The sequence below is a fragment of the Rhododendron vialii genome, chromosome 10a (genome assembly GCF_030253575.1).
Source record: "Rhododendron vialii isolate Sample 1 chromosome 10a, ASM3025357v1".
Taxonomy (NCBI): Eukaryota; Viridiplantae; Streptophyta; class Magnoliopsida; order Ericales; family Ericaceae; genus Rhododendron; species Rhododendron vialii.
The window spans coordinates 26,940,205-27,001,188 of NC_080566.1; the positions used below are offsets into that span (position 1 = coordinate 26,940,205).

Consider the following 60,984-nt stretch of genomic DNA (forward strand, 5'->3'; position numbering starts at 1 on the left):
CCATGGATTACATTGTGGAAGAAGAAGAATCAAAGCCCTCGGTCACCTTCCCTAAGGATGTTGATGTCGCCATGATGAAGTTATGGGAAGATGAACTGGGAGCCAAAGCAAGACCATGGACCAGCTCCGAAGTTATCAGCATAAAAGTGGAAATGAAGAATGGACTATGAATAAGGCAGTAATGGAAGTCGAGCAATGGAAACCAGAGGACCTTTGAGAAGATCTGGTTATCGCTGATCTAGCGTCCAACCTCCAGGATACCACCATTGGAACCAAGCGCAAGGCTCCGATCGACTTATGGAGTGAAGAATCAAAGTACCGCCAGATTAACCACCTGACTAGGAGTGGCCGTATCTATCAACCTCCCAACCTCCAAATCGGAGAATCCTCTAACCTCGCAGCTCCACCAGCCAAAGAACCCTTAAACTTTTTCATTACCCCGACCAAAAACACTTTCCAACCATTTTCTCCACCAGCCAAAGAGCCCTCCCGTCCAGAGAAAAACCCCGAAGGAATGATCAAATAACAACTCGAGCAAACCCAGGCTAAAATGTCTGTTTGAGATGTATTTGTTCATTCCACTCGCCATCGAAAAGGGTTCATCCAAGCCCTTTCCCACTTGAAAATTCCTTCCAATATAACCCCTGATGGTCTCGTGGCGCTCATCAAGACCATACCCATCAAGCATGCTATAACTTTTACCGATCGAGATCTACCCGCCTAAGGAATAGACCACAACAGGCCACTCCATGTCACTCTGAAATGTCATGATAAATGGGTCCCGGTGATTCTAATCGACAATGGGTTAGCCATCAATGTTTACCCGCTCCGTGTTGCTTATTGCTTGGGGTACAAAAATAAGGATTTCTCTCCCTCACAAGTCAAAGTCGGAGCATATGACAACACTCGCCGTGATGTGGTTGGAACCCTCATGCTTCCTATAGAATCTTATCAAACTAAGGTAGAATTTCATGTGATAAGTATCCCCGCTTCTTTTAACTTGTTGCTAGGTAGGGTAGGCCCTGGCTGCATCGACCAGACATCATGGCTATACCCTCCACCCTTCATCAGAAAATCCGTTTGGGACTTGAGACATGAATGCTCACTATTCACGGAGACTCTGGGATCTGCGCACCTACTGAAGACAATGCCCTACTTTTGGAAATCCAGCATGGGGAAGAAGACATTGCTCTAGGAGCCTTTTCGTTGGATACTTCCAATGTTGTCTTTTTGTTCAGAATTGATAATGATTTTGTCATTAGCAATATCACCATAAAGATAATGAAGAAGATGTCCTACATGCTAGGTCTAGGATTGGGAAAGAACCTGCAAGGACCTGCAAAGTTTGAGGCCCGGGGAACCCTCATGCGCACCACCGGCCTTGGTTATTCGCCCTCAAACGGCAGCAAGGCAAACAAGGGAGACAGATTGGAAGACTATTTTGTTAAAGAGAAAGCAAAACAGGTCTATCAGGGTCAGCCAAAACCATTTTGGGATAAGGAAACTAATACTCTACTGCCAATGTTTGAGATATTCACCAATGATGTTTGGCTAGAAAGTGAAGAAGAATTCGAAGTCGCAAAGGAACCAGAGAAACCGACTGATTGGATTGAGGTTTTTAACATGAGGAGTCTAGCAGTCCTGTTCAAGAAGGATGAACCAATGGGTATAGTCATGGAAGCTGAAGTATTGACGCTGGGACAGGAGGTCCCCGAAGACCCAACTTCACTCATCATGGATGCTGCAGAAAATTACAAAAACTGGACTTTCATACCAAGTGCAACGTGCCAAGTATCTGATTCTGAGTCTGAGTCCGAGTCATCCAAGTCTTCTAAGTCTTCCAAGTTTGTTGAGTCTGAGTTGGTGCCTCTTGTCCCCACTCCTCATGATCTGTACTTTGAATTTGAGTCTACCCGTGTGTATGGTGCCCCCAAAGCTTTTGATGATGAAATAAATGAAACTAATTCCGCTTACTTCCCTGATCTTGAAATAAATTATGTCGACCCTGATGATGAAGATATCGATTTCGATGGGGATATCCCAAAAGAAATTCGATCCCTAGTCAAAAGGGAATACGAGAGGCATGCTCAGCCTGTAAAAGAAGAAGTTGTCATAATAAATTTGAGAGATGAAGGGAATCTCCAAATGATTTAGATCGGTTCCGCGCTGTCTGCAAAAGAGTGTCAAGTTCTCATAAATTTGCTAAAAGAATTCGAGGATGTTTTTGCGTGGTCACATGCTGATATGCCTGGAATCAATCCTGAAATCGTGGAACACCGGATCCCCCTTCATCCCGATGCAAAACCTGTAAAGCAAAAATTTTGGCGTATGAGACCTGATTGGGTGCTTAAGATTAAGGAAGAGGTCACTAAACAAATCAATGCAGGATTTTTAATAGTAACAGAATACCCTCAATGGGTCGCAAACATTGTCCACGTCCCCAAAAAGGATGGTAGAATTAGGGTCTGTGTTGATTTCAGGGACCTCAACAAAGCAAGTCCAAAAGATGACTTTCCGTTACCACACATTGATGTGCTGGTCGACAACACCGCTGAACATGCTTTGTTTTCCTTCATGGATGGCTTTTCAGGTTATAATCAAATCCTCATGGCCCCAGAAGATCGGGAGAAAACCACGTTCGTCACTGAATGGGGAACTTGTAGGGAGGTATTCCCGAACAGGTACAAAACGAGCCCGAGCACGGTCAAAGAAAATGTCAACACATTATGGACCAGTGATATGAGAAGTCAATGGTCCAGAGAGGTTGTACGATTCTCGGTGCAGTAACACGAGACGTTATTGGACCAAATACAAGGAAAATTACAAGAGATGCCATTGTTCAAGAAACTTGTTCGGCAAGAGAAAGCCGAACAGGAGGAGAGCTCCTTAGAAAGGATATGGTTCAAATTGTTTCCTTAGGACCAGTAACACGTGAAGTAACTGGTCCAGGCCGTCTGTTCGGCCATGAGATGGCCGAACAGAGAGAGAAGTCCTATTTAAGGGAACATTCTAGAAGGGTCCAGAATCACTGGTATTCCGTTAAAGGATAAGATCCCGAGAATATAGGATCTGAGAAAGATACCCAACGAGTATGGGATGTTCGGCTTGTTATGGAAAAGAGTCCTACAAGGATTAAGGTAATGAACTGATAAAGGAAACGAGAATCCTTGATATCCTGGGATTCCTATACGAGTTAGGAATCCTAGGGCAACACGGATGCTTGGCCAGCAAGCATACGCAAATCTATAAATAAGAGGTAAACTTAGAGGTAAAAGGTACGCAAAATACATCATTCTTATTGCTTTCCTACTGATAATTAGGGTTTGATTGCTAGTACGTGATACTAACAAAGGCATCGGAGGGCCTTTGCCACGAGAGGCAAAGGTGCGCTCACTCCTTGTCTGTTTTGCAGGACAAGGGTTTCATTGACAAAATTAGGGTTACATTCAAGCAGCACGTGAAGCCGTTCCATTCCAGTGCTGTTCAGAGCACTACTTGAATTTGTCCACCTACAATTGGCGCCGTCTGTGGGAAACGAAAGAGTTCCCTTTGAAATACGACCATGGTGGAAGTAGAGCCAGCAACGCCACATGACCCAAAGGATGTGTTAATTGGAGGAGGGGATAAGTCTCCACCCGGGGCTCCGAGAAAGCCCGAAGGAGGACACAAAAGGACCACGAGTAAGGGCCACCCCCTTACTATCCACGGCAACTCCAGAAATAGAGATGGAGAGACGGCATCGAAGTCCACGAGAAGGACTAAATCCCATCGAGGGGATGAATCGATTGCACACTCCAGAAGTGTATACCGTAGCGAAGACGTTCTTGATAAGAAGAGACAAGAAATTGAGGAGTATGCTCGTTTGATCAAAAAACGAGAACATGAAATCAGAGAACTAGAGAGAATCAGAGAACATCCGGAGGACTCTGGACTATCTCGAAGAAATTCTAGAGGCGGTGAATACGCTTTGATACAGTATCAAAAGGCTCCTTCACGAGGAAGGAGGAGCAGAAGCAGAAGTCTGACCCCGAGGCGACATAAAACTTCTCCACGAAAAGGGAGGAGCAGGATCCGAACACCCGAGCGAAGGAGGGTATCTCCAAGAAAGAGGAGAAGCAGAGGTCGGAGTTTTACCCCCGAAGAAGAAGGGAGTAGAAAACATCACAGGGACAGGTACGAGAGACCTGATTCCGATTGGGAACGAATTAGATCCAAGAAAGGACCGGAGGATGAAGCCATGACTGCACGGGAAGCAGCACGGAAAGCACTGCAGAATATAGCATCCTCCCCCTTTGCAAGAAAGTTACAGGAAGCTAGATTGCCGACCAGGGTAAAGCACGGGACATTCATCCTTTACGAGACAGATGCTGATCCCGTGGCCCATATACAGCATTACCAGCAAGCAATGTTTATGCATGAAGGGGATGATGCAATCATGTGCAAGATGTTCCCGTCGAGTTTGGGGAAGGTTGCTCTGTCCTGGTTCCACAAATTGGGCTCACGCTCCATCCGAACATGGGTGCAATTGGCCGAGGAATTCACTGCACGGTTTTTGACGAGCAGGAAAGCTCCCAAAACCTTTGAGAGTCTTTCTTTTATGAAACAAGGAGAGGACGAGCCGATCAGGACTTATGCAAAGAACTACTGGGAAACCTTCAACGAGATTGAGGGATGTAGTGAAGAATACGCAATAGCCACGTTCAAAACAGGCTTACCTGTTCGGGGGGAACTGCGTAAGTCTCCAAACATGAGTCCCGTGCAGACATTGGCAAAATTGATGGAGAGAATTGAGCAGCACGCCAGGAACGAGGATGACATCCTTCGAGAGGATGGTAAGTTGGCCGCCGAGCAAGTTAAGGGACCTATAAAGAAAGCTGACAAGCCAGAGCCCAAAACTTATCGTGAAAGAAAAGATTATGGGCAGGCGAAGAAAGAGCAGTACAAGGATAAACAAGCCCTGGATCCCAAGTCGTTCTTCTCAATAAACACGGTTTGGAAAGAGCCCATTTACAGAATTCTTTATCGAATAAAGAATCAACCATATTTCAAATGGCCCCCAACTCTTGGTGGGAATAAAGATGCAAAACGTGCTACGAATCAGCACTGCAGTTACCATAAGGATTGGGGTCACATGACAGAGGATTGTGAGATGTTTAAACGACATCTTGATGATTTGGTCTCACGAGGTTACCTTAAAGAATTTATCCAAGAAGATTCCAAGGATAAAGACAAGGCAATGGAATTGGATTACGAACAGATTCCAAAAGGGGTAATCCATATGATACATGGATTAGCCGAACCTTATACGAGAAATGAGGTGAGATTGCTTCAGAGACAAGTGAAACATGACCAACATGTAATGCAGTTGGGGAAGAAAAGAGGGCGCAACGAAAGGGCAAGTAACGAGGGCATAGTTTTTACGGATGAAGATCTGGGAGGAGTCCAGGTACCTCACAATGATGCTTTGGTCATAACCCTACGAGTTGGGGAATATGATATGGAAAGAATCTTGGTGGATTCAAGGAGTTGCACCGAAGTGCTATACTATGATGCGTTCAAGAAACTGGGGCTCACACAAGAAGATTTGGTTCAATCAGTAACTCCATTGGTCGGATTTGGAGCAGGAGCAGTTTGGCCGTTAGGCAAGGTAACTCTGCCTGTTCGGGCTGGGACAGTAGTGCTACGAACCGACTTCTTAGCGGTGGATGTACCGTCCTCCTATAACGTGATTATAGGGAGAACATGGTTGCACAAGATAAGGGCAGTCTCTTCAACTTTCCATCAGATGGTAAAGTTCCCAGGGTCTAATGGGATTGAGCACATCAAAGGTAACCAAAAGATAGCTCAACAATGTTTGGTATCTATCATAAAAAGAGTCCATAACGCCCACCATGTTAATACTGTGGAAATTCCGGATCTGCCGACCATTGAGGATATTGGAAAAGACCCAACCGAGAGGGTAGTTGAGGATTTGAAGAAAACACTGATCAAAGAGACTGATCCAGATAGGTATTTTCTAATTGGGGAATCACTGCCAGAAGAGGAAGAAAACGAACTGATTAGTTTTTTGAAAACTTATGTTGATGTATTTGCTTGGACACCAGAGGAGATGCCTGGGGTGAATGCAGATGTTATCTGCCATCATTTGAATATAGATCCACAGCATAAACCGGTCATTCAAAAGAAACGAAGGGCAGCCGTACAGCACGTTGACGCTGTAATTGAAGAAGTGGATCACTTGTTGGAAGCCAAGGCAATAAGGGAAGTTTATTATCCAGAGTGGCTATCAAATACTGTTGTCGTCAAGAAAAAGAACGGAAAATGGCGCGTATGTGTTGACTTCACAGATTTAAATAAGGCGTGCCCTAAGGATAGTTTTCCTCTTCCAAGGATTGACCAGTTGGTTGATGCAACAGCAGGATATGGACGGATGAGTTTTCTCGATGCATATCGAGGATACCATCAAATTGCAATGTTTGGGCCAGATCAGGAGAAGACGTCTTTTATTACACCACGAGGGTTGTACTGTTATAATGTCATGCCTTTTGGATTGAAGAATGCAGGGCAACGTATCAGAGACTGGCGACCATCATGTTCAGAAAATTGCTCGGCAAAACTATGGAGGTTTACATAGATGACATGGTGGTAAAAAGTAAATCTGGGCAAGGCCATATTGCAGATTTGAGAGAAGCTTTTGAGATTTTGAGGAAATACAAGTTGAAACTCAACGCCTCGAAGTGTGCGTTTGGAGTCGGCTCTGGAAAGTTTTTGGGCCATCTTGTAACTCTAAGGGGAATAGAGGCAAACCCCGACCAGATAAAGGCCTTACAAAATCTGGAAAGTCCTCGGACAACGAAAGAAGTCCAACGATTAACTGGGATGGCAGCAGCTCTTAATCGATTTATTAGCCGATCAAGTGACAAGTGCAGACCTTTCTTTCAGCTGTTGAAGAAAAGGGAAGGGTTCGAATGGGGAGCAGAATGTGAACAAGCCTTTCAGGATCTAAAGGGATACTTGGCCTCTCCTCCTCTTCTTTCGACTCCAGAAACAGGTGAGTCTCTAATTTTATACTTAGCTGTTTCTGAGCATGCTGTAAGTGCAGTACTTTTAAGAGATAAGGGATCCGAGCAAATCCCAGTCTATTATGTGAGCAAAACTTTGTTAGATGCCGAAACAAGGTATTTGCCCCTCGAGAAATTGGTCCTAGCACTAAGGACAGCAACTAGAAAATTGCCACATTATTTCCAGAGCCATAAAGTTGTGGTTTACACTGAGTTCCCATTAAAATCATTGCTCCGAAAGGCAGATTTCTCGGGAAGGATCTCAACTTGGTCCGTTGAGTTGAGCCAATATGACATCGACTATCAGCCGCGCACAGCAATCAAAGGCCAGGTGTTGGCAGATTTTGTGGCAGAATTCTCACCTGCGGTTGCACCTCTGCCTCCTACGAGAAAGGAGTGTGAAGCAAAGTCTCCTGTAACGAAGAAACGGGCATTAGCCGAACAAGATCCCCTGGAATGGAAGCTGTTTGTTGATGGGTCAGCTTGCAACACCGGTTCAGGAATTGGAGTTGTGCTTTTACCCCCTGAAGGGTCAATGTTAGAATTATCTGTTCGGCTAGGGTTCAATGCATCAAATAATGTGGCAGAGTATGAGGCGCTCTTAGCTGGTTTGAGAAGTGCAAAAACCCTAAAAGCTGAACGAGTTAGGGTGTATTCTGATTCACAGCTCGTAGTCCATCAACTGTCCGGGCAATATGAAACCCGGAGCGAGAAGATGGCGGCATATGTACAGGTGACCAGAGATCTGCTCGATACCTTCGAAAGGGTGTATATTGAGCAGATAAGTTCTGGAAAGAATGCTCATGCAGATTCATTGGCATGCTTAGCCGCAGCTGTGCCATCTGAGTTTAAAAGAAAAATAGCCGTGGAATATCTGACTGAGCCGAGCATTGGGAGAAGTGTAGAGATGGTCTTGGACGTGAACCAAGGACCAAGTTGGATGGACCCAATAGTGGAGTTTTTACGAGATGAAATACTCCCTTTGGACAAAAAGGAGGCACATAAAATCAGGACCAAATCTGCTCGATTCTGGTTATCCCCAGAGGGAAAACTATATAGGAAGTCTTTTACAGGACCCTACTTGCTTTGTGTGCATCCTGAGATGGTGCAAAAGTTCCTCCACGAAATTCACGAGGGGACTTGTGGAAGCCATGCTGGTGGTCGGTCCATAGCCCACCGAGCAATCACCCAAGGGTATTGGTGGCCGTACATGCAAGAAGATGCTAAGGTGTACGTAAAAATTTGTGAGAAGTGTCAGAAATTTTCACCAATGATTCGAACACCAGCCGAAGACCTGGTGCCGCTGACAAGTCCCTGGCTGTTTGCTCAGTGGGGAATGGACATAGTGGGTCCACTACACAAGGCAACTGGGAATCGAAAATTCCTATTAGTTGCAACAGATTACTTCACTAAGTGGATTGAGGCTGAGCCATTGGCCAAGATCACTGAACCTATGATAGAAAGGTTCGTGTGGAAAAGCATCATAACTCGCTTTGGGGTACCTTATTCGTTGATTACAGACAATGGGTCGCAATTTCAGAAGAAATTCAAAACTTTCTGTGCCCAGTATGGGATAAGAAATTATTATTCAACTCCAGCTTACCCTCAAAGCAACGGACAAGCAGAGGCTTCAAACAAAACAATCCTTGATGGGATTAAGAAACGTTTGGATAAAGCAAAGGGGAAATGGCCCGATGAATTGCCATTGGTTCTATGGGCATACCGAACAACGCCTAGGAGGTCTACGGGAGAGACCCCCCATTCATTAGCATATGGAACAGAGGCTGTTATTCCATTAGAAATAGGTCTGCCGACCAATAGGACCACTTTGGTTGAAAGTGGAGGAAATGACAGAGCCTTGGAGATTGAGTTAGACTTTGCCGAGGAACGACGAGAACGGGCCTTGGTGCACTTGGCCTCATACCAAGAGCAGCTCATCAAAAGTTATAACAAGAATGTACACCCACGAGAGTTTGGTGTTGGAGACCTTGTGCTACGAAAAGTGCTCGGCAATACTAAAGTGGCTAATGAGGGAAAGCTAGGGGCAAATTGGGAAGGCCCATATCGAGTTACAGAAATCGCGGGCATTGGGGCTTATCGATTGGCAGACTTGGATGGGAACCCAGTGCCAAGACCTTGGAATGTCCATAATCTGAGAAAGTTTTTTATATAATTTTTCTTTATGCACATCGTGATTGTGTGAGAGTTACGAATAAAACTCTCTTGTGTTCTAGTTTTGTTATTTTTACAAAGGATACGAGTAACGCCCTCTTGGGTTTTACAGTTTATGAATGAAGTTACGTTTTTAGTCTAAACTGCTGTTTTCTTGGTATTTGTTTTAAATACGAATTACGACATTGGTTTCCCTCATTCGTATTGGGGAGCAGGGTATAGGATATCCATTTAAGTACGTGACACTTGAACACAAGTTCGAAACACTTGTGTGAACTTCAAACATTTAAGTACGAATTACTTAAACGCAAGTACGAAACACTTGTGAGAACGCAAGTACGAAATACTTGAGAATTGTTCTAAGTACGTGAAACTTAACGTACGTGACACTTGTGAGAACGCAAGTACGAAATACTTGAGAATTGTTCTAAGTACGAGAAACACTTGTATGAAATTGAAGTACGAGAAACTTGGACAGACATGCATAAACTTTAAACAAGTATATGTTAGCCACGAGATATTCAAAATACGAGAACCCTTGCGATGCATACGAATACATGCATAGAGCATACGAGAATATGCACAAACAGTCCACAGCATACGAGAATATGCACAAATTTGGAAGCATACGAATATATGCATAAATACGTGAAACTTCAAACGGTTAAGTACGGGAAACTTACAAAACAAAGTCAAGTACGAAATACTAAACGAGTTTTTAAACACAGTATTCTAACATCACAAAACCACGTATTCAAACAGGTGGCAAAAACAGATTGTCACAACACATATATGATTAACTTTATACGTCTTCTGTGAGATCTTGGACAGCTGCAGGAGTAATTGTGGGAGCTACTGGAGCAGCTAGCTCTTCTATGGTATTTTCATCTTCAGTAGGACCGCCACTGACTTCCTTTTGGCCAGGGTTGGTCATGTCATTCTGTGGCTCCACTTCGGTAACAGGTTGCTCAGATGCATTCACCACCTGCTCTTCAGCCCTCTCCTCTACAATATCTTCCTCCCAGCCAGCAGCAGCACTTGGTAAATCCATATTGGTCCAAAGGGGAGATGATTCAGGAATCTCCGCTTTGGCGAGGCAAGCAGTCCAGGAAGCCACCCAAACTTGGTCCTGAATTCCAGGCATTTGGCTTGTGTAGCTTTCCGTGGCAACCTTGATTCCTTCGTTATATCCTTTCTCAAAAGCAGCTTTGGCTTCAGTCTGGGTCGTCTCAAGCTCCTTCAAAGTTTGTGCAAGACTGTCCTCTGCCCCCTTCAGCTGTCCCTTTAAACCATCCGCTGTCCCAATAGCCAGGTTTCTTTCCCTCTCAAGCCTAATAATAGTGCGTTGGAGCTTGGTATTCTCACTGACGAGTTTGGCACGTTGGGGCTCGGATTGGCTGAGTTTTTGAGCCATGGCCACCATTTTTTGCATCACCTGGAACGATCAAAACAGCTATGATTAAACCTAAATATCAAATACTCTATACACTACAGTTAGCAAAAAGAAACTTTACCTTGGCATTATGGGACATAAAAGAACTCAGTAGGCTGTCAGGAGACATTGCAACTTCCTTTTGCATGTCCACAGGCAAAAGAAAAGCCTGGGACAATGCAAGTGCAGTCCCTTCAGTCTCAACAGAGTCCCGAGCAGTGATGGCTCGGTTCCCATGAGAGAAAGAGGGAGCCCATGCAGGTGCAGGAGACGAGGAAGAAGGTGGGGGTCTTTCTTGGGATTCTTCCACCCGTTGACGTTTTTCTCTGTGAAGGGCTTCAATTTCTTCTAGGGAAAATCCAGGAGGAGCATCAGTTTGAGTCTGGGGGCGACGACCACGACCTTGAACATTTTGGCCCCGACCACGACCTCGACCAGGAATGGTGAGGAGGCTGCCCAGGTCAATCGGCCGGTTCATCTCTGAAGTTGAGAGAGTACGGCCGCTGAAAGACGAGTTGGATGTGGAACTGGAAGCTTCCTCAGCGAGAGGAATAGGTTCGTCAGAGATTGGAGGAGTCTGGGAACGCCTCTCTTCTTGTTCGGGGATTGGTCTTGAAGGACCAGCTATTGAAGGGATGTCAGCTGCTCGGGTTCTCCGATCAATAAACCCACCGTACGAAGCTTTGTAGCTGAGAAGTACTTGAGCTGCTCTTGCTCGGCCTGCAAGGTATGTCCCTTCGCCGTTGAATGCAAGTGCTCGTTTGATATCAGCTACGTGAACTTGTGGGGTTATGATGTTATAACCACGGTTAATATTTGATGCTGAAGCAAAGCAAAGCATAAGCAATTAGAAGCACGAAAAAGCTTTTCCTATGAAAGAGGACAAAACAAATGAAATTGAGGGAGAGCACTAACGTGGGCTCCCGAATATGTGAGGGGCATGAAAACCAATCACTTGGTCGTCCTCGTCTCTAGGTTCGAAGTTGCCCGTAACGATCAGAAAGTCGTCATCATCCCCTCGAGCAGAGTCAGGGAGTTCGAGAACGAGCTTCTTTCTAGAATCCCTACTCTTTAAATAATACGTAAGGGCGTCCCCAGTTCTGGAAATGCTATATAGATGATGGATATCATACAAGCCTAGAGAAGTCCCTAACATCTGGTTTAGGGTATTTATACCCATAACTACTCGGAAGAAATTAGCAGAAACCTGCATTGGCGAAAGCCTGTAATACGCTAAAACTTGGCAGAGTAGAGGGGCTAAGGGGAACCTAACTCTGCCTTCAACGACGGCTACTACTGGAATGTGAAGGGTGTCGAAATCGAAACTCTCACGGATGGCATCCTCAGGAGCCAAAATAGTAGCTACGTTGTCAGGAATCCCATATCGAGATCTGAAACTAGCCATGGTTTGAGGAGTATTACAGTGTCTTCGAAATCTTCCCATTACTAGAGAGGTATTTGAGGTTCTTTGAAGTAAAAAGAAAAAGGGACGATAAAACCCTAAAAACGAGATTGTAAACGATCCACTAAAGAAATGGAGTTGTAGGGAAAGGAAGTGATGACTTACGAGAATAGTCGATGGAATCCCTAAAGAGCAGAAAGGAAGAGTCCTTGAGACGATGAACAGAGCTTCAATGGCGGGGAAGAGCTTGAACCGTTTTTTTTCCTGTAGAAGGAGTCTAAGAGAGAAATTGGGGTTTTTTAAAAATGGGACGAAAACCCAAAACTACCCTAAAAGTAGGTGGCGTACGTGAAACGTCACCCCAGACGCCGTTTTGAGCGTTCCGTTTTCCAATAAACACGTCTGTTCGTATTTAAAAAAGCAATACGATGATCGACACGTGTAAAGGTCAGGGCAAAAGCCTGTGACGGCCACAGGAAAAGATGATTTTTTCTTAGCAGCGTGATGAAACATTGCACCAATGTATGAAATAGGGTGCAGAAATAAAATGAATTTGCTCGGTAAAAGAGCTTTACTCGTCATCTGAGTAAAATATAAACAAGCAAAGCTGGGGAGCAATTGTAGGGAGGTATTCCCGAACAGGTACAAAACGAGCCCGAGCACGGTCAAAGAAAAGGTCAACACATTATGGACCAGTGATATGAGAAGTCAATGGTCCAGAGAGGTTGTACGATTCTCGGTGCAGTAACACGAGACGTTATTGGACCAAATACAAGGAAAATTACAAGAGATGCCATTGTTCAAGAAACTTGTTCGGCAAGAGAAAGCCGAACAGGAGGAGAGCTCCTTAGAAAGGATATGGTTCAAATTGTTTCCTTAGGACCAGTAACACGTGAAGTAACTGGTCCAGGCCGTCTGTTCGGCCATGAGATGGCCGAACAGAGAGAGAAGTCCTATTTGAGGGAACATTCTAGAAGGGTCCAGAATCACTGGTATTCCGTTAAAGGATAAAGATCCCGAGAATATAGGATCTGAGAAAGATACCCAACGAGTATGGGATGTTCGGCTTGTTATGGAAAAGAGTCCTACAAGGATTAAGGTAATGAACTGATAAAGGAAACGAGAATCCTTGATATCCTGGGATTCCTATACGAGTTAGGAATCCTAGGGCAACACGGATGCTTGGCCAGCAAGCATACGCAAATCTATAAATAAGAGGTAAACCTAAAGGTAAAAGGTACGCAAAATACATCATTCTTATTGCTTTCCTACTGATAATTAGGGTTTGATTGCTAGTACGTGATACTAACAAAGGCATCGGAGGGCCTTTGCCACGAGAGGCAAAGGTGCGCTCACTCCTTGTCTGTTTTGCAGGACAAGGGTTTCATTAACAAAATTAGGGTTACATTCAAGCAGCACGTGAAGCCGTTGCATTCTAGTGCTGTTCAGAGCACTACTTGAATTTGTCCACCTACAGAACTTATTGCTATCGGGTGATGTCTTTCGGACTAAAGAATGTAGGATCTACTTATCAGCAGGCCGCTACGACCTTGCTGCACGACATGATCCATAAGGAAGTAAAGGTTTACGTTGATGACATGATCGTCAAGGCCAAAGAGCAAGAAGGGCACTTGTCTGCACTCAAAAAGTTCTTCGAAAGGATCAGAAAATACAGAATGCGCCTTAACCTGGCCAAATGCACGTTCGGGGTCACGGCTGGAAAAATGCTCAGATTCATGATTACCACTCGGGGTATCGAGGTTGACCCATCAAAAATCAAGGCTATTCTGGAAATGGAGCCGTGACGGTCCGAAAAGGATGTGAGGAGCTTTCTCGGCAAGGTGCAATTTATCAGTCAGTTCATTGCCAACTTCAACCTGTGAACCAATCTTTCGCCTGCTCAAAAAAGGTGTGCCATTCAAATGGGACGATAAGTGCCAGAAGGCCTTTGAAGTAATCCGAACTTACCTACAAAATCCACCAGTGTTAACACCTCCCGTGTCGGGAAAACCTTTGATCTTATACCTGTCAGTCACTCCGTCCTCCATGGGATGTATGTTGGCACAGGAAGGAGACGATGGGGTTGAAAGGGCTGTGTACTATCTGAGTTAAAAGATGGTCGGATGTGAAGAGCGTTATACTCCATTAGAGCAGACATGTTGGGCACTTGTTTGGGCTTCCAAGAAATTTAGACATTATATGCTAGCCTACCCAGTGAGGCTGATTTCTCGAATGGACCCTCTCAAGTACTTATTTGAGAAACCGGCTCTCACGGGAAGGATGGCACGATGGCTACTGATGTTAGCAGAATTTGAATTAAAGTATGTCACCAAGAAGTCTATAAAAGGAAGAGCTGTTGCTGAATTCTTGGCTGACTGCCCAGTCAAAGGAGGTGAAGATGCCAAGATTAAGTTTCCCGATGAAGACATAATGACTCTAGCCGAAGATGTTTGGAAGTTGTACTTCGATGGAGCAGCCAATCAGAAAGGATTTGCAATTAGCGTGTTGTTGATAGCACCCGACAGATCCCACATTCTGCTCGCATTCAAGCTAAACTTTGAGGTTACCAACAATCAAGCAGAGTACGAGGCTTGCATTGTGGGTATGGAAGCAGCAATTAAAATTGGTATAGAGAAATTAGAAGTGGTGAGAGATTCCAACCTGGAAGTGTCACAGGCCAACGGTGATTGGAAAGTCAAAGAAGAAAAGCTAAAGCCCTACCATCAAGATTTCGAGGATCTCATCCCTCATTTTAACAAAGTAACCTTCACTCATGTACCGAGGCTCAAGAATCAATTTGCGGATGCCTTGGCCACGCTGGCATCCATGATTGAAATTCCCATTGGTGTGAAGCTAAGGCCAATCGTAATCGAACAAAGGGATACACCGGTATACCAGCATGTCGCCATTGACGAGCCCGATGATGGTCACCTTTGGTATTACTACATTTGGAGATTCGTGGAAAGAGGAGAATACCCCATTGAGGCAAGCAAGAAAGACAAGATCGCCCTTCAGAGGATGGTAGCTCAATACATCATCTGCGGCAGAAATCTATATCGAAGGTCGCACTGCGGCATGCACAAGTTATGCATCCATGGTACAGAGGCAAGAAGGGTAATGGAGGAGACTCATGAAGGTGTGTATGGCCCTCACATGAAAGGCATGATGCTTGTCAAAAAGATCCTCAGGCAGGGATATTTCTGGTCCGCCATGGAGACAGAATGTGTAGAATACGTGCGACGATGTCACAAATGCCAAATCCATGCCAACCTCACACATGTCCCACCATCGGAACTACATCAAATGACCTCACCATGGCCTTTCTCGGTGTGAGGAATTGATGCCATTGGAAGGATTGTGCCAGCAGCATCTAACAGTAATAAATTCATTTTGGTGGCCATTGATTACTTCATGAAATGGGTGGAAGCTGCTCCTTACACCACTCTAACCGTAGTTTAGGTCGCATACTTTATCAAACAAAATGTCATCTACCAGTATGAGGTTCCTCAGGCGTTTGTATCCGATAATGGGGTTCATTTCAAAGGACGAGCCAGGGAAATCTTAGATGAATTCCAGATTCAAGTACATAAGTCAACCACCTATCGGCCGCAGACCAACGGAGCCATGGACGCGGCCAACAAAACAATCAAAGCCATTTTGGAAAAGACTATACAATCTGCAAGAGATTGCCATGAGCAATTGCCGCTGGCTTTGTGGGGGTATCGCACGTCTGTACGTACACCAACAGGGGCGACCCCTTACTCTTTGGTCTACGGTATGGAAGCTGTACTTCCCATCAAGTTGGAAGTTCCGTCTCTTCGAACTATGGTCGAGTGTGAAGTCCAAGAGACAGAATGGTTAAGCAATCGATTTGAAGAGCTCATACTGTTTGACGAACGCTGGTTGAGGGCTCTCTATCATATTCAATGGTATCAGAGAAGGATTGCTCGTGCGTTCAATAAGAAAGTAAGGCCTAGGGACTTAGCAGAGGGTGACATGGTCTTAAAGGAAATTCGGGCGCCAGTTTACGATCCACGCGGAAAGTTCCGACCAAATTGGGCCGGACCATACATCATTAAAACCATCCTATCTAGAGGAGCTACGCAACTCATTGACTTGGACGGAAACGAATTTTCAACTTTGGTCAACCTAGATCAACTCAAGCGCTATTATCCCTGAGAGAAGCTCGCTGGGCTGAAAATCGCAAGGGCGGGCAGACCCAGGCAAAAGTTAGAGCAAAAGCCTGCTAGGTTGAAAACCCGCAAGGGTATCCTAGGAAAAAATTAAGGCATGCAATGAATGAGCTCGCTAGACCAAAAACCCGAAAGGGCGGTACTAGGAAAAATTTAGAGCACAAAAGGAGAGTATCAAAACCAGAGCGGACCTTACCCTGAACTACGTTATGACCTAATTCCTTCACCATGAGGATACGTAGGTAGCCTTACTCTGAGGCCCGGTCACAATCAATCAAAATGAAAATCCAAGTTGTAAGAATTCAAAGCACGGAATCAAGGAAGGGGAAACCCTCCACGACTCATTTTATTATAATAACTACTTCTAATACATAAGGCTAAGCATGATTTTCGAAAGCAAAAAGTGCAACATGATGAAAACAGGGTCCACAATATATTCTGCGATTAGGGTAGTAGGATTGAGTCAGTTTTCTTGGGCCCCGGCTCTCGCAGCAATATCCCTCCTAAGCCACTTCCGGTAGCTCCCGCGAACCATCACAGATGGGTAAGGATGCGCATCGGTCACCTCACGAGTTCTCCAGAATCGCTGATAGTTGCAAAGAATGGAGTGACAAAAGAGGGGCAGGACATCTACCACAACCTCAGTAGGGGCCTCCTATCTAAGGCCAAGTTGACACTGAATCCGATAGGGAATATAGAAAGTGAAAGCCTCTAAACTAGCAAGAACAACCCACTAGGGGCCCATGAAGTGCACTATCATAGGTGGAAGGTCTAGCCATAAGCACCTCCAAGAAATGGTCTCAGCTCGCAGGCGCCTAAAGAAGTTGACCCACTCAGGAACTTGTCTGTCCGCAAACTCAAAGCATCGTAGGGACAACAACCAAGCCTCGTACACCCAATTGCCAGGACAGATGGTCAGCACGTTCACCTTATCACAAAGCCAAATCTACAAAAAAGAGAAAAATAAGTAAGAAACCATAGAAAGCCGAACCGAGCGTTGAGGTAAAATGAGAACGTGAGGAAAACTCGAAAAAGGAAAGCTGAGTGAGAAACCAACCTGTAGGAGGAGAAGACTTCCCCTGAAAGACTCAACCACTCCAGAACAAACTTTGTTCAAACCCATCAATGTCTCAGCCAAAACCATGGGAATCACATCCTTTTGAACCTCGATATGAACAGCAATGATGACTAGTGCCGAGCTGGCATGACCAACGGAGGATACCAAAAGATAGGCTACAAGCAGGCACATGCAAAGGGTGGTCATGCACCAAGTTTGGTAGGTTATGTCTGCAAGATCACCGGGAGGAGAAAACATCTCGATGAGCCGCATCACGTTGAGATGACCATCGCTGACCAAATAGAGGGCAGCACCGCTACTCAATCCAAGGACCGCGGCCAAGACCTTGTAGATGCTCTCACATACCGGAGGGATGATAACTTCTCCCGAGCCAAAGCCGCCAAGTTAGGCACGAAACTCTTCCACGGTAGGACAAAGCTCATGCTCGCCAAAACGAAACACATGGACCTCGGGATCCCAAAAACTCGCGGTTGCCCTCAAGAGCTCGGGGCGAAGATGGATGTTGCGAAGGTACCTCATAGAATAGAGACCATGAGCCCGAAAGTTAAGCCAATCAACACCCTCCATTGAAGCTAGCCATGGACTGAGCGAACTGGCGAGCGAAAGAGCCATTAGGAGGAAGAAAGAGCTTTAGAAGGGTGAGAGTTGAGTGGGATGATGAGAATTTGAAGTTTAAGGCCTGAATTTATAGGAACGGTGGGGGAAACAACTTCTACTTTCAAAGAGCCTTGGGTTCCAAAAGTGCAAATTTTCCATGAGTCTTACATAGGAAAAGGCTTGGTCATAGCATGGAAGTACAATGCAAATATGCATTGGCTTTGAAATGCCTTTGCACAGGTCAAACTTCAACCTTCGTGCAAAATGCCTTAGGAAACAGCAAAAAGGAAATTGTCAAGAAAGAAATCATGCGTACCCGTGAAACCTTAAGGAATAACGCACGGCGTTTTGAAGAAACGCACGGCATACTACGTCTGCATTTCTGCAGTTTTTGACAGCATGGGCATGAAATGGATTTGAGGCATCTCGGGGCACCATCAACCACCAGAACACACTTCGACAAGTATTTGGGACTTCAGGGATGTTTCGTTTCGAGTCAACTCCCAAAATTCAGGGATCGTGGTACAAAAAGTCAACATAATCCCATTCTTGAGTTGCGTCAAGGCATTGAATTGCGTTTTAAGCCGCTTTAAGTCGCTTTCTTGAGTCACATAGGTCATATTGGTCGAAAGTGACATAGTCCAAGTTCCAGCTCAAGTCCCGGGTCAAAATTCGAAGTTGTCGCCCTTTAAAGTCAACATTTTCTTAGTTTGCGAGTGTGTCCCAAGCATAAAGTCAAACTTTCAAGACGTATATCGAGCTTTGAGAGTTGCCATTTTCATATGTAGTTGTGTTGAGCCTGCAGAAAGGGCATTTATGTAAATTATCATATGTAGCTGTAATGGAAAAAAATCCGCTTATTATTCTTTCAACATCTCCTGAGATCAACGTGCATGCCTTCTTGCCGGAATCCTAGTTCGTCGTCGGAACCCTAATCTACAAAACAGACAAGGGGTGAGTGCACCTTTGCCTCTCGTGGCAAAGGCCCTCCGATGCTTAAGTTAGTATCATGTACTAGGAGAGAAACCCTACTTATCAGTAGGAAATATCGAATAATGCAACGTATTGCGTACCTTGCTTCGTGGGTGTTACTTCTTATTTATAGATATAGACTTACTTGTCTTCCAAGTCTCCTTTTCTGCCTAAGATTCAAACATCATTAGGAACCCTGGCCCATATGGAATTCCCTCCCATATGGTAACTCAATTATAATCCCTTTATTCATGGAACACTTGCCTATCACATAGGATTTCCTTTTTAGAACCTTCTGGAACAGCGATCCAGATAGAGTTGGTCCAATGTACATCGGCGGTGTACAATTACTACGGTGCACCTGTACCACGTGTTAGGCTAACTCATTGAACAATATCATGTGTTCGGCCATACCAACGAGCACCTTTATGTGGTGCAGCCAACACTATTCAGTGTCACTGCCTAGCAACCTCAGGTGTTGCGCACCTGTTCGGCATCATGTCTTAGCACCCTCTGCCTACCAGCACACCTGTTAGGCATCATTGCCGAACACCCTTTGCCTACCAGCGCACCTGTTAGGCATTATTACCAAGCACCTTCACATGGGGCCGCCTACCAGCGCACCTGTTAGGCATTATCACCTATCACCTTCACATGGTACCGCCTACCAGCACACTTGTTAGGCATCATTGCCGAACAGACTACCTGGACCAGGGACTTCACATGTCACTGGTCCCTATCAATCACTTGGACCAATGACTTCACATATCACTGGTCCATATCGCTGAACAGAATACTTGGACCAGTAACTCCGTGTGTTACTGCTCCTTTAACAATCTCCTGGTCCAATAACTTTTCATGTTTTACTGGATTTTGACTCTGTACAGTCTTTCTGGACCAATGGCTTCTCATGTCATTGGTCCATATTGCCGACCACCGTCTTGCACGGCGACTATCTCTATTGTACTTATACCATGGTCCTACGTACCACGTGTTCAAGCCTGTACGGGAATAACCCCCTACAGTAGCGTCAATTTCAAAGTTCGTTCGACTATTCCTTTGCCAATATATTTCCCGTTGTACACCACGTATTGGACTCAGTTTTATGATCTATGGCTAGTTGTACATTTTGTTGAGCGTCCTAGTTATTCCATTTTCGCTAAACAGTAGCAATGAAAGAGATTGAATGACAAAGACAACAGTAAAAGAACATTCTTCGTGCATATATGTAAACCCAAAGGCATCCATGAGTCGAAGTACATAACAAGACAAGGCTTGCAAGCCTGATACTCAAAATCCTATTTACCAAGGGTAAACAAGCACCCTACAAAGGGAAGCACGCAGGCTCCGTCAAAAGACAAAAAGGAAAAAAGAGGAAACTCAGTCCTCATCCTTATCTCTGTCCTCACCCTCCTCCTCGTCCTCCTCAGAAACCTCCTCCTCCACCTCGGAGCTGGAAACCTCCTAAGTACAAGTAACCCTGGGCACGGTACTCCCGGAAGTATCCTCCAAGTCAATGTCCGTAGGCTCCTCGGTCTCGTCAAAAACGGCGATAGGCTCCTCCTCGGTCCCACTGGAGTGTCGCTGTCTCTTCGATGGTCTTTCCTCCCGAGAGCCAGCAAAAGAAGCCTATTGCACAGGCATGCGAACAAACTTCTGGCGAAGCCCTCGAGAAGCCCCTCCTCTAGCCTGTAAAAACGTAACATTCATATAGCATTTGCATTATAACCTCGAATAAAGGTGATAAGAGTAAATGAAAACAGCTAAGATTCAGGGGTTTACCATCGTCCCTCCAACGCGAGTCAATACCGGTGGGGGATGACCCATGGTGTATTGGCGCACAAGCTGCTCCAAACCCATCATGGCCGCCGCCATCTCCCTAGCATACTCCGGAGTCACCTGTGCAATGAAAGGGACAATTCGGATGAGCGGCGACGATAGCAAATTCACGAATGAAACGTGTCATACGTGAGTAAGGAACTTTGGAGGCTCGACCGTAGGACGTGGAACCTCCACTAGGCCAGGGACTTCCTGAGCGGTCACTACGTCCATTGTCCAAGAAAGTGCAGGCAACCTAGCCCCGCTCTGGCCCGCGCCATCACTGCGACCTCCACCTCCTCTACCACCTCTATCTCCTTGTCTTCCTCTCCTACCACCTCTACCACCCCGCGTCTGCTGCGTTGCCTCCCAAGCAGCGCATATCCCAAAGCTCTGCATCAAGTACTGAGCTTGGTATTCGGCGTAGTTTGCGCCTGCCTGGAAAAATGGCTCTAACTCGGGATCCGGCTGCGCGAACCGCTCAACCTCCTCCAGCGTATACTCACTCGTCCTCTGCACCAGAGAAGGGAGTCGTCGAGGAACCAAAAAGGTGTCTAGCCTTAAAGACTGACGTGATACCCGGTCGCCCAAGTACCACTGCCAGTCATAAGGGGACTCCAAAAGCACTCTCCCTCTTGTCTCCTCCCTGCTTCGAGCCACGTACGGGATGTCGAATCGATCCCAGATATGCCAGTACACCTGCAGTCAAGAACGCAAGGTATTAGTATGCTGATGAAACGAATGAATTAAGCAGTCAAGGAAGCATGGATACCTGGTTCGGAAGCAACTCGTCCAAATACAACCGATAGGCATTCAGGTCACCCTTTCCTTTCTTCACTCCTCGATACTCTTTTGACCAACAGAGCGCTCGAGAAAGTATCACGTCATTGGGACACAATGTTGTAGGAGGGTACATGTCCAATACCTCGTACGTCCAAAGCTACAAAGTCCAAAACATTAAAAGTTAGCACAAGATATACAAAGAATGATGGAAGGCTAACTAACTAAAAGGAAAAGCAAGGTTTTGGGCTATACCTCCCAAACTCTCCAGTAGCCGCCGAGGCTTTTCCCCACTCCTCGGGAAAGAGACCCCATGAAGGCGTAGCCTGCCCCCAAAGCTGCGCCACCCCAATCAAAACGAGCAATCTCCCCATATTCCTTAGGGTCGGCAAGAACGACAAGTGTACTCAGTTGCGTCTATTGGGAAACAAAGACGCACCGAGCATGTACAACAAGAAGCATCGAGCCATCTGCTCCTCTTAAACCCTAGCCTCTGAGGGCTCCATCGTAAACTCCAAAAGCTTAGCGTACGGGGCATCTCCTTTCTTCGCTCTTAGCACGTACCCCAAAAGAAGCCTCTGCAAACCTAGGTCTCTCCCCGCCACAGCGTCAAAAGGGATGGGGTCACCCCCGACCCTCAGACCAGTGATTGCCGCAAAGTCCAGCGGTGTCACGGTCATCTCATCAAAAGAAAATTGGAACGAGTTTGTCATGTCCCACCACCTCTCGGCAAGCATCCTCACCACCTGGCGATCGTTGCTCGCCCGCTTCAACACTCCAACAAACTCTCCAAAGCCTGCCTCCCTCACCATCTCTCTCGCTGCCTCAGGAAGCCTCTCCCAGAACTTTGGCATGTCGGCCGCACCCCTGTAACACGAAATCGTAATCGCTTATTACAACAAATTGATAATATTCAATAATCAGGCATAAATACTTAGAATAGGCATAATGTCCTAAAGCAAGGAAATGAAAGCATGATACATTATATCGAAAAGCTAGTATTAAAGCATATCTCGTCTCATCGCAAGGACAAGTCCTATAGGGGGTCCTTCAGGACCAAAGCCTCGTCGTAAGCGGTCCTCTCAGGCCTGTAAGCATCCAGCAGCGCAGGCACCACAATGTGCCGAAGAGGCCTGTAACCTGCCTTATCAAAAGCTCGGTGGCTCCCATGGACAGTTGTCGCCTTGTCCACCACGGTCCTCCATGGAACCAAAACCTCCTCCTCCTTGACCCGTGGCCCCTCGGCCGCTGCAATCTCAAGCTCGGCCCGTAACTCCCGCTTGTGGGACTCAAGCAAAGCCTCTGCCAGGCCAGGTACCCCTCGCAGGGTCTCCACCAAATCCGCGAGGGACGCTGTCTCTAAAAAGTCCCCTGCACCTATGGGCTACGACGAACCCGCACCTGCGCCACTGCCTACAAACATGGCCAGTGTCTTCCGCTCCTCCGCCGACTCTTCCTCGACAACAGGGTCTTTCCCCAAGTCGGCCCGAGGCTGTCTCATGGGAGAAGCCTCTGTCTCCCCTGCTGCCACCACCGTGGGCCACCGCGGCCCTTTCCTCCAAACCTATTGCACTGTTCGATCGGCCCGGTGTCTCGTCCTCACCCCTCGGTGTCATTGCACCCGGACTCTCCGAGACTCAGTCACTACCGACTGCACCTCCATCGCCATCATCAATACCCACCATGGCAGCCGCGGCCACAGCCTCCTCGGCCGAGGCTGCCAAAGCCGAGACTCCCGTGGTCTCCGAAATAGCCCCGATCGCTGTATCACCCCTGGAGGTACCATGGATGGTGTAGCCTCAACCCTTGGTGGATGATCACCACCGGGCGCGTCAATATCACTCATGACCGCAATATAAGAGAGAGAGAGAGAGAGAGAGAGAGAGAGAGAGAGAGAGAGAGAGAGAGAGACCAGAGAAAGAGAAAGAGACCAGAGAGAGCAAAGAGAGAAACAGGAAAGAGGCGAGAGAGAGAGTGTCGAGAGAGAGAGAGAGAGACGAGAGTGAGAGAGCAGAGAGATGAGAAAGAGCGCGAGAGAAGGAAATTCGAACAATGAGGTGTACTGTGTAGCCTCACCCGTATATACCCCACAAACTAGTTCGTCTGGAATTGAACTCGAACCGGGCTCAAAACACCATCGCACGGCTTTCCAGGACAAACGCACGGCATACCATTACGCTATGCAAGAATCTTGAGTCCTGAACCCTGTTCAAAAGATGTTTTGATCTCCAGCATTCAACTTTGGGCCCTATGCCTATTTATTAGTGCGTTCTTTGAGGTCCAAAGTGGGTTATGTTATGCCGTGCATTGGTCGAGGAAATCGCGCGGCGTTATGGGTTTCGTGACAGTTCAAATTCTGAGAACAGTTCCTTAGCGCTTGAGGCTGTGATGCTTGGTTCATTCGAGTTCGACGACGTCAAATGGATAAAAGGAAAGGGGACTTTCATTCATTGATCGGGGGCAACCCCAGAAATTTTCATTATATTCAAAAAAAAAAAAGAAGGGGGAGAAAACAAAGAAATAAGAAAACTCCTACTGCCCCTTTTCTTCTTCTTCCATCCTTAGTCGCTCCCCTTGCCGAAAGCATCGTTCGCACGATCCGAACGATCGTCGGAACCGTTCGGATTTCCCTCAGAGTCCTCCGCAGTATCGTCAGACCCATGCCCCGGTGTGAATTTGGGGTCATTTTTGTCGTCCTGTCTATCGAAGGCAAGGTCCTGGAGGTTGGAGGCCGCACGACGGAGGGTGCGGATGGTGGAAATGAGCCTCTCAATCTGTGTGTTGAGTTGCTCGATCTCCTCGCGGTAGAAGGCCATTTCGGCCTCAAGGGAGATCACGCGCATGATGAGACTGTTGTTTGCCATGTAACCTGCTTTTGAAAAGTGGTGAAAGAAAAGGAAGAGATTTGAGAGATTTTGTTGGGGGTGCATGGAATGAGGCACCACCATGTATTATATAGGAACATTAGCCGCCGAAGAGGCACGCCTGTATTAATGGGCACCCTTAAACCAGCCGACTGTTCTCGAAAATCGAAGAGTTGCATGGGAAGTTGAAACACCACGCGATGGAATGCTCAACCGCACGGCATTCTGGCTTTGCATGATTAAATCCTTTGTCTCGAAAATTGTTCAACCCAGCCACCTAAATCCCCTTGGAAATCAAATATTCCAGCCGTTTTGCAGAAAAATCTATTAGAATGTCGTGCCTTGATTTTTGTCCTTCGAAACTTGTAGAATTTCTCGTCCCCCGAGGACTCGCTGTATTCGCGTTTTTCGCTATGTGCGACCTCTAAGGCTCGTCATAATAACCCCTGGATTTTACCATAAATTTTTTTGGCCCGATTCGTGGTATTCTCGTATCAAATTTTCGCCTCCCGAAGTCTCGCATCGAATTTTCGCCTCCCGAAGGCTTGCATCGAATTTTCGCCTCCCAGGGGCTCGTATCAAATTTTTGCCTTCCGAAGGCTTGTATCGAATTTTTGCCTTCCGAAGGCTCACTTGCCTCCCGAAGGCCCGTCTCGAATTTCCGCCTCCCGAGGGCTCGTATCGAATTTTCGCCCCCTAAGGGCACGTCTCGGATTTCGCCCCCTTAAGGGCTTGTCTCATCTCGGATTCCGCCCCCTAAGGTCTCGTCTCGTATCGAATTTTGCCCCTTAAGGGCTCGTCTCGTCTCAAATTTGAGTCCCCTGAGGGATTGTCACAATTTTAGTCCCCTAAGGGCTCGTTTCACGAATTTTTGCAACTTACGGAACTACTAGCACTCAATCTTCTCAAGTTTATTGCACGATTTCACAATTTGTCCTCTGGGACTCATTTCGCTCGCATTATCCCTATTGAACTACGCTGGTCTGATCCCTGTACACAGGGTATGTAGGCAGTTCCACGAGCGCGACCACCATCATCATTTGCTTGCATTTCAATTTTCATGCATTTTTGTCTCTGTTTAAAGATCTTGGAGCAACGGATTGGGATGCCTATTCTTTATGCGTCACTCGCACCAACCAATGGTGTCCGAGTTATGTTAAAAAGGGACTACTGTAGACACCCCAATCCGGACCTCAGAGGATCTTTGAACGCCCCGATGATGAAATAAAGGAAACGGTACCTTGGCGGGCGTGAATAAAGAACTACCTCAGCCCAAAACAGCCCAGATAAACCTAAAATCAAAAGCCCAAAAGCCCAGAAAAACCCAAAGGCCCTTAACTGAACCTAGAATACCACACAGAACACTTTTACACCGTGCGGCGTAACAAAACTTATTACGCCGTACAAGGTCATGAGGTTAGCCGCACGGTATTTCGGGTAAAGTTTCAGCTGGCTCAGAAAGCTGTCGACCATGCTCACTTGAGCCACAGCTACAAAAGTGGCTTAGTTGAAAAAGCACTTCTGGCCCACCCAGAAAATGCCTCCACCATTTGAATTCAAAATCCTTGGCTCTTGCCTATAAATACACCCCTCCACTCAAGGGAAACGGCCCTGGCTTGATAACCTTTCTCTCTCTTCTTGCCTTTACACTCACTCCTTATTTCCAAGCCTTGAGAATGTTATTCCCAAAAGACATTCTTTAAAGCACTTTACCTCATTTTTCTTCTCACCATCAAAGTTAGTCTCTTACTAACTTTGAGACCACATCCACCGAAAAACCCAACCACCACTCACACCCATACCTATCTTTTCTCACCCGATCTCATTCACCCACATCATCCATCGTCCGCTGTAATTTCTCGCCATTCGCCCCTATTCAAGCTCAAGATCAAAGGTAAAAACCAAGTTTTCTTGGGCTAGGCCTTGTCCTAGCCTTGATGGGGCTTCTCTGTCGTCAAGCTTAACCCATTTTGGTTAAGTTTTGACTTAAAAATCATTTTCAAAAAACAAAACAGTCACTGTGCTAAAGATACTACACCGCGCGACGCTTTGATGCGTCACACGGCGTAGTATGTTCGAGCGCATGGCCTTTTGTTAGCTGTTCCTTTCTTTGTTCAAACTGTCTAGGTCATGACTATCCTTCGCTAAGCTTGTATTTGTTGCTGATGCATCTGTCATTAGCGCCCTCAGAACAAGACAATATCTACGAGCTATGTTTTATCTTATAAACAAGGTTTTCTTAATCATCTCAAGCGATTAAATACATCAAAAGTTGTTTTATGTTCATGGCTTGAAGATACGGTACTGTTCCAAGACGATCCAGTGTTTGTACACCTTCTGATGTTTCTGAAAAACGGCGCACATGGTTTACAATATGCCGGGCAATGTTCTGGATGCTGATGACAGTCTGGTAACGAAACGATTACCCCGTACGGCATACTGTGATGCCGTGCGCGGCATTATGGTATGCCGTATGATGGATGGTCGTAGTCCAAGCAGTTTGTTGAGTAGTTGTTTTCCTTCTTCCTGTCATCATTCCTATCATTCCTGTACAGTAAGCACCACGTGTACGTCAACGTGATATATTTTCCCATGTCCCTTCCCCTCTTACTTGTTTATTAAAGAGTTCCATTTCTCCAAAAGATTTATGAAATTTTCTCCTTTGAAAATGTCTAGTAGAGATCGGTTTTACCGGGCAAATGGGGTGCTTTTCAACAAAACATTTTCCGTTCGTAACGTGACTCCCGAACCCAAAGTCTTGACGTTATTTCTAGACCAAAAGCCTTTTTCAAACGATTCTTGATTTCTCTGATCATCCATCTCAAAAATCCGGGTGGCGACTCTCCGAGCGCACGCCAGGCGGGCAGCTCACAATTGTGTTCACAAAAAAGAAAAAAAGATAAAAAAGAGAGGATGAAATAACAAAAAAAGAACTGAAAAAAAGGGAAGCAATATAGAACCGTGCATTGGGGGTATACTGAAAGAAAACAATGAAGTGCACTCACCTCAATACTTTCGGAAGTAGAGTGAAATACAAAGCTGTATATATGCTCAATATGTGAATAATTGTATTCGACAAAAAATCTGATAAAAAAAAAAGAACCATGAAATAAAAAAAAAGAATGAAATACAAAACCAAATTAACAGCAATATTAAGCATGTGAAAAAAGATCTGAAAAAAGGGGAGCAAGATAGAACCGTGTCCATGTGTTGGGGGTAAACCGGAAAAAAAATAATGAAATACACTCACCTCAATTCTTGTTATGCCGTTTTAGAAGCAGAATGAGGAGGGATGGGGGAGGAGAGAGGGAGAGTAAAACAATGAAATACAAAACCATATATTGATTTGTCTTTGGTTTGCCTTCTTACCAAACAAAAAAATCTCTGTTTGGTTGTATTTTTGTTTGGTAATAGTGTAACGACCCTGATTTTTGGTAAATACAAATTTCGTTAAATATTTGAATTTTATTTTATTACTTGAATTTTTGCATTTAAATTTTTCTTTTAACTTTAATAATCCGTCATAATTAGATTTGAGACTTATAAAATTTTATCTTTTCGCACCGAACAATTAAGTCATTTTCTAAAGACAAGTATGCTTATAAAAGCACTTGTAAATTTTCATAACGAGTTAAATAAAATCTTTAAATTACATTTCTTGGCTAGAAATCCTACTTGGCTAGTAGAATTAGTTTCCAACCAATTGGTTTGAGAAACTTAGTTACCATTTAACCTAGTTACATTTTCCTAACCTTAGATGGACCTTTTTGACCATCTTTGAGCCTTACAAACCCCTCCAACCATATTGAACCTTTTGGAATAGAAAGATAAGCATTTTACCCATTGGTTAATAATTACTAGGGAAAATTTTACTCCTTCGGTAATAGAAATAAGTCAAACCAAATCTCATCTTTTTGCTTACAAAAGAAGCAAACATAGCCTAGTCAATACATGCAAGCCTAGAATCATAGCCCTAAACCTAAGTCACCCACCAAAGTCACTTCCCTAGATTTTTCTAAGTACTTATATATAGATATATGTACCTCATAGGTTATCACAGGAAAATGACACACTATACCTGCAATAGTTCACCTTGTGAGCAAGAAAGGTTCATTTGAAACATGGCTCACAAAAGACTTCTAAGAATGCAGCGAACTATTTAGTATTATGTTGGCCTACATGTGTTAAAGCCAGTTGTTGCCTAAAATGTGGCTTGCTTTATATGCCGAGCAGAATTAATTGGGTAGACTACACTACAAATCATGTAAAAGGTTCTATCTTAGTCAAGAGCCCTTTTACAAATAATGAGATGGTTAATGAAACATGCAGTGCATTTCTACCTTCTTTTTAAGCCCCCATCAATCCACGCTGACCATGTGTCAATTCAGTCCGTTTTTGACCATTTTCGCCACCAAACCTAACCAGTTGGTTCGTAGAGTTTCTCAACCAAAGTTGACCGACAAAAGCAGTACTTTGTACGGTTCGGTGGGAAGTTTAAAGGATTTTGACCAAAATTGCAGAGTGGAAGAGTGAGAGGATGCCTATTTTCTACATTTGCGATCTGGTTTTCTACGTAGAGGACTGATAGAAAACAGAGAAACAGAGACGGAAAATACTAATATTATTTCTGAATAATTTACATTGAGGTGAGTACACCTTTAAATAGAGTAAAGCTATGCTTAAGAAAGGAAGATTACAAGATTTGATTACGATATGATATGATTACCCTATGATTACGATATGATATGATTACCCTATGATTATGCTATGATTTGAATACGATACATGTCCTAAAATAGCATATTACAAGAAGATACAGAATATATATTCAAGATACAGAATTGTAGGGAGGTATTCCCGAACAGGTGCAAAATGAGCCCGAGCACGGTCAACAAAGGGTCAACGCACTGTGGACCACTGATATGAGAAGTCAATGGTCCAGAGAGGTTGTACGATTCTCGGTACAATAACATGAGACGTTATTGGACCAGATACAAGGAAAGTGACATGTGATGCCACTGTTCAGATACATTGTTCGGCAAGAGAAAAGCCGAACAGAAGGAGAGCTCCTTAGAAAGGATATGGTCCAAATTGTTTCCTTAGGACCAGTTACATGTGAAGTAACTGGTCCAGACCATTTGTTCGGCTATGAGACGGCCGAACAAGGAAAAAGGTCCTGTCAGATGATGAAATAGAGGGAACATTCCGGAAGAGTCCAGAAACAGTGGTATTCCGTTAAGGAATAAGATCCCGAGAATATAGGGTCTGAGAAAGATACCCAATGAGAATGGGATGTTCGGTCAGTAATGGAAAAGAATCCTGAAAGGACTCTTTTCCATAAATTGATAAAGGAAACGAGAATCCTTGATATACTGGGTTTCCTATACGAGTTGGGGATCCTATGGCAATAGGGATGCTTGGGCACCAAGCATCCGAATGTCTATATAAACAGAGCAAGCCTAGAGGTAAAAGGTACGCAATACACTGCAATCTTATTGCTTTCCTACTGATAATTAGGGTTTGATCATTAGTACGAAATACTAACAAAGGCATCGGAGGGCCTTTGCCACGAGAGGCAAAGGTGCGCTCACTCCTTGTCTGTTTTGCAGGATAAGGGTTTCTCTGACGAATTAGGGTTACGTTCAAGAGGCACGTGGAGCCGCTGCATTCCAGTGCTGTTCAAAGCACTACTTGAATTTATCCACCTATAAGAATATATATTCATACCCCCCCCCCCCCCCCCCCCCCCGCCCCCTCCCCCTCCCCCTCAAACTCAAGGTGCGAGGGCAGAGAGCATTGAAAGTTTGTCAAGGAGAAAGCGAAAACGAGCAGCGGTATGGGTCTTCGTGAAAAAATTAGCTAGCTGCAATGTGGAGGAGATGAAGGGTAAAGCAATGGTGCCAGACTGGAGATGCTGGCGTATGAAATGACAATCAATCTCAATGTGCTTCGTGCGCTCATGGAAGACCAAGTTGTGGGCAAGCTGAATAGCACTTTTATTATCGCAGTAAAGAGGCGTAGGCGTAGTAACAGAGACCCCCATATCGGAAATAAGCTAGCGAAGCCTGACGATTTCAGAGGTAGCATGGGCCATGGCACGATATTCAGCTTCCGCATTGGAGCGAGCAACAACAGATTGCTTTTTGCTTTTCCAGGAGATAAGAGAATCGCCTAGAAAAACACAAAGGCCAGAGGTAGATTTGCGGTCATTGACATCACCTGCCCAGTCAACATCAGCATAAGCATGAAGGGTTAAGCTTGATGTAGAAGAAATCAAAAGGCACTGATGAAGGGTACCACGAAGATAACGGAGAATACGTAAAAGGGCAGCCCAATGCGTTGTTCGAGGAGCAGAGACAAACTGACTAACAATGTGAACTGCATAAGAAATATCTAGCTGAGTAACAGTAAGATAAACCAAGCAGCCCACCAATTCGCGATATTCTGTAGGATCCCCAAGGGGGACAGCATCAGAGGCAGAGAACTTGGCATGAAGTTCAAGGGGAGTATCAATAGTCTTCGTATCCATGAGACAAGCACGGTGAAGAATATCAATAATATACTTGGACTGCCCCAAAAGATACCCCTGAGGAGAGGAAGCAACTTCAATACCAAGGAAATAACGTAGCGGGCCCAAGTCTTTCATTTCGAACTCACAGAAAAGATGACTTTTGACTTCAGCAAGCTCATTGTCTGCCACCATTGATCAATAATGTATGTGTTTGAATAGCTAAGTGGCTCGGCTGGTAGTTATATGCGTGTGGTTGAAGTTCCAGCTTTTTACATAGTTTTCTCACATGAATAGTTATGTTCCACAATCGCGCACGGATTGGTATATGTCGTTCGCCAATTGGTCATGGTATGGCTGCTTCTGAGATTGTTCTTGGTTCTTGCTGACAATTATCCATCATATTCTTCTTTTTCTAACTGCAAACATATCTTGCTTTAAAGTTCTTTTTCTCGTTAATAATTTTTACTATATCTATTGGGTTACTTTGAATAGTTCTATATTTACAGGTATGTGTTCGCTGTTGGGAGCAAAAGGGTATAAACTCGGCAAAAAAGTAAGCTTCAAATAAAGAACATCTCCGTGGGTGAAGAATTAGGGTACTTGAATGAGATGACGGCCTAGTTTAGGATTACATTTTCTGGAAAGAGAGATTACATTAGTGTTTTTTTTATGAGTGTAATTAGTCTGACTCTTAAATGTAGTTTGTGCTGAAAAATTATTCTTCAAGCTATTGTAATGAATCGTCGGTTGAATTATTTATCTTACATTGAAATTGTATCGCGTTTGGATGTACTTTGGTGTTGAATGGAATGCAGATTTTTTGTATGAAAATGCTAGTATATTGGCATTTGTAGTATTTAAAAAAAGAAGCAGCTAAAATTGCCTAAGATAGCGTTCGGAAAACACTATTGTTTACCTTTAATAGTATTCATTGCATGCTGTAAAAAGAAATAAGATAACAGGCAAAAAACGCTATCAAAGGTACAAAATACAACAGCGGGCAATGGATGCTATAGAAAGTTCTTTAACAGCGGGCAATGAACTCTATAGAAAGTTTTTAACAGCGGACAATAAACGCTATAGAAAGTTAAGACTTTTAATAGCATGGGCTAATAAGGCGTTCTCCGGAACGCTATCTATTACCTACTATAGCGTTTTTTGCACGCTATTAAAAGTGTTTTTTGTTGTAGTGGCTGTAGCCAAGTAAGTTCCTAGATGGGACCATTGCACAAAACTTTCCGTTGAAAACCGCCAAGAAAGGATGCACGTTATCACTGTTTATAACCAAACAACAAGAATTACAAGAGAAGGAAAAGCCGTTAATTAATCAGTTTACAACAAGGAAAACAATGGTTAGGGCAGCCAACCAATTCCTCTAACTATGGGATGAACTTGTTTTCCAGGAGACACGGTGGATCATTAAGATTTCATGAAGTTCAAGATGATAAGACAAAACTAGGATGATAGCAACTCAATTGGCGTTTGTAGATAGGATCAGGCTTCAAATGTCTTGCATCATTCCACAAAACTTCAGTGTCTGAACTAGAACGAATAACAAACTGATCTCTAGCCTTCTCATCAGTCAACCAGTGCTGCAAATTTTCCTGTAAAGCCATACAAGCATACAAACAAGAGTTAAAAGCAGAAAACTCGAAATACATTCTACAGAAAACCATTAGCTTGGCATATTTGTTCGTAGGATACACGCTCCATTCCAATTAACCAACTGGAAAAAATACCAACAACATCTTACCCAATCAAAAAAAAGACTAAACTAGGATATGAACAAACAAACCCTATGGAGCAAATAAACTTGACAATTCAAAGGCTTTAATAGTTACAATGGCTATAATAGAAAGTTATGAACAAGAAACTGCTATAACCAGTCTTATGAATCTTACCTTCTTTTCTGCAGCCACCTTTATTAGTATCCGCAAAATGCACCTGCACGGACACATCCGTATAAGCATGTTAATTTAATTTCTACATCAAAGCACAAAAGCATAAAGAAGTGTGTGCAAGCACCCTAAAATATCGATATGCTTCCAGTTGAATGCGATAATAATGGCTGCACACATGGGGAGAAAATAGGATGAAGACCAGATTTCAATTAGGCGGGCATGAATTCACTCCAAGAATTGGGAGGTGAGGCAGGATTCTATCGGGACCAAAGATATTTATCAAAAATATCCAATGGAACATATCAGTGCACAGGCTACATGTATTACTCTCTGGTCCGTTGATCCAAATGAACTCCAAACGACACATAAGCTCCATCAACGCAAATTATGATAATTTCGCAAGTAAATTTCTTAGTCGAAGTAAATTCTAAAGCCCAAAACCCAAAAAAATAATTGTGTGAGTGTACCTATCATCCGGATATTGCAAAGTTGGTATAATATCCAATGAACAAAGTAAGAGTAGTTAGTAAGGATAAGGAAAAAGAGTTTGACATTTGTGTGAGTGTACCTATCATCCCGGTATTGCGGATTGGCATGTGCTACGGTTGTGCCCTGGTTCGCGACATCGGCTGCAAAAAACTGTGCCCTTATCTTGTGTCTGTGACTTAATCCTTCTCTTTTTCTGTCGGCCTGCCGGCCTTTTCACAGCAGGGGGATGTAAAAAAGGATCAGTACAAGAAACACCGTTGTTGACGTTATTATCATTCAGCTCATTCACAGCCAAAAATGATGATGGACTAGGCATGTCATGCAATGGCACTGGGGACATGGTATTATCATATATAGCCATTTGCATCTCCTTTTTGAGGAAAGGATCCACCATGTCATAAATGGAAAAACCAGAGCTCTGAATAGCACGAGCAGCATGAGCACAAGGAATTCCGGACATCTGCCAAGCAAGACAACTGCAATGCCGAGGGATCAGCTTGACTGCATAAAGTTTTCTAGTGTCATTTGCGACAATGAACTCGATAGGCGAAGAGTTTCGATGCGTAAATTTTCGAGCATATTCTTGAGACTTCTTAGTTTCCTTCTCAATTTCTTTGCCAACCGGCAATTTCCATTTCCTAACCTCGGTATGCTTATGGAGCAACAATTCATTGGTCTTCGACACATGTCCCATCATAAATTGTATGATGTCCAATTCCCTTAATGGCAATATCCAAGAATTGAAACATTCAGCAAGGTTCGTGTACATCTTGTCCCATCTCTTGTAAGGGAAAAAAGCATTAGACCAGTGCTTTGGATTGTTATCTTCCACCCATTTTGATAGATCAGGAGAAATTCCATACAACTTTGCTAAATGATACTTGAATGAGTCTTCCGTCCTTGCGTACGCAAGATCATTAACCACCTTTAGAGCCGTGTTTCATCTTTCAGCTTTCAACCCCTTTGAGCTGGCGAACTTGCTAAAGTTTTCCTTTAGGTGACGGAGACACCATGCATTACAATCCCCGCCAAAAACCTTAATTATACAATTGAGCAAAGAAATATTCCGATCGGTGACTAAGACGACTTGACATCCTCCAAGAACTTCCTTAAGATTAACCAAGAACCATAACCAGTCTTCATCATTCTCACTAGACACAATGGCATATGCTAGAGGGTATAACCCATCGTCTGCATCATGTGCACTAGCCGATAGAACGTGGCCCCGATAGTATCTGGTCAAAAAACATGCATCCAATTTCAAAATTGGCCTTAGATTACCTGATCGGAATGCTGCAATGGAGCAACCATAAGAAACAAAAAGTTGCTTGAACTTGCCTTCATCTGTTGACGTCCATATTGCCCTAATGTTTGGTATGGCTTCAACAAGCCGCCGACACATCCATGGGACTAGGTGGAAAGTCATCGAAGGAGGTCCTGTGATGGCTTCCTTAGCCTTTTCTTTTGCCCTCTAACCTTGACTGTAATTCAGACGACATTGGAACGCATGCTCAAAGTCCTTGCAAATATCCTTCGGCAAATATTCAGGCTTGTCCACAATTCGGTTTTTGAAAAGCAACCCCACTTGTTTACTGCGAAAGGTCAACTTATAATTACTAGCATCTTTTGCATTTTGTAGGTGCTCATTCCTTAACATGATGACACGAACCAAATCACTTGAACCCTCACATTTTGCAGTCAGCTTCCAAGGACACCCTGGTACTTTACATACCAATCGATAGTAGGCTCTACTATTATCCAAATAAGTGAAGCTGAACTTGTTGGATGCAGCAAATAGTAACACTGATTGCTTGAAAAAGTCGGGGCTTTCAAATAGTTGACCCTTCCCAGTTAAAATCTCATTTGCATTGTCCGGCAAGTACGGCACCAACCCCATCTCTTGGCTACAACTATTGCTCACCTGACTGGGAGAAGGTAGTGCCAGTATTCCTCCATGCGAGCTACTATTGTCAGTGACCATCGATTCCCTAACAAAATAAAATATATATGGTTATTCAAATGCACAAGGATAAAGAATAACTGTAAATTAAAATGAAACATCCCATCTAACCTTGTTGAATTGTAAGCTGTATTATGGATAGGGTCATTATTCTGGCCTAAATCTTCTACAAATAAGTCGACATCATCTTCGTTCAAGTGGAACAACATTGCAACACCATTGTCGTCATTCAATGTTACATACTTCGTCTTGTCCCTCTTAGTGTTATAGAAAAACATTTTACCTTCGAAATTAATGTGAAGGGCACCACAAACCTTCTCACGTAACTCATTGAGTTGACTTCCTTCCTCAAGTAGAACTGCTACACACATCCCACCGTTGTACAAGAAGGTGCCATTGGCGTTTACCTTCCGTTCTCCGCCTCAGTAGCAAAAACCTATCAATGTTTTCTTTTCCCTATTCTCCATACCTAAAAAGACAAAATATAGAGCATACATTCTTAACAGTCTAGGGCATACATTCTTAAATAGAGAGCAACAAAAGTTCTTACAAGGAGTAACATTAGGTGACTTAAAGAGCAACTATTTTATTTGCAGGAAAAAACATGTTACCTAAAATGTTACCTGACTTTAAGAAACAAGAACCACATTTCATATAGACCAACACACCCTTGGAAAGGGGCAGCCAACCAGTGAGTTAAAATTGAATTAACTGCCCTTAACAGTCTAGGGCATACATTCTTACATAGAGAGCAGCAAAAATTCTTACAAGGAGTAACATTAGGTGACTTAAAGAGCAACTATTTTATTTTCAGGAAAAAACACGTTACATGACTATCCCAAGAAGAACGAGAAAATACAAAGTACAACACCAAGAGTACACCACCAGCCTCCATCCGTTGACCTTTCTCCCTTCCTGTGACTTCCCTCCCTTCCTGTGACCTCCTTCCATCCATCTCCAGCCATGCATTCCTCATCCTCATCCTCTTGAAACACTCTAAATGAGTACCCTATTGATCATTTTTTGGTTGACAAGAGTGTAACTGCTAGAAATCTAAAGTATCTACCATGAAGTTGTGTCCATGTTTGAAGTGCTGAAACTGAAGTAATGATTGTGTCCTAAGTTGTGTCTGTGTCTGTGTCTAAAATTTGTGTCTTAAAATGCAATGAAATGATTTCACCACTACCTTTCATTTGTTTGTGCAATGAAATGATTTCAACACTTCAAAATTGGTAACAAAGCTGCATCTAAAAACTGGTGCAGTAAAGTGCATCAATCAAAGTGTAGCAAACTACAGCAATCATTGCAAATCAAAGCTCAAACTGAAAGTGCATAACATAAAACTTAAACTGAAAGTGCAGATTCATAACCAAATACAGATTCAGTAGCTATCAAACAAAAGTAGGTTCAACTAATTCAGATTCAACTGTCAATAGCTACAAAAAAAATAGACCACATTCTGGTTCTGCTATTAGTTACAAACTTCTACATTTGTGTGTGTAAGAATGGTGTGGATTCAACTGTCATTAGCTACAAAAATTGTCCATTGCAGCCAACTCCTCTCTTTAAGCCTTCATCGATCAAAATTCTGGATTTGTGTGTGTAAGAATGGTGTGAATTCAACTGTCATTAGCTACAAAAATCGTCCATTGCAGCCAACTCCTCTCCTTACGCCTTCATCGATCAAAATTCCGGATTTGTGTTTGTAACAATGCTGTGGACTGTGGAGTTATGAGTATACAGAGTATGAGACAGACAGACAGAGAGAGGGGGGAGGGTTTTGTGTGTGGAATTGTGGATTCAGATCGACCAACACACCTTTGCAAAGGGACAACCATTAAAATATAGGTCACTGCCCTTAACAGTCTAGGGCATACATTCTTACATAGATAGCAACAAAGGTTCTTACAAGGAGTAACATTAGGTAACTTAAAGAGCAACTGTTTTATTTTCAGGAAAAACATGTTACATGAGTTAGAACGAATTATGGATGATAACACATTGTTTTTTTCTATTGCAGTCATACTATTGTGCCTTGCACGTTGTTAGACTTAGAAAGTTCCTAATTTGTTCCATTAGTTGGAACGAATTATGGTGCTAGGACATTGTCAATGGAAAAAATACTTGAGTGAAGGCCCTCGAAATGGTTTGCTTGCGTTGCTTTCACATCACTATAGAAAGGAGAAAACTTATCCCAAAAGCTAACAACTCGAACAAGAACCATATTTCATACAAACCAACACACCTTCGTAAAGGGACAATCATTCAGTAAGCTAAAATATAGGTCATTGCCCATTGCTGATAGGAGAATGAAACGCCCACAATATCCTACGTCTAAAATATAGGTTATTTCTTTCTCTTCAACAATTTATCGAGCACATGTTATGCATGACAAAATAGGTACCTCCTCAGTCTGTCTTTCAGAGAGGCATTTTTGGCTTAAAGAAATTATAGTTTACTTTCTAATGAAATTGTTTCATTAATCCTATCAGTTTGCTGTTGGAAATTGGGGCTGGGCTCTATTTCGAAATTTGAGAAATTCCTCGGACCCATTTTGCTTGCGTCGTTGTTTTCGCGTCACTATATAAAGGAGAAAACCTAACCCAAAACCTAACAAACTTCTGCCTTTACCAGACCACTCACTCATGCTGAAAATATCAAGTTGCTTACAAACAGAGACATAAGGATGAAATGAGAGAAGAGAAAGCTGCAAAAAAATTGAATCACCCAAAAATCTTACTAGCTGCATACGACGATGAACTCGCTCGGGGAAGCAAAAGATGCTGCTGCTTCTTGGGTCAAATGGAACATAGAAATGAAGTGAGAAAGGGAAGAAGATCGAAGTGAAGGAGAAGAGGTCTAAGGATAGCAGAAGCAGTAGACGAAGACGAAGAACCCTACCTCTGTTGTTCTCTTCCTCTTTCAGCACACGAATAGGATTGGGAGTGGATTTTGAAATGAGAACGACGGATGGGATTGGGGATTTAGGGTTTTTTCATCAGGGGCATAATAGTTTTTTTAGGTGGCCCTCTCCATGAATTGGGAATTATATTTTTCTCCTTCTCATATTTAGATGAATTCCCTAAATGGTGGTTCATGAGTTGAGAATTGTTAACCCCTTCATCCACTGTTTAGTAATTCCCACCTCTTAAAAAATACGTGGGGCCGTGGGACAAGGTCTTTTTTTCCTTTCCGCCCCACGTCTCCTTCTGCTCCTCTTCCCCCCAACTCTTCAGCTTGTGATCAGCTGCAGACCTGTTTACGGTAACTCTCTCTCTCTCCCTCTCTGCATACGCAAAAAAGCATATATATAGAACCCTAAAACCCCTATTTTGGGCCTAAAACTAGTACACCAATTGTTGCTGCAGTTGACTCTCTTTTCCTGTGGTTATTGCTTCTTCAGTTATAAATTAGTATAATACTGGTAAGCAAACTAAACCAGACCTCAATCCAATGGGGCTGGAAGACCTCGAACCCATCTTTGGCGAAGCAAAAGCGCAGTGGTCGGCCCCGAGCTCGCCCCCGCTGCGGTCGTTTCTCTTCCGAGTATATGCTTCCAGCCCTTCTTATCTTAGAGTTCAAGTGACTGATTTCCATTCCAACACTTTTGAGGCGGTCCGATCCATCGAACAGCTTGAGGACCTGGTGAGCATTTGTTTGTTTCCCTTTGTTCTGTATTCTGCTTCGTGTGTGCGCGCTCTTGTGCCACAGCAGCGCCATTATGCTTATACTGGAGAATGAGCCCAAGTAAGCCATGCCAAGAAATGTCAAGGGCATGTTTTGGAGCATTTCTTTTTACCGATTTTTGGATTTGGAATTGGAATTGTAGATTATAGATTTATAGATTATAATTATAATCTGTGAAGTGTTTGGATAATATGTGCAGAATTATTTTGTTAGAAGAGTAGTTTATGAGAATAGAATAAGAAATCCAAAAGGTCTCTTCTCTGGCTCATTTTTTATAATGTGTTTTTGTAAAATCCCTTCTGGAATGAGCGGCCAAACACCCCCTAAGTGTGTTGCAGTCAAATCTCCTTGCCCTAGCGGTATCTTAAGGAGCATAATGGAGATAATTCTTGAAGGGATTCATATTGGTATACTCCTCGGCTACTCGCACATATTTGTTCGAGACTTCATAAATGCATCTTGATTCTGGAAGTTAATTTTCTTTTATTATTGAAGTGTCGGATACTTTCCGAATACTTACTGAAATTGAGATTATATCTGTATACATGGTTTTCAGATACTATTTTGTACTACTTACTACTTAGAAAATTAAACAATACAAAAAAACAAAATAGAACACATAATCCCCAATCAATGGGGGTATAAGCAGGGAGGATATACACAAAGTGACTGCTCTTAAAAAGTTTTACTACTGAAATAGTGCACCCTATATACCTCCTAATGGTCTCAAAGTTGGAGATTACTCGGCTAGGCGGGGATTAGTCGTCTATTTCATATTTTTTAAATTAATTGTTACTTTAACTAAAATAAAATATATATCATATACCGATTTTACAGGTTAAGTACTTAATTTTCATTTTGTTTTGAACTTTGAACATTGGATTTTTTATTTTATTTTTGATAAGTAAAAGATTATATTACCAAAAAGGCATTAAGGGAATGCCGCCCATATACAATTGAAGGCCACAAGACAAAAAGGCCCTTAACACTTGCACTCCTATTTGATTGAAAAAGCTCAAACCCATCTAAACATTGGGTGACGTGATAAGTCATTCAATACGATACTTTTCCAAGACTTGACAACTCAATGACAACCACGTGGGCGGGGCCCATTTTCAGTTTAAAGTGGGTTGCCCAAAGTAAATGAAGGGTTGTATGGTGAAAAAATGGTGCCTCATATGAGTCTTGGGGTGACTTGACAATCACTGCAGTCCACATTGATTAAGATACTAATCAATCATATCTCCAAATCACTGCACCCCACATTGTCGTGACAAGGCACTGCACCCCACATTGAGGAAGACTGGAAGAGGAAGTCTGCCAATGATGTATGGGCAGAACTCACCAAATCATATCTCCCCATTGAACGACGTGCTCCACCCACAAAAATATCCAGCTGCTCGAACAAAGTAACCAAAAACAACAGAGCAAGTGCTATCGAGTATCCAGAAGCAAGAATGGCTGCTATATCGAATACTGTATAATCAATACCATCTCATTGAGGGCAAGGTAACACAAAGTAAGATTACCATAAGGTTAAGAAAGCAGCCAGACGCCTTTTTCTTTCAATCCCAGGCCCAGAATTCTCTCACGAGGATTGGTAGTAGATTTCAGATCATGGAGATCACGGCACCCATACCTGATCCACCAAAATGAAAGGTTCTTGACTGACTTCCACTTTCTAGAGGAACCCTCCACCGGTTTCCCATGTGCAAACACACTAAGGAGGTGCCGTGGAGGCCTCATCAACTTCCTCAACTCGTCAACTATGGCTCGTTGTTCCATACTCCGACCTTTCGCAGGATCAACAAAACCTGTCATATTGAGATCGAGCAAACAACACACATCCTCCAAAGTCGGACCCATCTCTAGCTGAGCAAGGGGAAAGGTGTATGAATGTGTAATCCATTGCGAAACAATCACATCCAGCCACCTCGGATTCTCTGTACACTCAATTCCACACTAGTGCCAATAGCTCAAGGAACACTTGCCTTTTTTAAAATCTGCAACTATCCCTTATTTTCAACGACTTGTGGCCAAAACTGGGGCAAGGCTTCATAATGTTCTAAAAAATAGTGAAAGCAAATGGGAAGTCTCCTCGCTCGACACCAAACCTCATGACAAAAGATGGAGGGATGTAAGATTGATTGTTTGATGTGCCCTTATTGATGCCAATCAATACCAGTTCCCCATATATGTTACCATTCATGTCAAACTCCGATACCCGCCGCCAAAAAGGATATCCTTTCTGGGGCGCTACCTCTAGACCTGCGCAGAGCTGATCAGGTTCTACAAAGTTATTTACACGGTGAACCAAAATAGGGAGCTCAAGTGTTTTCCTCCTTGAGCTAAAGTGTTTGGACTTTACCAAGTATCTCTACCTTGAGCCAAGGTGTTGGGCTCTACCAAGTATTTCCACTTCTCGTTCCATTGGGGTTTGTATTTTTTTGTATTTTTGTTTCCAAGAGCATTTGGAATCACTGCAGAGTGCCAGCTTAGAGGTGACATGATTGAAAGAGAAGATCACTGTTGCTCGGGTGTGCCCTAAGTTAGAAAGGTGAGGGTGGATTTGCAAGAGTCCAGAGCTGATGTGGCTCAGTTTGAGGAGGAGCTTAACGTCGAGCAGATGAAGGCAGTTGAGACGGCGGCAACCTCAGTGCTTGATTTGAATGGCAATGTGGACAAGGTATGCCCGGGTGATGGAGGAAGAAGAACTCTTAAGTAGTCTTATAAATGGAGGAGGTTTTCTTTGTCTTTATTTGTAGTTGATGGACACTAAGAAATTCATGTATCAACTTTGTCTTTGTTACCTTCTTCATCCTCTTTTTGTTATGGGCGCCAAGTATGTGTTGGAGAAATTGTGGCAACAAGATTAGTTAAGGTGGGAGGCGGCTTTGGCAGAGATCAACTAACCAAGTTAGAAGGTGCCGTGTCGTGCAACCATCGAGCTTGGCTCAGTTAGGCTTCTGGACATGTGTCTCGTATCCCTATTGTGGATGTGAGTGGCGGGAAGAGTACCTAAGGTTATCCCTTCGGGAATATGGCAAGCACTGCAACAGTGCTGCTCGAGACTACCAAAGGTGGTGGAGTAGGAGAGAGCTTCGGGCAATCGTAGAGTGAGAGAGGATGGGAGTGGATAATGGTCAACCATAGAGTTAAAGTTTCATGTGTACTCAGGGTGTATTGTTGTTGTTTGTCTTTGCTTTGATGGTGTATCAACCATCCTTATATGGAGGCCTCAGGGATGAACAAGCCAGAGGGATGGAGATAGTTGCCGGGTGTCAGGGGTGGTTGCAATAAGCAAGGTTGTGGTTGTGATGAGGGTAGTTGTGGTAATGATGAAGGTGGTTGTGGCATGTCTGACTCTGTCAGACGGTTGATTGCCCTTTCTCTCTATGACCTGTCAAGGTAGAGCTCAGCTTGTGGAGGTGAGCCTTAACAATCCCTACGCTCTAGCTTCCAAGCCACATACCTCCTTAGGTCCCAAGTGAGGTACCTGGGCCTTGCTCCCAACCTAGGGTATTATGAGGAGTCGCCAGGCTTGTTAGAGCCTTATTTAGTGTGGAGAATCAGAGATGCCTAAAGTGTGTCATCAAGCCTTGTAGTGCTATGTTTTGGAGATTCCATGGAGGAGTCCCTGTAAGGAGGTCCATGAAGCCTTATGCTTCCATGGGAGGAGTCTTGATTTTGGAGGCGCTTGCTTGCCTTACCCGCGGTGTATTGGGTCTGCCGGTAATTGCCACGTGGCGATGCCCTTCCGGATACCTCTCACCTATCCATGCTTCTTATGTTTGAATTTACATTTTTGTCTAGCGTATTGTATTGTTTGATTTCAAGTAAGGGGAGAGTAAACTTATTCATATTAAGCTCTTACACAACCTCGTGACAATTAACGAGGAAGACTCCTCAACTAATTTCTGATTCTTAATGATTAGAATTTGAGTTTTAAAAGCATCAACTTATATACATTTGGAAGAGGGATACTAGCCATAGCCATATCCTAATTTTTAGATTTCCCGTATCACCGTATGATATTGTATCCATGTCTCGTATACCTATCCATGTTTCTTAGGTTCTAGTTTACATATTTGTCTATCGTATTGTATCATTTGGTTTCAAGTAAGGAGAGAATACCCTTATTCATCTGGGTCCGGTTATCTTTGCCTTCTTATTTACTTGGCAACTTCTGGAAACAAAACCCAAAGTTAAGCTGGTTTTGTAGTTTTTTTATTTTGCACTTGCTTCTCTTCCCTCCTTGATAGTGTAGGACATCGATACCGTCGGAATCAACTTTTGGGATGGAAACCTTTACTTGGGAGATTGTGGTTGAGTTTTGACCTAACTGCAACAGGGAAAACCATTATATGGCTCACTCTATTGCAGTTAATTTTGGCGGATAATCTTGGTTTGGGTCAAAGATACAATATACTGGATTACCTTTTGGTTGAAAAACTGCTCCAACAAATTTCCAGAGCACTATTTATTAGTACATATTCTTACATTTATTGTAAATTGTGTGTGGTGATATGAAATGGTGAGAAAATCACTGGTAACATTCTTAATCTTTTGTGCAGAGGGATATGGTTGGAATTGGGGGATCGTGGTCCGAATTTATAGATTATCTATTTACTTCCTTAAAATCTGGTGATGTTAAGCTTCTGGAGGGAGAGTCAATATCACACGGTAATTCTTATTTTCTAGTAAATATACTATTGTATCAGACATGAGCAATGCTCTTTTGATTACCTACTTATCCTTTGAATGATATCACTTTGTTGAAGCAACTGATGTGTGCTTGTTCTTTGTCGTTTGTTCTCTTATTTTCTGAAAGTGGTTTCCTTACAAGGACATACTCCTATGTGCTTTGCATATTATTTATATTTCTTTTTTTTTTTTCATTTCATTTCTCAATCGGCATGAAGCTGTTTGATCAGCTAAGTGAGACGGTTTCTTTTTGCTTTCCGTTTCTTTTTATTTGGATATTTATTGTTATAATTTTTACGATAAGTATTTCCCTCTCTCTCTCTCTCTCTCTCTCTCTCTCTAGGTAGCATTTATTGCACAAAGTCTCAATACTCTCAAGTCTCAACCATTGGTTGAGTCATCACTATTTTCTTGCATGAACTTTCCTTAGTCGATTACTCGCTTGTCATAATTGGTTTAATTAATATACAAGGAAAGGCTTGTCATTTTCTAGTATTTTTAACTGTGTTTTCATGCTTTCTTAGATGCTTATCATGGTTCTTGTATGAGAAATGGTATCTCAACATGATCTATTTTATTTGAGAATCTTGATTGAGATTTGTTGACGTGTTTATTCTTTGCCATAAATTTTTTATTTTTGAACCTGGAGTTGATTCTAGAGGAGGTAGTGATGATCTTGTTGGTAAATGCTTACTCATGCTTGTGGTTTTGTGAGTTGACTTACCAACAGATGTGGTTATTTGGTACTGGAATTCTTGGGTGCCTTGTGTGTGACTGCATGTTTAGTGGTGGTGGTGGTGCAGTTAACCCAACATCGGAGGTGATATGTTATGTTAAAGCTGTAACTATTGTTGGCTTATTAAGCTATTATTACTGCTGTGGTGTCTATGACATATCTTGGGTCATGATTTTTCAGTTGCATATGGCCACAACAGTAATAGTCGCGGTCACCTCTTATTGAATAATTGGTCCTTCTGTTCTTCTTGTGTTTTGCTACTTAGGGTTGATAAATTTTTGGGAAAATTTCAAAATGGCTCCTGAACTTTGCACCAAATGTCACAGAGACACCTGAACTTAAGTTTATTTCAATTAAACATCTATACTAATAAAATTCCCAAATTTAGACCCCTGCCGTTATACTCCGTCCAAAAAATTATCCAAAAAATTACTGACGCGGCATCTCTTACCCGTTTAAGTGGCCCAATTGCAGATGTTTCCAACTGGGAACTATGCACCCAAGCCAAACCCCTCACTTTACCTCACGTTTTGGAGGAAAAATGACCTTAACCTAATCCCTTCATTTCTCTCTCTAGAAGTCTGGCTATTGTTCCACCATCTCCCTCACTTCAACCCTAGACCTGAAGCCCTTCCTCCTCCCTTGTTCAACAGATGATGAAGAGAACTGAGGGCCAATTTGGCTTTAAAAGCCAAATAGTGACTTATTTTTTGTCAATTAAAAAAAATCACATTTGTTAGTTTTGCGTCAAACTTTTGTGACTTATTGATTCTTCTCAACGAAAGGAATCGGAGAAGTAAAATTTTTGATCGAAACTCATAATTTTTTTTAAAAAGACAAAAATAAGTAAAATAAGTTGAGTTTCGATCAAGATTTTTTACTTTTCTGATTCCTCTCGTCAAGACGAATCAATAAGTCATAAAAATTTGGCGCAAAACAAACAAATGCAAAAAAAAATTGAATAAAGACGAAAAAATAAGTTACTTAACTTTTCAATCCAAATCCACCCTGAGAGTTCTACCATGAAGATCCAGATGAAATCACAACTTTTTCTTCTTTCTGCTCGGGACCACAAGGAAAAGATGAAGTAATGGGTAAAGTGATGGGTTTCTCTTGGGTGGATCATCCCCTATTGGAAACATGTGCAATGGGGCAACTTAAACGGGTTGGAGATGCCATGTTAGAAATTTTTGGGACGGAGTATAACGGTTGGGGTCTAAATTTGGGGATTTTGTTTGTACAGGTGTTTAATTGAAATAAACTTAAGTTCAGGTGTCTCTGTGACATTTGGTGCAAAGTTCAGGTGCCATTTTGAAATTTTTCCTAAATTTTTTGAAGTGATGGTTTTACATATGTGCCTATGATGTTTCAACTTATCTCATATCCTCAGCACTAGGAAGTCCTTGTGCAACAGTCTTTTGGTGGTAAGAAGTGTATTGTGGTGATAATTAATTAATTCACACTTGTGTAATATTTTTTGGCTGTATGTCAAGATACACAATCATCCCTCGCCCATACTCCCAATGATTGGGGACTAGATGAGTTCTGTTATGTTGTTGTTGTTGTTGTATGTCAAGATACACAATACGATACGGTACGTGATACGTAAAAGTGATTACAGCAATATGCATTAAACAATTGTTCTAATATTGTGGTTCCTGCATTTCAGGTGCTCCATATGCAAAATTGACTGCTCAGAAATCAAAAGGGTTGCCACTAATCTCTATATCCCTTACTAGACTAGAAGATGCTGCTGCTAAAGAGGCTATGGCTAGTCTTTCCCTGGATCTTTTTAAAGCATTCAAAAGCATGCATAATCTTCTTATACATGGTTGTTTTCTTGTCTTCATATATTTTGTTAGTTGTTTATTTTCCGCTTTAGTCTATGAAGCATGGTACTTATAAAACCATATGTTACACATACCGTAATGTACTGGGTAGGGGTACTTTGCGTGGTACTTCTATACGCGTATCGAGTACATAAAACACGTGCCACAATTTTTCTACATAGCTTTTGAAATGACTTTCTGTTTCTATTCTTAGCATACTTGTCAAATTAAGATTTGGTGTGTTGGAGTTTGTCCCACATCGGTTAATTATCACCTCGAGAACTAGTATCTGAGCTTGGGCTGCCTCTCCCCTCATTGCCAATTGGTTTTGAGTTAGATGCTTTAACATGGTATCAGAGCTAGGGTTTCGGAGAATTTGTTCCCCTTGTTTGTGCCATAAGTGCACTGTTGTTTGTTGTGATCCATGTGTTATGGATGTTTGTTTACCTCTCCACGTGTGAGTTGGGGGTCGCTTGTGCAGGGGAGTGTTGGAGTTTGTTCCACATCGGTTAATTATCTTCTCCAAAACTAGCATATGAGCCTGGGCGGCTCCACTCATTGCCAATTGGTATTGAGTTGGATGTTTTAACATGGTGTATACGTTCTTTAGTTTAATGATGGTAACCTGTGATTGTACCTTTAGTTGTGCTTTAAATTAATTTTTTTATAAGTTCATTCACTTTACTCTTACCTTTATTTTATGTGCAATTATTAATGAAGTGCATTTGTCTATATAGTGTAAATTTTTTTTTTTTTTTTTGTAGTCATAACCCAGCCGTACCAGTACCAATACCCGCACCTTACTTTTTTAGGTTTTGTTGTATTGATGTACCTGTACTTGCACTTTATTTTAGTTAATGAATGTTCTTATCTTTTACTTTTAGTTATGAAACTGAGTTGTTTTTATCGTACATTCTTGAATAATGCCCCTCTCTGGTACTTTGGCATGATTTGTTAGCTATAGGACATGTTGCTCATGGTGATTTCGATTTATAAGAGTAGCGTGTGTTTGTCTTCTAATTCCTTACGTGTGAAATCTACTGAGTTCTTAGTTTTTGTTTTGGTAATTTTTTGGGAGAGAAGATTTTCATAATATCTCCATTTTTACAACTTATATATGAAGTAACTTTGCATAAAGATATGTTTTTATGAACTCAAAGATATTTATTGAGGTGCAGACTTTGCTTTAGTGGGGTTCTATTGTGGTGTCATCTTTCGATTCTTCACTTTTGTTCTATCCTTTTCCTTTATTTGGTAAGTCTATTGGAATCTTTGGCTTGGGAAAGTTTTTGGTGTCATCTTTCGATTTTTCACTTTTGTTCTATCCTTTTCCTTTATTTGGTTAGTCTATCGGAATCTTTGGCTTGGGAAAGTTTTTGGTGTCATCTTTCAATTTTTCACTTTTGTTCTATCCTTTTCCTTTATTTGGTAAGTCTATTGGAATCTTTGGCTTCGGAATGTTTTTGTTGATGATCCAATGGGTTTCAGACTTGGTTGAGCCTCGAGGCATCGGACTTAGGTTTTGGAAGAATATATTTTTCATTGGGTTGAGTAATCAATTCTGAAAAATGGTTGGAAACTTGTGGCACAAGCATAAACAGATTTTTTATTTTCCCAGTCATGTTAAGATGGTTGGGGTGGAGCTTCATAGATTCGTCTTAGCCCTTGTTTCTTACTGCACCAGGAGAGAGTTTCATAAAAAAGCCTTCTCAAAAGCGGGACACTTCATTTAAAGCCTTCGAGATAGTTTTTGCATAACCAATGTGTGACACTAGTTAAATGAGTACTTTGGACTTCGGACAACAAAAGAGAACTTACATAAAGAGGCCACAAGTATGAGTAAAATTTTGAAGCATCTGTTATAATATTTTTGATGTGCAGCCCATGTACCTGAAATCTCAAGGTCATACCTTTATCTGGAAGAGAAGAATCTAATTGTCCACAAAAACAAAAAGTCCATTTATACTTCCTATGCTTGTCACCTAGCTGAATTGTGCACCAAAATATTGCCGTTTAATGTAAGAAAATTATATTTCTTTACTCAAACCTCTTATACCTCCTCAACTTCTGCCGTCTTTTTCAGCAATCCTTAAGTGAAAGGATTTTTGGCTACTTCATGGGAACGATTTGCTCATTTTTTTTTTATATAGCTTAGCTTCCCGTATAGCAGAAATGCATAACATACCATAAATGTTGCTATTGCATGTTTGATGATTATTTCATCATTCATCAAGGGGAAAAGGCTGCACTTGCGGCGAGGCTGAGAAAAATACTTGCATCTTTTGTGTTGTGGAAACCCAATAATATTTTTTTCCTCGACTGTTTCTTTTATTTGCAATTTATTATCGGGTGTACTCTATTCCCTTTTTATTTGATGAGGTTAGGCTGATTGGGATCGCACTATGTGGAATTAACTGTAAGTCTGTCCTTGATTATGTCTTCAGAGCAAGAGCAGTGTTGTCAGCTGACGAAAGTAATATCAGCTGAACAGGTACCCATACTATTTACTAGCGTTTCATATTTAAGCACTGCGGGTCCCAAGTTTATTTACATTTTGGTTCTGGTCACTTGTGAAGAAATTAGTGCATGAAAATTATTCCGAAGAAAATTATAGTGAAGGAGGTAAACTAAAATGGAAAGTATTTTTCTATATGCGTTCATTTAATATAAGAAATTTAGGTGAAAGTTGAAAAGTATTGTTTAAATTGCAGAAAAACTAGTTTAGAAACAAGATTCCTGCATCTGATAGAAAACAGAGAAACAGAGACGGAAAATACTGATATTATTTCTGAATGAATTACAATGAGGTGAGTACATCTTTAAATAGAGTAAAGCTATGCCTAAGAAAGGAAGATTACAAGATTTGATTACGGTATGATTACCCTATGATTACGATATGATTACCCTATGATTACACTATGATATGATTACGATATGATTACCCTATGATTATGCTATGATTTGATTACGATACATGTCCTAAAATAGCATATTACAAGAAGATACAGAATATATATTCTAGATACAGAATATATATTCACACCCCCCCTCAAACTCAAGGTGCGAGGGCAGAAAGCATCGAGAGTTTGTCAAGGAGAAAGCGGAAACGAGCAGCGGTATGGGTCTTCGTGAAGAAATCAGCCAGCTGCAATGTGGAGGAGACGAAGGGTAAAGCAATGGTGCCAGACTGAAGATGCTGACGTATGAAATAACAATCAATCTCAATGTGCTTCGTGCGCTCATGGAAGACCGAGTTGTGGGCAAGCTGAATAGCACTCTTATTGTCGCAGTAAAGAGGCGTAGGAGTAGTAACAGAGACCCCCATATCGGAAATAAGCCAGCGAAGCCAGACGATTTCAGAGGTAGCATGGGCCATGGCACGATATTCAGCTTCCGCGGTGGAGCGAGCAACAACAGATTGCTTTTTGCTTTTCCAAGAGATAAGAGAATCGCCTAGAAAAACACAGAGGCCAGAGGTAGATTTGCGGTCATTGACATCACCTGCCCAGTCAGCATCAGCATAAGCATGGAGGGTTAAGCTTGATGTAGAAGAAATCAGAAGGCACTGATGAAGGGTACCACGAAGATAACGGAGAATACGTAAGAGGGCAGCCCAATGCGTAGTCCGGGGGGCAGAGACAAACTTACTAACAATGTGAACTGCATAAGAAATATCTGGCCGAGTAACAGTAAGATAAACTAAGCAGCCCACCAATTCGCGATATTCCGTAGGATCCTCAAGGGGGACACCATCAGAGGCAGAGAACTTGGCATGGAGTTCAAGGGGAGTATCAACAGTCTTCGTATCCGTGAGACGAGCACGGTGAAGAATATCAGTAATATACTTAGACTGTCCCAAAAGATACCCCTGAGGAGAGGAAGCAACTTCAATACCAAGAAAATAACGTAGCGGGCCCAAGTCTTTCATTTCGAACTCACGGAAGAGATGACTTTTGACTTCAGCAATAGCAGTAGAATCAGAACCAGTGATGATCATGTCATCAACATAAAGTAAGAGAAGTACCAGGCCATGAGAGGTGTGACGGAGAAATAGAGCAGAGTCATGCATGCTGGGCGTGAAGCCAATCTGAAGAACAACATCCTGGAAGCGTGAATACCAAGCGCGAGGGGACTGTTTCAAGCCATAGAGAGCACGACGCAAGCGACAAACCATACCGGAAGGATGAGAGAAGCCAGGAGGAGGCCGCATATAAACCTCTTTAGAGAGATTGCCATTGAGAAAAGCATTCTTTACATCCAACTGAGAAAGAGGCCACTGGTGCACTGCGGCCACTGAGATCAAGGTGCGAACAGTGGTCATTTTGGCAACGGGGGCAAAAGTTTCCTCATAATCAATCCCATACTCCTGAGAAAACCCTTTAGCAACTAAGCGGGCTTTATACCGTTCTAAAGAACCATCAGAATGAGTCTTAACCTTGTAGACCCATTTGCAACCGATTAGATTCTTACCATCCGGAAGTGAAACCAACTCCCAAGTTTGATTGTGAGCAAGAGCAGTAAGTTCAGCTTGCATGGCATCCATCCAATTGGGATCATTGCAAGCTTCTTTATAGGACCTAGGCTCAAAATAAGTGTGAATGCGGGAAAGGAATGATTGATAAGAGGATGAGAAACAAGTATTAGTAAAGCCATATTTTACCGGTGGTTGACGATTGTCGCGGACGGGATACCGGCGGGCAGGCGGATCAGGATCCACTGAGGCAGATTGGGGAGCAGCTGTAGAAGTTGGACGACGGGTGTAGACCTGGGTGATTGGAGCACGACGAGGTGATGCTGAGGGGGCTGTAGAAATATCAGATACCTGAAGAGTGGAGGTGTACTCTTCGGGAGGGACATCCAGATCCATAGGAAATGGGTCAATATGGATCAAGTCTTCTTTGGCTACTGGAGCAGTGCGAGGTGGAAGAGTAAAATAGGGAAGACGCTCTAAGAAGACAACGTGCCTTGAAACATAAAGCTTTTTGGTCACAGGATCATAACACCGATACCCTTTTTGATTAATGCCATACCCTAAAAACACACCTAAGACACAGCGGGTGCTGAGCTTAGTGCGGTCTTTCTTGGGGAGGAGAACAAAACAGGTAGAACCAAACACTCGAAGAAGAGAGTAATTAGGAACCTGACCATAAAGCCGCTCATAAGGAGAGCTACCGGAAAGAAGAGGGGTGGGCATCCGATTCAGGAGATAGGCTGCAGTGAGAACAGCTTCTCCCCAGTAACAGGACGGGACGGAGGAAGATAGGAGTAGAGACCGAGCAGTATTAAGAAGGTGACGATGTTTTCTTTCAGCTCTACCATTTTGGGCAGGAGTGTCAGTGCAAGACGATTGGTGGATGGTCCCAAGCGAATCTAGGAATTTATGAAACTCTGAAAGTGAATATTCCCCACCCAAGTCAGACCGAAGAATTTTAACCGATGTAGAAAACTGATTTTGAACCATGGCATGGAAATTCTTATAAATCGTAAAGAACTCAGATTTGTGTGTCATTAAGTAAACCCAAGTATACCGACTAAAATCATCCACAAAAGAGACATAATAGACAAAACCACCTTTAGTAGCAACCGGAGAAGGGCCCCATAAATCAGTGTGAACAAGCTGAAAAGGCGAAGTAGAAATAGAGGTACTTTTATTAAAAGGTAAAGCTGACATTTTTGCAAACTTACAACCACTGCATTCTGAAATATTACTGACTGAAATATGACCCAAATGACCTGACTTAACTAAAAGTTTTAGACGTTCACTAGACAGATGTCCTAATCTAGAATGCCAAAGATAAAATGGAGATGACTTATGATCTAAACAAAAAGATGACGCAGCAGTGGAAGAAGGTTTTATTGGGAGATGCAAGTGCTCCAAAAGATAGAGATCACCAACTCTACGGCCTGCCCCAATCTGCTTCTTGGAATCCCGATCCTGCACAACACAACCAGAGGAAGAGAAAACAACATCAAAACCAGAGTCGGATAATTGGCTAATTGAAAGTAGGCTCAAAGACAACTGAGGAACATAAAAGACATTAGGAATAGATAGTGAAGGTGCAGTAGAAGATAGAATGGAGCCAATAGAAGCAACATGCATGGGAGAACCATTGGCTGTGGCAATACTAATAGGAAAAGCAGGTGGCACACAATTACTAAGAAGAGACATATCAGGAGTCATATGATGAGAAGAGCCAGAATCAAAGATCCAAGTGGTGGGTTGGATACCTGAGGTGGGAGAACCACGCAAACCTGAGTGAGTGGTAGTCATGGCAGAAGCTTGGGGGGAACCCCCTCGAATGGCTTCCATGTAAGCCTGAAACTGTTGAAATTGCTCATAATCAAACTCTGGAGGTGCACTACTGGAGGCCGGTGCTGCCAAGGCTGCAGGAGGGCGAGAATGCTGTTGTGGTGCCCGAGACTGATGCGGGGCATGAGGACCAGTTGACTGAGTAACATTTCGTCCCTTTGGCTTGGGACGGTTAGGGCATTGATGCTTCCAATGACCCTTCTGATGGCAATAGTTACACTCATCTTCAGGAATTTGAGGCCTTGGCTTGGCCGCAAATTGGACAGGATGAGATGCTGGAGTGGGCGAGTGATGTGTCGGATATTGGCCAGATGGAGCAAATGGAGCAGCAAAGACAGACTGTGAGGGAGGTGCAAGATTAGCCACTTTGAACCGCGTTTCCTCAGCGATAAGCTCATGAACAGCACCATCTACTGAGGGCAATGGAGATCGATGCAAGATAGCCCCACGAAGAGGCTCAAACTGAGGCCGAAGGGCCATGAGAAACTGAACAAGTCGTAGTTCCTCACGAAATCAGAGTACCAATCTGCCTTAGATTGGTTCGTCGGAGTTGTAACAGAGGTTGCCGGAGCTACTGCAGTGCCTGCAAATGCTGCTGGAGGTTGTCGGAGTGTGGGTAGGTCACCGGCGGTTGGGGAGGGATGGGTGTCGGCTGCTGTGGGTATTTCTTGTGATTTGAGTTGCTGAAAAACAGAGAGATAGGGAACGATAGTAGCTGACAGAGGGAAAGAGATTTGAGGATAGAAGACTGATTGGAAAACAGGTTAGGGTTTCGGAATCGGCTCTGATACCATGATAGAAAACAGAGAAACAGAGACGGAAAATACTGATATTATTTCTGAATGAATTACAATGAGGTGAGTACATCTTTAAATAGAGTAAAGCTATGCCTAAGAAAGGAAGATTACAAGATTTGATTACGGTATGATTACCCTATGATTACGATATGATTACCCTATGATATGATTACGATATGATTACCCTATGATTATGCTATGATTTGATTACGATACATGTCCTAAAATAGCATATTACAAGAAGATACAGAATATATATTCTAGATACAGAATATATATTCACAGCATCATCTTGTGTTTTTTGCAGGATAAGTATGCCATCCTGGAAGGAAAATTAGAGACGTGGGTCCTAAAACTTCCCTAAGAGTTGAACACATTAATAATGCCGGAAAGTTAAATATTCATAAACTTTCCATTCCTTTCCCTGCGACTGAACGAGACCTTTAGATGTACATGTATCCTCAACTATCAGCTTTTAACATTTGTCGGTGTCGTCACTGATCTGTAACTGACAGTATACATACAGTACTCTCACAGAAGTACAATTGCTGCCCTGTGAGTCAAAATTTTGACCTGCATATGATAAACAAGCAATGATCAACCAGGGAACTACCTTAACAACCCTGCTCACTCCTTTGCATATTCCCGAAGAATCTTATTTATTCATTTAGCTACCCTTACGCGTGATTATTTTCTGGGTCTATTACTGCACACGTTACTGTGTTAAATATTTTAACCATGGACTTTCAAATGAAAATTGAAAAACCTTTCCTTATTTTCCCGAGAAGTTCCAATGGACTCAACACCAAAGCAAAATAAGCGTTTGGTGCTAATAGTTGTTGGATAAACACATGATATTATCATGGGAAAATATCAATAACCTTTCGAGAGGATGTCTTCAGCTGAAAAAAGTATAGAAACATTGTTGCATCCGGTAACCATAAGTTTGGGTTTGTGTGTTTTGTAACAAGAAAGCCATTGTTAATAACTATTTAGAACTTTTGACCAAAAAAAAAAAAAACACTATTTAGAACAAATTTTTTTGGTGAAATTATGATTGTTTGTCAAAATATTTCTCTCCCGATCAGAGATCTTTCTCGCTGTTTGAAGGAAATGACTTTCATGTAGGATGAAATTTAGCGTAATTAGGCGGCTTCATCATCCAAATCAGTAAACTTGATGCTTTCGCTTTGATGATTTTCATGAGTTGACACTGCCACTGCATTTTCAGTCTCAGTTAATCAGTGATATATATATATATATATATATATATATATATATATATATATATATATACGGGGCGGTTCCGGGGACACTTAAAAAAACCCTTAAAAAAACACTTCATAGTTTCCGATCGAATTTTGATGATCCGAGCCGCTCAATGTGATCAGAACGTGATTTTAAGGGTCCCTGCGAGAAATCAGCAAAAAAAAAGACCGGGAAGGGCTTCATCCGAACAGTTTTTTATTGAACTTTATTGAACGGTCCAATAAAAGACTGCTCAAATCAAGCCCTTCCCGGTTAGTTTTTTTGCCAGTTTCTCGCAAGCACCCTTAAAATCACGTTCTGAGCACATTGAGCGGTTCGGATCATCATAATTTAATCGGAAACTATGAGATTAAGATTTGGAGTGTTTTTTTAAGGGTTTTTTTAAGTGTCCCCGGAACCGCCCCGATATATATATATATATATATATATATATATATATTGATAAGTAAATAATTATATTATATAGCAACGAGGCACTAAGGGAATGCCGCCAATACACAAAAAGAGGCCGAAGACAAAAAGGCCCTATACACCACCGTGTGAATTGAAAAGTACAAACCAATCTAAAAACTGATCAAGAGATGGATTACACTAGCTATTCACCAAAAAACTTTTAAGTCTAACCAATAAATTTTCGATTCCTTCAAAACATCTCGAATTTCTCTCTCGCCAAATAATCCACATCAAGCAAAGAGGAACCATGGAACTCCGTCTGGTTTGTGCTTGGAGCCTTATCTTTCTTTCCCAGTCGGTCCCAAGCCCGGATAAAGGAGGAGGGTTGTGCGTTAGGTAGCTGATAGTTAGCCCATAAAAAACCCGTCAGATCTTTATGACATGAATCCAAATATGATTACGAGTGGCCCTTGACAGAGCTCAATGGAGGAAAATGATTCATGTAGCCGACCCCAAGTGATTGGGACATAAGGCTTGGTTTGGTTTGGTTTGTAAGCAAAGAGGAACCATGGCCCAAACACGCTGTCTACTCTTCCCAACCCTGACGCCCCTCCACGTGATTAAAAGTTCCACTACATTCCTCGGCATAGCCCATAGCAACCCAAACCATGACAACACTAAGCACCAAAGCTCCAATGCCACTGCACAATGAATGAGGAGACGATCGACTGGCTCTGCATCCCTTTTGCACATACAACACCAATTAACACAACACCAATTAACATTGATTCTCCTCCTTCGAATCAAATTTTCTAGAGTAAAAATCTTTCCTCGGGCTGCACACCACACAAAAACTCACTTTTCAAAGGCGCCCTAGTTTTCCAAATTGCTTTCCAAGGGAGAGATGTATTATGAAAACCACATAACGACTGGTAAAAGGATTTCACCTCAAACGATCCTGATTTAGACAACTTCCATCGCATCTTGTCCCCCCATCTCCTATTCCATGAGTGTTATATACTCTAGCAAGCAAAGATAACAACTCCTCCTTCTCCCAATCACGAATGTCCCTCCGTAACCGAATGTCCCAAACTGTAGCCCCATTACTAACTTGAAGATAATTAGAAATAGATGCCTCCCTGTCACAAGCCAAACTATAAATACTCGGAAAGGAGTCACGAAGGCTCACACCCCCATGCCACACATGATCCCAGAACTTCTCCCATCGCCAATCACCGTATGAGTATTCTTTGCAAAGGCATCCCACCCATTCATGATACCCCTCCAAAGTGCCACACCATAGGGCAAGCTCATAGTGAGGGAAGACCACTCTCCCCATCCACTTCCCTCAGTTAATCAGTGATATTGTAATTTGGTATCTGGGTCTGTGTGAATTGTTCTATTGCATCTCTACTTTTCGCATAACGAAGAGCCAATGAGTCTGATTCTCACCCGAACGTTTAAGTGTGCGGAGAGATGCGAGGAAGTGAAGTGGGTTTTGGGGCGCGGTGGTGGTGTTATCATGTAATGCCATCAATTGCTTTCGGTTGTTTGCCATGCATGTATGCAGATGCGCTCTTGGTTCTGTCTATACTGTTCTTTTCCCAGTGATGTTCTAATCTGTAGAACTTGTTACCTGTGATGCTATGCAGTGTTTCAGAATGTCTTCCCTGCTTTTTATTTCTCTTCATTAATTAAAGAGATGTATGTGAGGAGATGGTTTCTAGTCATGGAAGACTATGGTTACTCTCTTTCTCGAGAGGCTACTGAGACCCTATTGTGACAACTAGGTCATTTGGAAGTAGGGCTTGGCTCATAGTTTTGCCACACATGATACAGGAGGAGATCATTTATGAAGGTTCTTCCTTCTAATGACCAGCATATCCCTGATTATTTTCTCCCAGATGAAGCAGCATCACTCCTTATAACCCATAGAAAAGAATGGTTGTGGCCCGACTCGCAAGTACTCCTTTGCACCCCATATAAATGAATATCAAATCAGCAGAATAGGCATTTGTTCCTGGAAAACATTCATTCAAAATGTATATTAACGGGGCTTGGCAGTTCTATTTTTGAATTGGAATGTTTATCTTATGAACACAATACATGTACAATACTTTTCCATTTCTTAAGTTTCCAAAAATTTTCCTTTTATGTAACTTAACCCTTATTTTCATTAGTATTCTTGTTACTTCAAATAATAAATAAGCTTTTGCTAGTGGAAAATACATGCGCTAATGTGCTCTATACATTCACTCCTATATTCGCATGAGTATCTGGTTTTCCCTGCTATAAATTTGTTGGAGCGATCGATGGGAGTATGCACAATAAATGAAATCCGGGCATATTAATCTTGATTCCTTGTTAGTTTCTATAATTCTTGCTCAAATGCAATTATGTTTTTGTTTCCATGCTACTTCGTAATTTCTTGGCTCTTTATAGATTGATGCAGCTTACGGTCTTATGCATGAGCTCTTTTGGACTTAAAAGTTACAAATGGGGGGTTGATTTGGTTTTTAGTATGAACTATAAACATTATGTTGAAACTTCATAACTCCCAGCAAGCAATTAGCTTTAGTTGTGTCGTCTTCCTTGGAAGAACAGCTGGTTCAAGTTCCAATTCTGGCTTGTTTTTTGTTTTGTTTGATACCTACAAAAGATTAACAATAACAAGCTATATTTACTGCTCGCACCTAAACTCTTGGATGACGAACTTGTCTTTCATAAGTTATATGCTCTTCTTAATTTGACAGGAAAAGAATGAAACTATCCAGACGCAACTTGATGCAGTGCTATATTCAAACAGGCAGAAGTCGCAGAAGATGAATGACAAATCAAACCCTGGTGCTATGTTGGCTACTGGTGTGCAGGAATCTCCAGGTTTGTTTGTGTTTTCTCTGTTTTAGATGGATTTGTTGTTTTAGATGGATTTGTAGTTTTGCTAACTAGGATGAGTAAAGTTGACACTTTCAGGCTAGCAGATAAATTCAATGTGATTTTGCATGTATTTTCTTAAAAATGTCTTCCCTAGAAAGTGGATGCGACGTGATATGAGAACTTGTAATGTGTTTTATGTAATTTGAGTTCAATAAAGAATGAAAATAGGATGGATCTTATGTCGGACATAAGGAATTCTCTAAACTAATTGTGAATTGATTGTTGTTTTGTTATGCCAAAAATATTAATGAAATGAAACAGTTACTACTACCGAAAAGATACCAGCAAACATTCTGAGTATCGTCGTTAGGGATTAAAAGGTGCGCGAGGTTCGATTTCTTTTTAGTTCAATTTGGGAAAAATAGTTTTTGATTTCTAAAATATTAAAGCTTGAATTAAAAATAATTAAATAAACCAAACCAAACCGAACCTTGTGTCCCAATCAATTAGGGTCGGCTACATGAATCCATTTTTGCATTGAGCTCTGTCTTCACTTAGGTTTAGTAAGCCAAATCCTTCGATATCATGGCATCCAAAGTTAGTTTAGGTCTTCCTTTTCTCGTAGTTCTTCTATCCATTCCTATCATGTCACTCTTCTTGACTACTGTGTCTGCAGGTCTACGGTAAATATATCCAAACCACCTTAATATATTTTCTCTCAACTTATCGTGTATAGGTACAACTCCTACCATCTCAAGAATAGTTTCATTTCTAATTTTATCTCTCCTAGTAAGTCTTACTGCACATCCACCTCACATTTAATTTTTTAAAAATGTGAGAGGAAATTGATTTAGGAGAAAGTAGAAAGTCTAGGGTTTTGAATCCACCCGACCCCTCGTAATGGAATATATGCAATGTTAACAATTTGAAACAAATTGGACACCGTAGGATTTGCATGCCCACAAGATATCTCCTAACAATAATCGTGAATCACCGAATGGCATGTGATATCGTTGCCTAGCACGAATTGTCTTACTAGTACGATCCATCTCTAAGGCACGGATCGTCTAATAGCACGGAGCGTTTTACAAAGTATATTAAACTTTCTGGAATTAAATTTATTTGAAGGTTAGTATGGCATATTAATTAGAGATTGTGACTTGCTGCGATGGTAAGTGCTATCCTGGCCCCAGTGTTATGGCATGGGTTCGAGTCATGCAAATCCACCTCTTCACAATTGTGGCAAGGCTGCCTGACTCCTAAGTCTGCTTGACCCAGTTGTTAGTGGGGGAGCCTCATGCACTAGATACGACATGACATACTAATGTCATGCGTAGTGTGTTTTGAATTTTTTATTTTTTATCTTGACGAACAAGATCATCCCATTTATATTAAAACGAAAAGAGTACAACTACAACGACAGAAAATAAATGTATTATCTACACCTTTTATATTTTATCTGTCTTAAAAGACCTTTCACCTGTTTCAGTCTTGCCTTGGAATTCCTCTGCAAAGCTTTAGTTTGTCATAAGGTTCCTCCTTGTGCTTGTCAGTGGATTTTAGTGTTTGCTAAAATGCCCTTGCTGGAGAATGATTTTATTTTGAGAGTGAAGGGATTGATTTGGCTTGCACATTGGGAGTTTTGTATGAAGCCTTTTCTTAAGGAATCTTTTACCTTGACCTGCATGGACACCACACAAGTGAAGAGAGTAAACTACATGAAGTGCTAGTCTATGTCCACCCCGTTTCCTGTTTCTGTTTGCACGTTTAATAGTTTGTCTGCACCTTTCATTATTGTCTCCCATTAAGCAAGGATTTGGCGCACTCTATCTGTTTCCAGTCCTACAGATTCAGCCAAATCTTTTACATGCATCAAACTCTTAAGCACTTGATCCTGCTAAAATTTCGTTGTTTCAACCTTTTGCGAACAACTCTAATGAAGTATGTTATTATGTCATTGACTGCAGACAAGTTGGCTGCTCAAAATAAGGCCTCAAGTAAAGTCGCCAAGCGTGTTGTACCGGCATATCGCAGGTTATTTAGTATTTCACAAGTTATTTCAGTTTCACCATACCTTGTCATTTTGGTACTAACATAATAACTTTTGGCAGGGCAAAAGTGAGAGGAGTTCTTTTGCAGGATACTGACGATACCTAGGATAACTAGAATGTATTTGGCACCGTCTTTACACTCGCATGAAAGATATGTAGCGTGAAATGTACAGGCAAAGGACTGTTGTGAGTTTGGTTTGTAACTCACCCGTCAGACACTACGACGACAGGTAATTGTAATTGTAGGCATACACAAGATGTAGGTCTTGTTTTGTTACCCTTGAAAGAAAAATGTATCAGTATAGAGTGATGAGATTTGTGGCCATCTATTATTTTAATTGATAACCTGGAGACCCCAAGATCCTATTTTACCCTTCCCAAGTGTTGCACAAATGTATTATTCCAGACGAGTCCATTTTATTGTTTGGGAGCCCTTATTTTGCATTGTGAGGTTTTTCATTTTTCGTTTTTGGGGAGCAAATTCTAGATTGAATTTTGTCAAAATGCATTCTTAAAAACTAATTGGAGAATATGGGATACAAAATCACCACTGGACGAGCTTTTTGGATTCAAATTACATTTCCACTCACAAAACATGACAAAATGGATTTTGAAAATGAACTTGAGAATGCGGAACCCACAATTATCTGTGGAGGATCCTTTTGGATTTTGATTATACTTTCATTTCCAAAATCCTTTGGCAAAATCTATTCTTCACATATGATCCAAATACTTTTGCAGATTCTCTATACAATCCAAAATCTTTGATCTGCAATACACAATCTAGATTTTAAATAATTATTGGCTCCCAAACATCCCTCACTATCTTATCGGGCCGTTTGGATTTAAAAGTTTTTGATAGATGTGCGAGCAAATCGAAAAAGTAAATGAGAAAAAAGTAAACAATGCTATAAAATTTATTTCCTTTCCTTTTATCTACAGAATTCTCGACTCATTAGCAAACTTGTTTTTGACTTCATTACTCTATTAATTGAATCTTGCACTTGAAAAGTTTTATTCTCAAAACGTTAACTCAGAGTTTGCCAAATATGCTTTCGTAGAACACCTTTGTTCTTAGTTTTCAAACACGAAGTTGGTACA

At 42.4% G+C, this 60,984-nt stretch overlaps 5 protein-coding genes and 1 long non-coding RNA gene across 6 annotated transcripts; 3 read left to right on the top strand and 3 right to left on the bottom strand.

The window, feature by feature from the left end:
* The first annotated feature begins 14,347 nt into the window (after positions 1-14,347).
* LOC131303068 (uncharacterized) lies at positions 14,348-16,975 on the top strand. The gene is made up of 3 exons (XM_058329857.1): positions 14,348-15,394; positions 15,563-16,066; positions 16,709-16,975. Exons 1-3 carry the CDS (start codon positions 14,348-14,350, stop codon positions 16,973-16,975), a joined length of 1,818 nt encoding a protein of 605 aa, XP_058185840.1.
* A 13,449-nt stretch (positions 16,976-30,424) lies between these two features.
* LOC131303069 (uncharacterized mitochondrial protein AtMg00810-like) lies at positions 30,425-31,015 on the bottom strand. Its single transcript, XM_058329858.1, has one exon. It carries the CDS (start codon positions 31,013-31,015, stop codon positions 30,425-30,427), a length of 591 nt encoding a protein of 196 aa, XP_058185841.1.
* Positions 31,016-31,059: 44 nt separating this feature from the next.
* LOC131304030 (uncharacterized) lies at positions 31,060-31,672 on the top strand. The gene is made up of 2 exons (XR_009192287.1): positions 31,060-31,228; positions 31,387-31,672. It is a non-coding gene; the product is annotated as an uncharacterized LOC131304030 (long non-coding RNA).
* A 644-nt stretch (positions 31,673-32,316) lies between these two features.
* LOC131303070 (uncharacterized) lies at positions 32,317-34,672 on the bottom strand. The gene is made up of 5 exons (XM_058329859.1): positions 34,307-34,672; positions 33,517-34,195; positions 33,350-33,410; positions 32,782-32,824; positions 32,317-32,484 (listed from the first exon to the last, which is right to left on the bottom strand). The coding sequence occupies exons 1-5, from the start codon at positions 34,670-34,672 to the stop codon at positions 32,317-32,319; spliced, it is 1,317 nt and encodes a 438-aa protein (XP_058185842.1).
* Positions 34,521-35,723, bottom strand: LOC131304016 (uncharacterized). The gene is made up of 2 exons (XM_058331110.1): positions 35,342-35,723; positions 34,521-35,258 (listed from the first exon to the last, which is right to left on the bottom strand). Exons 1-2 carry the CDS (start codon positions 35,599-35,601, stop codon positions 34,742-34,744), a joined length of 777 nt encoding a protein of 258 aa, XP_058187093.1. The 5' UTR covers positions 35,602-35,723; the 3' UTR covers positions 34,521-34,741.
* Positions 35,724-38,330: 2,607 nt separating this feature from the next.
* LOC131303968 (uncharacterized) lies at positions 38,331-60,257 on the top strand. Its single transcript, XM_058331053.1, has 8 exons — positions 38,331-38,494; positions 38,634-38,875; positions 43,492-43,600; positions 46,027-46,188; positions 48,631-48,677; positions 57,709-57,835; positions 59,800-59,866; positions 59,944-60,257. Exons 2-8 carry the CDS (start codon positions 38,684-38,686, stop codon positions 59,987-59,989), a joined length of 750 nt encoding a protein of 249 aa, XP_058187036.1. The 5' UTR covers positions 38,331-38,494; positions 38,634-38,683; the 3' UTR covers positions 59,990-60,257.
* Positions 60,258-60,984: the final 727 nt, after the last annotated feature.

Excerpts from the sequence above, each read along its gene's own strand:
- LOC131303070 (XM_058329859.1), bottom strand. The coding sequence starts at position 34,672 with ATGTGTCGGCGGCTTGTTGAAGCCATACCAAACATTAGGGCAATATGG. Across the intron at positions 34,196-34,306 it reads TGCTCAATTGTATAATTAAG|GTGGTTAATGATCTTGCGTA; the intron begins GTTTTTGGCGGG and ends ACGGCTCTAAAG. Across the intron at positions 33,411-33,516 it reads CGTCAACAACGGTGTTTCTT|CCGATGTCGCGAACCAGGGC; the intron begins GTACTGATCCTT and ends AGTTTTTTGCAG.
- LOC131303069 (XM_058329858.1), bottom strand. The coding sequence starts at position 31,015 with ATGAAAGACTTGGGCCCGCTACGTTATTTCCTTGGTATTGAAGTTGCT.
- LOC131303968 (XM_058331053.1), top strand. The coding sequence starts at position 38,684 with ATGGGGCTGGAAGACCTCGAACCCATCTTTGGCGAAGCAAAAGCGCAG. Across the intron at positions 43,601-46,026 it reads GGGAGAGTCAATATCACACG|GTGCTCCATATGCAAAATTG; the intron begins GTAATTCTTATT and ends CCTGCATTTCAG. Across the intron at positions 48,678-57,708 it reads AAGTAATATCAGCTGAACAG|GAAAAGAATGAAACTATCCA; the intron begins GTACCCATACTA and ends TTAATTTGACAG.
- LOC131303068 (XM_058329857.1), top strand. The coding sequence starts at position 14,348 with ATGGCACGATGGCTACTGATGTTAGCAGAATTTGAATTAAAGTATGTC. Across the intron at positions 15,395-15,562 it reads CCTCACCATGGCCTTTCTCG|TATGAGGTTCCTCAGGCGTT; the intron begins GTGTGAGGAATT and ends GTCATCTACCAG. Across the intron at positions 16,067-16,708 it reads ACTTAGCAGAGGGTGACATG|GGTAGTAGGATTGAGTCAGT; the intron begins GTCTTAAAGGAA and ends TTCTGCGATTAG.
- LOC131304016 (XM_058331110.1), bottom strand. The coding sequence starts at position 35,601 with ATGTGTGTAGCAGTTCTACTTGAGGAAGGAAGTCAACTCAATGAGTTA. Across the intron at positions 35,259-35,341 it reads ACAGCTTACAATTCAACAAG|GGAATCGATGGTCACTGACA; the intron begins GTTAGATGGGAT and ends TTATTTTGTTAG.